Source organism: Nilaparvata lugens, chromosome 6, assembly GCF_014356525.2.
Source record: "Nilaparvata lugens isolate BPH chromosome 6, ASM1435652v1, whole genome shotgun sequence".
Lineage (NCBI taxonomy): Eukaryota > Metazoa > Arthropoda > Insecta > Hemiptera > Delphacidae > Nilaparvata > Nilaparvata lugens.
The window spans coordinates 27,316,443-27,388,531 of record NC_052509.1 but is presented as its reverse complement, the minus strand read 5'-3'; the positions used below and the strand labels follow the sequence as shown (position 1 = coordinate 27,388,531).

The 72,089-nt window shown below is 38.5% G+C and overlaps 2 protein-coding genes and 1 long non-coding RNA gene across 3 annotated transcripts; 2 read left to right on the top strand and 1 right to left on the bottom strand.

Moving 5' to 3' along the window:
- The first annotated feature begins 1,756 nt into the window (after positions 1 to 1,756).
- Positions 1,757 to 5,538, top strand: LOC120351866. The gene is made up of 3 exons (XR_005571594.1): positions 1,757 to 2,386; positions 4,225 to 4,339; positions 5,082 to 5,538. It is a non-coding gene; the product is annotated as an uncharacterized LOC120351866 (long non-coding RNA).
- Positions 5,539 to 39,869: 34,331 nt separating this feature from the next.
- Positions 39,870 to 41,581, top strand: LOC120351865 (uncharacterized transmembrane protein DDB_G0289901-like). The gene is made up of 2 exons (XM_039430569.1): positions 39,870 to 41,010; positions 41,524 to 41,581. The coding sequence occupies exon 1, from the start codon at positions 40,404 to 40,406 to the stop codon at positions 40,773 to 40,775; it is 372 nt and encodes a 123-aa protein (XP_039286503.1). The 5' UTR covers positions 39,870 to 40,403; the 3' UTR covers positions 40,776 to 41,010; positions 41,524 to 41,581.
- Positions 41,582 to 52,056: 10,475 nt separating this feature from the next.
- Positions 52,057 to 70,601, bottom strand: LOC120352013. Its single transcript, XM_039431415.1, has 3 exons — positions 70,388 to 70,601; positions 66,603 to 67,621; positions 52,057 to 52,240 (listed from the first exon to the last, which is right to left on the bottom strand). Exons 2-3 carry the CDS (start codon positions 67,619 to 67,621, stop codon positions 52,057 to 52,059), a joined length of 1,203 nt encoding a protein of 400 aa, XP_039287349.1. The 5' UTR covers positions 70,388 to 70,601.
- Between the last annotated feature and the right edge of the window lie 1,488 nt (positions 70,602 to 72,089).

The window sequence follows — 72,089 nt, the reverse complement described above, 5'->3', positions numbered from 1 at the left end:
CCATGTGCTTTTATTTTTATGATCATATGCATTTATTTGCATGTAGCTGCGATATCAGCTTGCCAATACCTGTCGACTTGGACAATTCTATTTTGAATAGATTTCTTTGTAATAAATATATTTTTTATCTCAGGGTGCGAGATTCGGCACCTGAAGGAATAAATAGAGCAATTCATCTAGTGAATCAGAGCTACAATAAACTATCGCAAATTATATTGCAGAAATTAATGATCATATGAATATTGTATTAACAGCCTAGATCTTATACTTCTTTAATTGGTAGATCTTCTGATATGTGGATTGATTCGTTACTTTCTAATAAATACCTTTAATACTACATTTACTTGCACAAGTATTTTTTACCAAATTCTTAATTTATAAGAAAACCCTTTCGACGAGCTAGCTTTGATTCTTATTTAATTTCGAAGCACTGAGGGTGCCCTATCACTATTTCAATATTTTTCACTCACGTGTCAGAATTTTCTTATGAGCTGCTGATGTCGATCCAACTCCTGGTGGTCCTGGATTATTGTAGCCGGAGTCGTCTCTTCCAAGGGGTTACAAAATTATTTAAAAATGACTTTTGCTTTATAAGAGCATCACAAAGTCTCATAAGAAATTTAGTAATTCAATTTAACTTTAAGTTATTACAAGATATAGCAAGGTATTATGCTCTATAATTTTTAGTGACCTCTCATGGTGGCAGTTGGCAGGCGAGTGTGGTTCTCGTTTCTCAATTTTACAATTCTCATTTCCGATTTCCAAATTTGCATAAAAATTTGAATATTCTAGTCCCCCACCATTCAAGGCTCAAATAGACCGTATTAAAATATTAAATTATTACTTATGTTATATATTTAATAATTTATTTGCTTTCGGGCCATATCCAAAACATAGACTATACAACAACTTTTTATAAACTCTATTTATTTGTTGAAATATATACAAATATTTTTGAATCGGCTCACTATTGCCACCTATCAATTGCCACTATTTGATTGGTGCATGCAAATTATTACAGTATTCATGCGCCCAGTAACCTCCTACTTCCTTAATACATTTAATTATTTTTGTTGGGGTTTTCAAATATGCTCTTTACATGCTAAGTAATTTTTTATAGGTTATTAGTTGTTTCATACATCACAATAATTAGCCACGTGAGACCTTTAGTTCCTCAAATTGCATACTGTTTTGCCACAATAAATTTCTGCCAAGGTGTTTGGTCAGATTCTACGTTGTATGGCTCGGTCGATCGTTAGGTCGCCGATCAGTAAATATTTATGCCTAACCTCAATTTTCAATATTCTATATAATATTATATATTAGCAAAATTTATTTCCATTCCTCTTAGGCTGTTGTACAGTTTAGCCAGGACGTCTGATATTATCTAATCTTTACATTATCTCTTTGGCGATATTAGCCAATTACTTCACTTAGACCTATAAATATTTCAGCTAGGGATTTTTATTTATCCATCCAAATTAAATATGTTACACACACCCCTGGATTTGAATTCAAAATATTTGAGAATCACAATGTTTTTAATGGAAATCCATCCTTCAACACATCAACATATTCCATACTTTGTCTACAAAAATATACTCTCAAAATTTTACAATAATTCACAGATCTTATCTGCTACGCCCCCCTTAGACCTCCATCAAATACAATAATAAATTCTTCTTATCCACTCAAAAATATCATAAATATAACATCTTAGACATATTCCTCATTTCAACACTTATAACACAGTATTTTTAAATTTGCCGCTTGCAAGGCCGCCAACCTAACTCCACACATTACACTTGATTCTCTTATAATAGATTTCTTTCAAACAATAACTTCAATGTACAAATTTTCTGGGGCTTATATTTTATTGTAATTCCTAGGTCTTAATATAAATAATTTTCCATATATCAGGTACAGTTCTTTCTTTTGCAACATGGTTTAGGCTTTTGTGGTAACTAGCATTCAATTGAGGTTTTTTAGTAACAAACATGGCATAAACCAATGGTAATAAATTATAAAACATATAAGTTTGGGTACAATATTTTTTTTTCATAAACATATGTTTGAGGGCTACATACATTCAATATAGATGGCTTTGGCCAGCTGACTACTAGTTCTAGATTTCATACTGCTTACAGCAGAATTTGCTATCTAAACTCATAGTTAACCTAACTACTACATTTTTTCCTTTTAAAGGTAATTAACAAATTTTAATTTTACTATCCCCGCTTGTGTCCTTTTTTATCTGATGTATATTATCAAATTACATACTTAAAAAATTGTTCTTTGACTGTTTCAGGCTTCTAACAGTTGGAAGGAATTAAAACGTCGGATTGTTGCCATGCGGTCTATGCCAAGATTAAATTTATCATGATAGGTCAGTAATTCTTCTGATAATGACGTTTTCTCTTGATTACTTATCATATTTATTTCAAATTCTGTGATGTTGCATGTAAAATTGTTGTGGTTTTCCCGTATCTTTTGGCTTTCTGCTTGTAGCTATACTGTAGGCCGGTTAGGTTATCTGCTATCCTTTTGTTGTTGATAGATGAGGCTGTCCTAATTGATAATTTTTTCATCATAAATTTAAAACCCTTGTATCTGGTGTACTTTTTCAAACAATTCTTAGCTTCCTTAATGGTAATACCTTTTAATCTATTCTTTTTCCAATCATCCTGTAGTCTTAACTCAACCTTCCTTTCATTTCCGTTTAAAATTCTCGATTTCAGTTCTTTATAAATCGTTAGGCTCACAACAATAACCATTTTTATAATATTAACTTTCCAATCATCAATAGTAGTTTCATTTAATAATAATAATACAATATTTTCCATCCTATCCACAACACAGTCTTTTATCCATATCACAGCCATAATAAATAGTATACAATATATCAAAACATTTATCATCTCCTTAATAGTATAACCTCTCATGATATAATAGCTATTTACTTCCTTTTTATTCACATTGTTTCTTACTTCTTTCATCTTCTTAGACACAGTTTATCCTTCATATATCTCCATAAGTAGTTCACTCCATTATTTTCCCGGCATGAATCCATAGTTCTTTGTTACCAGTTCCATTTTTAATCCATTCCTTTGGCCCATTTTTCCGGTCACATCGCTGATTATCTGCTTTAAAGCGAATGTACCGCGGATGCATGCTGTCGGTCTCCTGTCCTCCATCCTGGGTTCGGTCCGGTGTCTTCTTCGCGCGTTTGAAACGTGCATGCGGCCTCCATCGTCGCGCGTGATACTTCTTTTTCTTCCGCCTCCAGGCCTTGCGGTGGCTGCTCCTCTTGTCCTGGATGCCATCCTCTCGTTCTTCCATGGGGTCCTTGGTTTGCTGTGTGGTCGAATGATGCGCAGGTGCGGTGGCGGTCTCCTCCTGGCGACTGTTTGCATTTGATAGTGATGGGAGTTTGGCATTATTGTAGTGGATCGGTTCTTGTTGTGGGGTTGTAGTCGGTAGTGATTCTTCGGTGGTGAGTTGCTCTTCAGTGGGGAACAGAATACTTAATAGAGGTTGATGCTTGCGGCTGGTTTTTGGTGGTGGTTTATCTGGTGTTGGTTTCTGTGTTCTTTGTTGGTTTAATCCCATTGCATGCGCTAATGTATAATTGGTACTTATTTGTTGAGGTGGTGGTTTGTAATTTCTGTTGTGATTATTATGAGTGTAACCATTATTTGAGTTTAATCGATCACGGCCATCATAATAATTCCTCTGATAGGTTTGCTGTGGATAATGGTTTGTTTGGCGATTTTGAAAACTTCTATCATTCCAATTATTATTGTGTTTATGATCATTGCGGCGTTCAAATTGAGGGGTAGATTGTGAGCAATCATATGGTACTGATCCATAAACTTGCCTGGCATACTGATTGATCTTTGAATTAGGTTGATTCTGTGCATACATTTGATCTGACCGGTGATTTGATATTGCCATCATAGATTGTATATTGTATAAATGATCTATCAGCTGTTTGCATCTAGTTATTGGATGTGTAGCCAATGCTGTTCTGATTTGGAAAGGTAGCTTTTTTACGATTATATTTGCTAAAACAGAATCAATTATTGGCTCATCTAATTGAGCATTTTTCAGTTTAATTGTATTAACAAAATTGATGTATGTGTCGTCTGTCCTAGAATTAAACTCATAAGCAATGATATTGGCTAGTGCATCCATTTGTCTATTTTTACTCCAATATTGTTCCAGGAAAGCTGCACTGAATTCGTCCAACGTCCTGAATTCGTGATTATGGATCTGGAAGAACATCAGAGGTTCACCGCTCAACAAACTGGATAATCGAAGACGCCAAAAATTCCAAGAGGTGGGTGTTAGTGATTGAACTAGTTTTATTTGGTCGATAAATTCTTTAGGTTGAAGATAGCGGTCTGTATTGTCAAAACGGCCTAATTCATTGAAACTGTGTAGTAAATCAAACGTTGCTATGGGAATAGGCTCTATATTCTCGTGCGGAAATTGATGTATTTGACTTTCAAGTTGTACCAACTTCTCTTGGGCCTGTTTCCAATGACTAGTAGCTTCCGTTTCATTATCTACTACTTCGGCATTTAATTCAGATGAAAATAATTGCTGTTCTCAAATGGCTGTCTCCAATGAATTAAGTAGTATTTTATTTTGATTTATATCAGAATTTAGGTGAGCTATTTGTGTAGTTTTACTATTCTGTTGTTTATTTATGGAAATAAGTTGACTATTGTTCCTGTTTGTAGCTATTTCATGAATTTGCGCGGTGTTTTGTGCTGGTAGACTATCTATCTTTTCATTTAGTTCACAGGTAACTGTATCTATTTTTGCTGCTAAGTCGGTTGTAATTAGTTCTTGATTTTCAGCGGTAGATGCTGGTATTGTGTCCGCAGTTTCCTTACCCATTCTTACTGATGTATCCTTCAATGATTCCCGCATTCCCTTCATTTCCGCCTTTAAGTCCTTCATTACTGTGGTCATTGTTTTTTCTAAACTATTAGAAAATTACTTGATCATCCCCTCTACTATAGCCCTCCTTATTGTTTCTTGGGAGACGTTTAATGATTTATTACTGTTCACAGGATTCTTGGCGGTGATTGAAGATATCTGGGCAGTGGACTCCATCTCGCCCCCCTCAGCGTCGATCTCCGCTACTATCGCCGTCTGCAATGTGTCTGCTACCTCACTTTGCACGGACGAAAAGAGACTCATATTTTAAAAATGGATAAAGTGTCAAGTGTTTGTAAAAAAGTGAAAGTTTTGGTTAACAAAATATTTAGTGAGGACACAAATGAGGATAGGCCTATGGACATACAAGCCAGGTAACCTATTTATTACTTAAGCTCTTATGATATAATAATACTATTCATTGATTTCTGACTAGCTTACAGACTGTGACTTATACTTAAAATATTAATGACAAATTTCAGCAGTTTAGGCCCATAAAATATAATAGCTCTCTCTATAAAATATATTTTCTACAATAATAATAATATAAAAATTTCTTTAAAACACATAATTTCTCCTTATTTAAAGCTATTGATTCCCCAAAAAGTAATACAAAAAATAACCTGCCTGCTTCCTTAATACTCCTATATCTATTGTTCTATTATCCATCAAATTTCAATATGATAAATTTATAAATATTACAAAATTTACAAAATTTTATTTCCATTCCTCTTAGGCTGTTGTACAGTTTAGCCAGGACGTCTGATATTATCTAATCTTTACATTATCTCTTTGGCGATATTAGCCAATTACTTCACTTAGACCTATAAATATTTCAGCTAGGGATTTTTATTTATCCATCCAAATTAAATATGTTACAACCCGTAAGGGATCTTAAGTTTGTACTACAAACAGTTAAGTGGGAGATTTAACTAGGCTCTTATAGCGGATTATTTTTGAGTACTTAATTTATAAGTCTCGACTCTATCGCTCCACGACGTTCAAGTTTAATACAGGAAGTGGGAATTGGTTCGCTATTCTCCGTATCAGCATCCACGTCGATTCAGGTAATTGTGTGTCAGGACTGGTAGTCCGTATGTTTTTCCTTCTCTGTAGTAAGGTGGCCTTCAGTTTGAAGAGTAATTTTTCTCCATTGAATTTTTATTCTTGTAGGGAAATCCCTGTCCTTTTTAAGAATAGTTTTCCTCAATTAATTTTTATTCTTGTGGGAAAATCCCTGTTCTTTTTGAGAAAAGTTTTCTCGATTAATTTTTATCCTTGTAGAGAGATTATTATCATTTATGGTAAATTTTCCTTGCTTAGTTTTCATACTATAGAGTGGCCCTGTATTTTAAATTCGCTTGGCAGTTTCTGACTTGCTGTAATTCCAAGTAGGAAAAGCCCAATCCTTTTCCTAGAGAACTCAGGTGCAGCTTAAGTTCGTCATGTCGAAGTTGGTAGACTGCGACATCCTTTCTCTTACTTTCTCTTCGCTTTCCCTATTCTATAATCCTTCTAGCTCTCAGTTACAGCTTGAGGACTTCCTCGCCGAAGTTTCTAGACTGTGGCATCCTTTCTCTTACTTTCTCTTCACTTTCCCTATTCTAAAATCCTTCTAGCTCTCAGGTACAGTTTGAGGACTTCCTCGCCGAAGTTTCTAGACTGCGGCATCCTTTCTCTTACTTCCTCTGCACTTTCCCTATTCTAAAATCCTTCTAGCTCTCAGGTACAGCTTGAGAACATCCTTGTCGAAGTCTCCAGACTGCGACGCTTCCTGCTCTCAGGTACAGCTTGAGAACGTCCTTGTTGAAGTCACAGACTGCAACGCTTCTTGCTCTCAGGTACAGCTTGAGAACGTCCTTGTTGAAGTCACAGACTGCAACTCTTCCTGCTCTCAGGTACTGCTTGAGAACGTCCTTGTCGAAGTTCCTAGACTGCGGCATCCTCTCTCTTTCTTCCTCTTAATTTTCCTTACCCTGTTTAGCACGAGATCTCAGTTCCAGACTAGAGATCGTTCCCGTCGCGGTCCTCAGACCAGCGAGAGGTTTAGGAAACCTTGTGTAGAGCAGGATCTCAGTCACAGATTAGAGATCGACCCAGTCGCGGTTCTCAGACCAGCGAGAAGCTTAGGAGAATCTTTGTGAACCTCTCCCCATCCTCTCATAATAGTCGACATACTGACTGTTAATTTAAAAGGGTTTCGGATGGTTGAGAGTGATTCCCATACCCTTAAGGGCAGTCACAGATTGGCCCTTAATAACCGGCGCGCAGTCACCAGATTAGCGCGGAAATCCTGTTTAGCAGTTTCAGAATTGCTGAAAATCCTTTCGCAGCTGCAGGCTAACGATTCAGAAATCCGACACCCGAAATCTCATCCTCCAAACTTTAATTATCATAAAATTGAAATAGATATACTATGTTTAGGAGCGCAATTCTCAGATTACGGATTATTGAGCAGATATTTATTTGCTGTAGAGAATAATAATCTTATTATTGATTCTCTGTTCCCTATACCCTATACCGTGCCCTATTTGACTACATCTTAAATACTACTAATAACTCCATAGTTCCGTCATACCTTTACCCCATAGCTCTCACCTCAAACCCCATAGAAAAACCTCTTTCCGGGCTTGCAGGTACAGCTTGCTTGCTGTCAATTCGCAGTTGGTTCAGATTGCGTACCACCTTTATAAATAGAATTATTTGTAGGGATCTGATAGTCAGATCCGTCTCCTTGTATAGGGTTATCTTAATCTCCCTTAACACCTACCCTGTATTCCAAAGGCCGAGGGCCGAATCGGCCAGCAACGGCACGGACAAACACTCTTCCCCTGAAATTAAAAATCTCACGAAAGAAGCAGAGGGTAAAGAATCAGGATAGAGGGAGAAGTGTAGGTCCGGTAACTCCACCTGTCAGTACGGCTACTGACCCCGACCCATATCCGACTGTAGCTAGTCCGCATTGTAGCAATACTTCGCAATTATTAGGAAACCTAGAGGGTGGAATAGGGTATCCCAATACTGCGTTTCCTCACCTTTTTCAATAATTGATGGAAATATATTTAAAAAAAATTTAGTACACAGGTTTAGCTGAGGAGGAAGAATTTTATTGGCCAAAGATACGCTGATATAGTAAAAGGTATTTTTCGAGATGAAATTGACATAATATGTTAAAATTCGGTACAGAGGTCCCGCTGAGGTCCACATGCAGGCGAGCGAAGCGAGCCTGCTGATCTCATTTTTGGACAATCCAGTTGGGGGTCCAGGGGGCGGAGCCCCCTGGCAAGACAGATATGGCGAGCAAAGCAAGCCTACTGGCTAGTTCTGTATAAAATTTCATGTCCCTTGAATGGAATTTGAACAATAATTATAGAAAATCTAGAGAGGAAATTGAAATTTGGGCTTTGAAGTGCACGATTTTGATATTTTTAGAATCTATGTCTAAAATTTGGAGATCTAAATCATTACCGTTTTTCCGGTATGCAATCCACAAGTTAACATGTTTTGTTGCAAACAAACACAACCCTACTCTCTTTTATTATATAGAAGAAGAGAAGAAGATGATATATTCTACAGTACTTACTCTTCATCGGTTAGCTCGTCATCCTTATCAAGAAGATAAGTCAAGTTTGCAAACGATTCAAAAATTTGATTTGAATTGCAGAGAGTGATTGCTGGATAAGGTATTTCAGATATTGGTATAATTTTATTATTCATAGACATGAGTACAGGATTGTTGATATATTTCCTTATTTGTGCAGCAATTGTTATGAACATGAAGAAGCATACAGCTAACAACGCCACAAGCCAGAAAATTCTGTTGGAAAAATAATATAAAATTTTAGAGCTCATGATGAGGTAGATCTCAAGTTCATGAGTTTTTTTGTATAAATACGTTTTAACAAGTAAACTTCAATTATCTCATTAGAAAACTCTTCTTAGTTTTTTGACTTGTAAAACTATAAATTTATTTTGTTATTAGTGAAACCATAATATTATTGCAATAAAATTCTAATTTAGTAATCTATGATATCTATCACTATATATTTATTGTATTGTGGTTTATATAACAATAAATGTAATGTAGGTATCTTAATTGAAAGGAATGAAGTGTTAAATTTACATAAAATTGAAAATCGAAGTGGGCCTCCCCTTTTTCCAAGCTTCATTTTGTTCCTTATAATATGTTTCGTCTTATGTAATTTTCAAATGAGACTTTTTATGTAAATTTCAATTTCACATAAAAAATTTCAAACCTTTAATTTTTATATAAATTTAATGAGAAGCACTTACCAAGAAAGTGAATATTAAATCTTTTTTATTATATCATAGGATATTCGGTGTTACTGAGGGTACGGTACTGTAAAATATGTGATATAGGCTATCATATCATCTTTATTTCTTTATCAACAATAATCTTTATTTTAAGTTGTCTTATACATTATGATTCATGAGTGATAATCATCAATACATTCCTCTTGACTCTCAGACCAGATAGAAAACTACAGGACAAATTAGGTATAGTATACATAGGTATAGTTTTGGTGAGAAGCTTTAACATTTTTGTCAAATATAATTTTTGTTGGAGCTTATCATTATTATCTAATATATGAACTCTAGCAATATCATTTTTATATAAAATAATGATAAATATGTGGTTTTTCAATTCAGAAATATTGTGTTGTATAATATAATCTCATATTATGTTGTACGACATTTTTAGAGGATAATGAAACCTTTTTGTCTCACATTCCATAGATTTTAAGAAGGAACCTATTATATCCCAGTTCTAATGAATGATAGATATTCCACAAACTAATGAAATTAAATATTTTACACCTACATACAACTTGCCTTAATGACGTGCATTATTGTTTATGAATTTTAATCACATACATTTTTTGTGTGTTTAAAAACATGCCAATCAAACCAGTCTAGAAGAGAAACAAATAATGTCAAATAGAAAAAAAATAAAAATAGATATTTTCTTCAGAGACTGACCTTTCATATAACGGTCTATCCGAATCTGCTAAGAAACGGATTCCATGTATTGTTGACATTTTTCCGTGGCTATAATTGGATGATGCAATCTTTTTTTGTGACACACTTTTAGCGTCTCTTTTGAAACGAGAACGTTTGATCCTAACGATTTTCTTATCCTAGACCATAACAATTTCAAAGAATGAGAATCGGTTGGAATGAGTAGTATAGAAAAGGGAAGTCTGGGACAACATGCGCCAGACTTCTCCACCTAACCTAACCTAACTTAGAAAAAATTCTCAACCTAACCTAACCTAACCTAACAAACCAAACCTAACCTAAGGTCAAGGTCAAAGGTCAAGGTCAAAGGTCAAGATCAAGGGTCAAAGGTAAAGGTCAAGCTCAAAGTCAAGGTCAGGGTCAAGGTCAGGGTTGTGGTCAAATTATCAAAAACTTGGAAAGAAAAATAAAAATCAATAATGAAAAATCAGAAATGTAAAAAAAAAACTTGGGGAAAAAAATTAATAATAAAAAAAACTTGGAAAAAAATTGATGATGAAAAATCAAAGATTTGATTATTGAAAAAAACTCAGAAAAAAAAATCAAAGATAAATAACAATTTAAAAAAAATAATAATAATAAAAATTAATAATGAGAAATCAAAAATGAATGAAAATTAATAAAAATAAATCAGAAGGTCTCCCACCCACTCTGGAGTGTATATATACTGTTCACAACAGTGGGAGTACCATCAGTGTTCAGTCAAGAGCTATAGAAGACACATCTCCCCCTGTTCAGTTCTAGAACTCAGCAATTCAGCATTGCAGCACAGCCACACACTTCTCTTTGTGAAAAAGTATCCCAGGATACACCACCACCGTTTAGATCTTCAATTGTATAAGAAAAGTTGGTACACAAATTTTTTTTATCATATGTTTTGAAAAGAGATGAAGAAATATAATTAATTCAGTCTTCATATCTGTTGAGCTCTATAAACAAAATGTCAGCAGATTCATATGATTATTCCAAGTATGTCACCTCATAATGTAATGCATAATATATTTTGTGAATAGGTATGTTTCTGCCTGTGGAGCTCTATGAACAATGAGTCAACAGATCGATATGATTGTAGACAATGAACTGTGATTAGGTTAGGTCTGCAGAAGTTACTAGTAGCTTCTTCAACCTAACCTTTCAATGATTTCAAGTATGTCACCTCATAATGTAATGCAAAATATATTTTGTAGATAAGTATGTTTCTGCCTGTGGAGCTCTATGAACAATAAGTCAACAATTGTAGACAATGAACTGTGGTTAGGTTAGGTCTGCAGAAGTTACTGGATATTTCTTCAGACCTGACCTAACCTCAAAAAATTGATTTCAAACATTTTTTTCTCTGGACATACCACCATTGTATGATTGGTTCTCAGTAGCATATATATAGTAAACATATAGATTGAGTGCAAGACATGTCATTCAAGATGACTGTGTCACTCTAGATGATCGCCACCTACATTACATCCTAGTATTAATCTGCTTGTACATATGTTACAGATGAATAAAGCTACTAGATGCCAGCAGACCAGCAGCTCGTCAGGAGAGTTCTGCACATTGGGGGAGGCCTTCAACAACAACCTTCGGACACTCTTCTACAACAACATCTCGTCACCCAACCTAGCAAAGGACTTCCACTCTCTGCTAAACAGCCTGCAGACAAAGATCGTTCATGTTATAGGTCGGGAGTTCCAGACACATGGACCAATCAAAGTCAACCTAGTGTTGGAGGCTACATACCAATGCAGCCACCTTGATGAGAAGAACATTGAGCAGGAGGAATTCAAAAATGTGGCCTCCAAGACACCGAACTATTCCATTTTCAACATCAACGATCTTGCTGTGATTATCAGGTAGGCATGCAAGAAGCTGTTGGAATAAGAGGCCAAGTTCGAGGGCAACTCTAGTCGATGGAGTCTTCCCATCATCGACGTTCTCCCCATATGCATCAACAAGCACAAACCACTTCGAGGATCTTCCTACATCGAACTGCCAGCCAAAATAGCATCAAGAAAAGCTATCATTAACGCGCGGAATAGTGATCAACAATGTTTCAAGTGGGCAATCCTTGCCAAACATGTGCAAGGAGCACATCCTGAACGAATCAATGATAGATATCATCAGCTCGATGAAAAATACAATTTCAATGGAATTTCTTTCCCCACCACCATCAATCAAATTTCTCCCACACTTGTTGAGCATGTTCATATGCCTCGTCACTGATGTGGCTGTCAGTTAGCTTACTGAAAAACTCTTCCTTTGGTGGTAGTGAGGTCTCCTCCAGTTTTTCCCATGAGTTGCAATATTATTTGTAGGCAAACACACCCTTTCTGGAAACCAATTCCAGTTTGTCTCCAAATTCTCTAGCTGTATGTGGTAGCACTGTTGACACTTCTTCAGTAGACTTGGCAAGGTTGGTGACTAGGTTATCCAAGCTGTCCGGTGTGAATCTGAAGGTATCAATGAATCATAGGTGCAGTTGTTGGGAAATTTGTTTGGTGAATGATTGGTAATGATTTGGTGAATGTACTTTTCTGATGTGTTTGGGATGACAAACAGCTGCTCTTTATTGGTTCCAAGGTGCTGTATAATCAAGTGAGTGTCGTAATTGGAAGAGTTGTGAAGAAAAACAGGGATGAATGTTGTTCGACATCTTTGAAGGTTGCACTTGTTGCACAGAGTATTCCGGTAGACTCCTGTTATATGACAATGGTCATACACCTTGTCACCATTGAATGGTTTCTCGCAGGCTTCACAGTTGGTGGCAGCATTGTGTCTGGCTTTCTCCCTCTCAAAAAGTGAAAGCATCTTTATTTGACAATGATTGATTGCCTCATCCAGGTCTATTGCATGCATGGTCAGAGTTTTCATCAAGTGTTCGGCTGCATCAGGTACTCTAAAGACAATTGGCTCGTTAGGGATGAGGTTGGTGAGTGTCAGCCATGATGGAAATAAGTTTTTATCTCTAACAAAATAGAGGCAGTAGCTCATTGCTGTGTGATGCTGGATCACTTTGGTCGCCTTCCCAATCCATTGCTGCTCTTCCTCAGGCTTCTCCAGTAGACATTCAAAATCTGCATAGGCTACCAATTGTAGTCTAAATTTATTCAAATGTTTCTCGAATTTCATTGTTGGTGGGCTTCCATCTTCCTTGACTTGAGGCATGATGATCCTAGCAGTCTTGTTGTTGGCACAATACTCCTCATGATCTTTCATCCTCTGCTCGCCATTATTGTTGATGGTGTAGTGTGTAAAGCATCCACAACAAATGATTATCCCTGTTTTATGTTTTGTGAGCTGGGATCTCACAAGTCTTTTGAAGTTTTTATATAACAGTAATGACTGTTGAGATCTTCCTCTTCACCATAATTGGAGGTGGTGGCTTCACTGATGTTCTGAGTGGTGGCTTTACTGCTGTCCAGAGTGGTGGTGGTGGTGGTGGTGGCTTCACTATCATCATTGTCATGGAGGAAAAGTAAATCAAAATGATCCTCCTCCATTTCTTCCTCAACACGTCCCAGATGAATAATACACTTGGAATCCATCCCATATATATTGAAAGTTACACTCAGATTATCCCTCTCGAAACGGTCAATTTGATTGATGGTGGTGGGGAAAGAAATTCCATTGAAATTGTATTTTTCAACGAGCTGATGATATCTATCATTGATTTGTTATGGATGTGCTCCTTGCACATGTTTGGCAAGGATTGCCCACTTGAAACATTGTTGATCACTATTCCAAGGGTTGATGATAGATTTTCTTGATGCTATCCTGGCTGGCAGTTTGATGTAGGAAGATCCTCAAAGTGGTTTGTGCTTGCTGATGCGTATGAGGAGACTGTCGATGATGAGAAGACTCCATCCACTAGAGTTGCCCTCGAACTTGGCCTCTTATTCCAACAGCTTCTTGCTTGCCTCCCTGATAATCCCAGCAAGATTGGTGATGTTGAATATGGAATAGTTCGGTGTCTTGAAGGCTACATTTTGAAATTCCTTCTGCTCAATGTTCTCCTCATCAAGGTGACTGCGTTGGTATGTAGCCTCCAACACTAGGTTGACCTTGATTGGTCCATGTGTCTGGAACTCCCGACCTATAACATCAACGATCTTTGTCTGCAGGCTGTTCAGCAGTGAGTGGAAGTCCTTTGCTGGGTTGGGTGACAAGATGTTGTTGTAAAAGAGTGTCCAAAGGTTGTTTTTGAAGGCCTCCTCGAATCTGCAGAACTCTCCTGACAAGCTGCTGGTCTGCTGGCATCTAGTAGCTTCATTCATCTGTAACATAAGTACAAGCAGATTGATTATAGGATGCAATGTAGGTGGCAATCATCTAGAGTGACACAGTCATCTTGAATGACATGTCTTGCACTCAATCTTTATGTTTACTATATATATATATATATATATATATATATATATATATATATATATATATATATAATATATATATATATATATATATATATATATATATATATATATATATATGCTACTGAGAACCAATCATATGATGGTGGTATGTTCAGAAAAAACAATGTTTGAAATCAATATTTTTAGGTTAGGTTAGGTCAGAAGAAGTTACTAGTAACTTCTGCAGACCTAAGCTAACCACAGTTCATTGTCTACAATAGTTGACATATTGTTCATAGAGCTCCACAGGCAGAAACATACTTATTCACAAAATATATTATGCATTACATTGTGAGGTGACATACTTGAAATCATTGAAAGGTGAGGTTGGAAGAAGTTACTAGTAGCTTCTGCAGACCCAACCTAATCACAGTTCATTGTCTACAATAATATCGATCTTTTGACTTATTGTTCATAGAGCTCCACAGGCAGAAACATACTTATTCACAAAATCAAATCAAATCAAATTTCATTTATCCAAGTAGTTGCATATAAAAGACAAGCTTCACAACATTGAATCGTCACAATCAATAAAAAAAAACACAGAAAAATACAATTAGTGCAAAGAGGAGTTGTCAAAGAAAAACACTGTCCTAAAGAACACCCCCTGGAAGAAATCGATTAATTTCAGTTGATTCAAAGGAAATTTTTATTCTGTAATAATTCTATGACATGTAATTTTCTTCCCTCAAGACATCCACACATTCATCCACTGTGTATGGCGCTCTTTTTAACAGAACCTTCCTTATCCTTCTGGTCATCTTTGAAAAGTTGGAAAAATCTTTAATGTTATGGGGGAGTCTATTTATAATTTTTATTGTGCAATAGTGTGGGCCTTTCTCCAGAAGGGTTAGTCTATGTGCCGGGTAACCGAGGATTGAGCCACCACTCCTCGTATTGTAGGAATGATCAAGTAGAACAGATGAGAATGCCCTCCAATTTTTACTAACGTACGTGATGATCTCCAGAAAGTACATGGCTGGCAAAGTTAATATACTCTCTCTCTCTCACAAAATAAGGCCTACAGGGTGTTCGGGAACTGAGGTTGAAGATTATCCTCAGAGCTCTTTTCTGCCTCCTGAAAATTACCCCAAGGTGTGTGTCATAGCCACCCCAGAATATCAAACTGTAACGAATGACAGACATGAGATAGCCATGATAGATCGCAAGCAGGGAATTATACCCTACTGCTCCCCTCACACACCTCAGCGAGAACAGAATAGCAGATATCCTATGCAAGAGACGCTGCACCTGATCACCCCATTTCAAGTCATCCTGCAGCTCGACCCCGAGAAACCTCGTCACTTTTGACTGATCGTATCCTGATAGGTCTACGTTAGGTATATTGTTGTTTGAAGTTCGACGGGATGCTGTAAATTGAAGAATTTTTGTTTTGTTGGTATTTAGTTTAAGGTGATTCTCATTGAGCCAGTGATTTAAGTCTGAAATTGCCGTTTGAGTCTTGATTTGGATATCCTCTTTTGAGCCCTCAACTAGAATTGTTGTATCATTGGCGAATAGAATGACCTTGGAATCTAGTTTTTTTGGGAGATCATTCACATAAATGTTGAAAAGTATTGGACCCAGTATTGTTCCCTGGGGAATTCCATTGGGTTGAAACAACCAGTCCAAATCAATAATAACCCCTTTATTGTTAATAACTCTTACCGCTTGGCGTCTCCCTGTCAAGTAAGATTCAAAAAAGTCTAATGCTTTGGCTGTAACCCCATAATAAGCAAGTTTTTTTAGTAGAATTTTGTGATTAACCCTGTCATAGGCCTTGGATAAATCGCAGAAGATACCCACTATACTCCGCGACCCATCCAATGCTCGGAGGCTGCTATCAACCACTTCAGATATTGCTTGCATTGTTGATCTACTTTTACGGAAGCCAAATTGTCTATTGTAAAGTAAGTTGTTACTTTCAAAGTAATTGTTGAGTTGGAGGAAAACTGCTCGTTCTATAATTTTAGAGAATATAGTCTGAATTGCTATGGGGCGGAAATTTTCAGGACAAGTAGGACTCCCTTTTTTAAATATTGGTTTAACAATAGAGTATTTGAGTTTTTCTGGGAAAATTCCTTTTTTAAACACCAGATTTATTATGTGAGTGAGAGGTTTACCGATTAAAAACCCAACTGATTTTACTACTTTAGGTGTGATTCCATCCCATCCACCAGTGACTGAGGTTTCAAGATTATTTATAATTTGTGATACTTCTTTTTCTGAGATTGTAGAAAATTCAAATTGAGATAGCAACCGATTTGGGCTGTTGGGTTCAAATACCTGTTGATTGGATCCAGAGAAAGTATTATCTGCCTCTTCGCTTTGTCCTATTGATATAAAAAAATTGTTAAAAGCTTGAGCAACCAGAAGAGGTTCTGAAATTTTTCTATTATCTATTGACAGTTCTATAGGTTGGGAGGATATGTGAGCATGACCGATTTCATCCTTTATTACCTTCCATGTAGCTTTATTTATATTTCGACTGGAGTTAATATAAGTATCATTGCTTTTTCTCTTAGAGGCATCAATGATCTTTCGCAGTAATTTTTTGTATTTTTTGAAGTAAATTAAGAACTCTGGATCCCTATTTGTTCTGGACTCAACAAGTAATTCTCTTTTTCTAATTATTGAGGTTTTAATGCCATTTGTTAACCATTTTTTGTTCTTCTCATTTTTAACCTGAATACATTTTAGAAGGAAAGAAGAGATAAGAATTTTATAGAAATTTGAGAAAAAATAGTTGAAAGATTCTTCACAGCATCCGCTTTTAAGACAACCTTCCCAAGGGACTAGTGCTAGGTCGCGACAGAAATTTTGGAGAGCAGGCTTGGTAATGACTCTTCTGAGGGAGAACACATTTTTCCTTTCTATGGGACATTTATCGATTTCAATTAATAAAGCTTTGTGGTCTGATATTTTCAAATCTAGAATAAATTGTTTCAACTTATATGAGAGTGTATTAGTAATAATGTTGTCGATGCATGTGGCTGAGTATGTTGTTTCCCTTGTCACTTGGTCAAACAACAACTCAAGCCCATAGGAGTTAATTAAATCTTTGAAATCGATCGTCTGCAGGGTGTTTCTCAGGATATCAACATTGAAGTCTCCTTCAATTAAAATAAGCTTATTTCTTGAGTCCTTCTTAATTATATCAAATAATCTTTCAAGTTTTTGAAAGAAAATTTCAACATTACTGTCAGGTGTTCTATACAGTGAGATAGCAACACATACTAAAGACTTGCACCCAATTTGTAGTGTAAGTTCAATCCCGATGCACTCGAATAGTTTTTCGACTGACAACACTTTTATATCTTCGCGCAGCTTGACACGAGAGAAGTTATAACGATTGTTTATTAAAATACATACACCACCTCGAGCTGTCTCTTCGCGACCGTAGAAAGCAGCAAGATTATATACACTTAGTTTGTTTAATACTTGGCTATTATTCAACGGAAGCCAATGTTCACTTAGAGTCACAATTAATGGCTTGTGTTCCTGAAGTATGAGATCGAAGTCCTCTATTTTCTTTGCAACACCAGCAATGTTTAAACTGAGCATTAAAGTTGTCTTCATTGGAGATTCCGAACAGTTAATCAACTTTGGTTCATTGTTAACCTCGGCCGAATTATGTTCATTGTCGAGCAATTTTAGTTCAAAGAGTGCTCTTGTGTAGATGGGACATTGCTGGAGTGGAGTGGCTGTTGAATTCTCAGAAATTGATTAATGATTTTCTCGGCGATCACGTGTTTCCCTATTGAGTTTAGATGCAGTCCATGGTGGGTATGGAATCTTCTTCCCAATTTTTGCATTTCCAACATTTCCACATTTTTAAACTGTTTTGCTATTAATTCGATTTTTTTATTGGTCTCTGTTACTATCTTATTTATAAGAGATGTAGGATGGAGATCGTGTCGATGTGGAACATTAGAGAGTAGAACTCGAGTATGAGTTAGCTTTGGAAGTAGATTTTTTATAGAGTTCAATAGGTTATTCTGTGGATTCTTATCTATATCGTTTGTTCCTGCCATTAGAATTATCATGTCATTTGGAGATAGTTCTTTACTTTCCTTTAGACATTCGGAAGTTACCGCACTGAAGTTAGCTCCCGGCTTCAAGATACTTGAGGCATGAGAATTAGATTTATTTGATATTCTATCTCCTATTCCTCTCCCGTGGCTGTCTGCGAATATTTTAATGATGCCAGGTGTGCTCTGATTGTGACCGCGGATGTTTGAGAAGATTGGTTTCTTTGCTTTTGTCAACTGCCGTACCAAAGACTCACAAGTTAAAGGGCGTCTACAGTTTGAATTCATAGGATCCCTGCTTTGCTTGGTGTTTATTTCCTTAATCTGATTTTCAAGGCGCAATACAGTGTCCTTCAATTGATCACATTCTGTCAATAAATCGTTGATTCTGTCATAATTCTTTATTATCTCCTCTTCCAAATCTTTGATCTCGTTATGAAGGGAATTGTTATTTTCATTTAATGTTCTTATTGTTTGTTCTCGGATTTGAATGATATCCAAACCATCACAATCTGGCCTGCATTTTGTAGTTGACAACCCGTAGAACGATTCTGTTTGAGTGTAGATGCTTTGAGAATCTGTTATTTGTATAAATTCACCTGTTTGATCCTCTCCAACATCAAGCCCAGTCTGGGTCTCAGCATCAACGACGCACCTACCAGTCGCTTTTTCTGTTCCAGACCAAACTTCATACTCATTTAAATACATCATTGAATGCTCAGTCTGAGTACTCGCAATGCAAACAGTTAAAGTTTTGTCTAATTCATGTAAATCATTAGCATATTCATAGATGCATCATCCCATTGATCCCGCAACATATCTATCTCCTTTCTCAGCTTTTCATTTTCAGTCATTAATTCTTGAGATGTAGTTTGAGACTGAATAATGAGACTGTCGTCATTGTTGCAATATCGGTCTAAATCAGAAATAAATATGAACACCAAAGCATCACACATCAGGATACACATTCACTATTCACATAAAACTCTTGAAAATGACAAGATGGGTAGATCAATTTCGCAAAATGAAAAAACAAAGGCACTGTAACTCAGAACCGCGTAACAGGCAGAAACAGTCCTGCCAACCTCTGCCAAAATATATTATGCATTACATAATGAGGTGACATACTTGGAATAATCATATGAATCTGCTGACATTTTGTTTATAGAGCTCAACAGGTATGAGGACTAAATTAATTATATAGATATCTATTTCTTATGAGTAGAATAAGAGAGATTTCTTCTTCTCTTTCCGAAACATATGATAAAAATCATTCGTGTACTAACCTTTCTTATATAATTGAAGATCAAAACGGCAGTGGTGTGTCTTAGGATACTTTCTCACAAAGAGAAGTGTGTGGATGTGCTGCAATGCTGAATTGCTGAGTTCTAGAACTGAACAGGGGGAGATGTGTCTTCTATAGCTCTTGACTGAACACTGATGATAATCCCAATGTTGTGAACACTATATATACACTCCAGAGTGGGTGGGAGACCTTCTAATTTATTTTTATTGATTTTCATTTATTTTTTATTTTTCCTTTTTTCCTTTTTTTCTAAGTTTTTGATAATTTGACCTTGACCCTGACCTTTACCTCGACCTTTACCTTGACCTTGACTTTGATTTTGACCTTGACCTTGACCTTTGACCTTGACCTTAGGTTAGGTTTGGTTTGTTAGGTTAGGTTGAAATTTTTTTTCTTAGTTAGGTTAGGTTAGGTGGAGAAGTCTGGTGGATGTTGTCCCAGACTCCCCATTTCTATACTACTTGAATATCTCATTCAGTTTATCATTAGAAATAGCACACGAGATAGATTAAAATAAATTTATATTCGGTTTTAAAAAGATGATTTTCATTGAATAACATCATGTTAACACAATGAGAGCTGAGCACCGACTGACGGTCCGGGCGCTCCAAGCGGCTCATAACAATGAAGACAATGCAAATCTAAAAGTGATTACTAATGACTAATCACACTATTGATCTACATAACTCCTCCATCTTAAAATTCAAGTTCGCCCACAAACTTCCAAAAATCACTAGAAAGTAGATATAAAATGGCGACTCTGGGACACAAGTGTATCAGAGTCGCCATTCACCTCAAGGCCATCCAGGTCAACCACCCCAACCTCAAGGTCATCCAGGTCAACCAACCCCAACCTCAAGGTCATCCAGGTCAACCACACCCACCTCAAGGTCATCCAGGTGAACCACACCCACCTCAAGGTCATCTAGGTCAACCACACCTACCTCAAGGTCATCCAGGTCAACCACACCCACCTCAAGGTCATCCAGGTCAACCACACCCACCTCAAGGTCATCCAGGTCAACCACACCAACCTCAAGGTCATCCAGGTCAACCATACCCACCTCAAGGTCATCCAGGTCAACCACCTTAACCTCAAGGTCATCCAGGTCAACCACCCTAACCTCAAGGTCACCAAAAAAAAAAAAAATTAGAAAAAAAAATTAAAAAAAAAATAAAAAAAAATTAAAAAAAAAATAAAAAAAAATTAAAAAAAAAAAAAAAAAAAAAATAAAAAAAAATTAAAAAAAAAAAATTAAAAACACATAAAATTGGGAATAAATGGGAAAGAAAGGGAAAAAAGGGGAAAAAGGGGAAAAAAAATTCCCTCTGGATCCTGAACTGGGTATAAAAGGAGTTGTTCTGCAAGGAGTGGGACATTGTGTCTAGTGCAGTCGTGCCGTCAGTACGTGTGTGTACCACCAGTACGTGTGTGTGTGATTTCGGCGTATTGGTTTTGGATTACTTTCATCTTTATCAAAATCAAGAGTAAGTACCAATGCATTTTATAGTTTTATATATTTATATTATATTCATGATTTAACAATTAAGTTCAAAAGAGTAGAATTTTGAAGTAGATGGTTTGAGACTGACAATTAAATTCTAAAATGACTTAAATTCGAAAATGACAAGTTTAATTATGGATTAGGTTCCAATACATAGAGTAAATGACATATTCAAAAATGACTAGTGTAATTATGAATTAGGTTCCAATACATACAAGTTAAGAGTTTAACTGTGAATTAGGTTCTTTGAGTTGGTGGTTGTAATCCATCCTAACCTAAAAAACGTATAATCATAAAGTAGATCCTAGACCTCCATTCACATGGTTGTAATTCATCCTAACCTAAAAACCATATAATCACAAAGTAGATCCTAGACCCCCATTCACATTCCCCCATCCCCACCCATCCCCATAAGTAGATCCTAGACCTCCATTCACATGGTTGTAATTCATCCCAACCTAAAAACCGTATAATCACAAAGTAGATCCTAGACCCCCATTCACATTCCCTCATCCCCACCCCACCCCACCATACAGCTCCGGACCATCATCCTCTAGAACATAAACACCTATGAACCTCCATCCCCGACCCACGATCCTAGATACCGATTCACCACCTTCATCCCCCACATCTGTTGATAGTGATTTATATATAGAGTTGAATACTGCATACCATACTAATACAATATTGTTCTGCATTGTTCCAGATGAGCAAAGCTGCACGATGTCAGCAAACAGCAAACTCTGTGGACGAGTTTGTTGTCCTGGAGGAGGCATTCAAATCCTGACTCACGACTCTATACTACAATAATGCATACAAGGATGAGCCAGCCAAAGATTTCCACACCTTTCTGAGCAGTCTGAAGGATAAAATTGTTCACATCATCAGTCAACAACTGCAGACACATGGAGCAATGAAGTTCAATCTAGTATTGGAGGCAACATATTTCCGCAGCACCCTTGATAAGACCTTCTTCGATCAAGAAGAGTTCAGAATGTCGCCTTCAAAACTCCAAACTACACCATCTTCAGTATCATCAATCTTCCAGACATCATCAACCAAGCGTGCATGACCCTACTGGATGAGGAGTCGAAATTTGAAGAAAATTCCAGTGGATGAAGTTTGCTTATCATCGATGGATTGCTCATCAGGATTAGCAAACATATTCCCCTGTGTGGATCATCCTACATCAGTCTTCCACCTCTTCTATCAGCACGAAAGGCAATCGTTAATCCTATAAACAAGGACCAGCAATGTTTCAAATGGGCCATCCTCGCCAAACATGTACAAGGCAGCCATCCTGAAAGAGTCAATGAGCGATACCATCAATTGGAAGAGAGATACAACTTTTCAGGCATTGGATTTCCCACTACAATCAACCAAATCGATATATTTGAGAAAGAGAATCCAGAGGTATCAGTTAATAGTTATGGTGTGGATGAGAAGAATGTTATATTTCCAAGAAGAGTTGGAAATGCAATGAAGGCAGATCACTTTGATCTTCTCCTCCCCTGTGAGAGTAGGGATGATGATGAAAACAGCACCCTTGAGGATGACAATGAACATAAATCAAATAGCCACTACTGCTACATTAAAAATTTTGAAAGACTTGTAAGATCCCAACTCACGAAGCATCAGCATGAAATTATCATCTGCAGACAATGTTTCACCCATTACACCCAGGATATAGATGGAGAACGTAGGATGGCTGAGCATGAGGAGTATTGTGCTAGCAATAATACAGCAAGAATCATCATGCCACAGGTTGGAAAAGATGGTAAACCTCCAACCTTGAAGTTTGAGAAACATGTGCAAAAGTATAGAGTACCTGTTGTAGCATTCACCGATTTTGAGTGCATCCTGGAGAAACCTGATGAGGACAATGAACAATGGATTGGTGAAGCTACCAAAGTTATCCAGTATCATCGGGCAATGAGTTACTGCTTATACTTTGTGCGGGACCCATATTTGGAAGATTCCTGGCTGACAATCACTAACCTAATCCCTCATGAGCCGATTGTCTACAGGGGTCCTGATGCCGCCGAACATTTCATGAAGACCCTCACCATGTATGCAAAAGATTTAGATGAGGTAATTGACTGCAGGAATATCAAGTTGCTCCCACTAACCAAGAGAGAGAAAGAACGACATAATGCAGCTGATTTCTGTGAGGCCTGCAATGAACGGTTCAATAAAGATAAGGTGTATGACCATTGTCATATAACTGGTATCTACCGGAATGCATTATGCCGTAAATGCAACCTGCAGCGAGAGCGACAATCATTCATACCAGTGTTTCTCCACAACTCTTCAAACTACGATACACACCTCATTATTCCAGAGCTGGGTAGAGATAAGGATCGGCTGTCTGTCATCCCAAATTCATCAGAAAAGTATATATCATTCACCAAACAAATATCTCCAAAAATGCACCTTCGATTCATTGATACATTCCGGTTTACGCCTGATAGTTTAGACAATCTGGTCACCAACCTAGTCAAATCAGCATCGAATCCAGAAGACTTGTCCAAAGTGCTGCCACATACTGCCAAGGTGTTTGGAAACAAATTGAGCCTTGTCTCAAGGAAAGGAGTGTTTCCATATGACTACTGCGATTCATGGCAGAAACTCGAAGAAACATCGCTACCATCCAAAGAGGCATTTTTCAGCAAGCTGGTTGATAGGAGTGTTAGCAGTGATGATTATGAACATGCTCAAACTGTGTGGAACCAATTCCGTTGTAGAACTCTGGGAGAATACAGTGACCTATACTTGAAAACAGATGTTCTCCTGTTGGCTGATGTCTTTGAGAGCTTCGGCGATGTATGCATGAAGACTTATGATTTGGATTGTGCTCACTACTTTACATCTCCAGGCTTTTCCTTTGATGTCATGCTGAAATATACTAAAGTCGAGCTTGAGCTCCTTACTGACTATGACATGTACATGTTTATCGAGCGAGGTATCAGAGGAGGAATAACAAATTGTATACACCGTCATGCTGTAGACAACAATGCCTACACAGGAGCGCCTATTGACCCCGAGAAGCCTACATCATATCTCCTGTACACAGATGCGAACAACCTGTACAGCTGGGCAATGTGCCAACCACTTCCATGCCGGAAATTCCAGTGGATGGAGAAAGATGAGTTGGAGGGGGTGAGTAGAGGTATTGAGGGTGTTGGAGATGTTCAAAAGATTTGCTACATCTTGGAGGTGGACATTGAGTACCCTTCTGAATTGCATGATGAGCATAACAACTTCCCATTCCTGGCAGAGAACAAAAAAACTCTTAAATCTAATCATGTACGACTCATGACAGCTCTAAGCAACCGTGAACGATATGTATGTCATTACTGCACCCTCAAGCAAGCAGTACAACATGGATTGAAAATCACTAAAGTTCGTAAAGTAAGGTTTGACCAGGAGGACTTCCTAGCACCCTACATCATGCTAAACACCAGACTTCGACAACAGTCAAAGAACAAGTTTGAGAAAAATTTCTTCAAACTCATGAACAACGCAGTTTTTGGCAAGACGATGGAGAATGTGCGAAAAAGAATGAGCATGGAGCTAGTGAATGATGAGAAGCGTTTGAAGAAACTGATTGCTCGACCAGTGTACAAGGACCGCATCATATTTGGTGAGAATATTTGTGCTGTTACGATGCATAAGGAAAAAGTAAAGCTGAACAAACCTATCTACATTGATTTGACAGTGTTGGACATAAGCAAGACCCTTATGTACCAGTTCCACTACGATGTGATGAAACCTATGTACAAAGAGAACCTACAACTGCTTTATCAGGATACTGACAGCTTATTCTACATCGTGAAAACTGAGAACCTATACAACGACATCATCAACAACCAACAACTGAAAGATACCTTTGACACTTCAGAGTACCCTGCAGACCACCCATGCTACTCGGATGCAAACAAAATGGTGCTTGGCAAGTTTAAAGATGAATATGCTGGCCGAGTGCCACTTGAGTATGTAGGCTTACGATTGAAGCTATATGCCTGTAGGTGTTACAATAGTGATCCAAATCAGTTGACAAGTGGATTGATAAAGAAAGCTAAAGGAGTGAGGAGACCAATACTTGGGCGAGAACTCTCAAAAATGCATCCAGATGCTGAACGTTACATAGGCTTCCAAGACTATCTAGATTGTCTATATGGTGATGAGGATATCTATAGAGAACAAGTGATGTTTGGCACTAGGAAACATCAGATCATGACCCAAGTCATGAGAAAGAAGGCACTGAGCAAAGCTGATGAGAAGAGGTATATTCTAGATGATGGAATTACAACTCTTGCACATGGACATTACAAGATCCCCACTCTAGCACACATTGATGAGGAGGATGAGGAGGAGGAGGAGGAGGAGGAGGAGGAGGAGGAGGAGGAGGATGAGGAGGAAGAGATGATTGACTCTCAAGAAATTCCCAAGGTTCAGGCAGCTAGCAGTACTACAACAGCTAAACGGTTACATTCCTCATCACATGATGAGCTCATTGATAAAGTCAATGAGTCAGGAAGCAGTACTATCCCTGCTAAACGGTCACGTCCCTTATCAAATGATGACTATAAAATAGATGGTGATGCATCCGAGTACAGCATTCACAGAAAATTGCTTGAAAAGTGACGTCATACCTCATGCCAGGAAGTGTCAACAAATCCACTGCGCACATGTCTTTGCCCTACATTCACATCGCAAGACTTTTTGGAAGTGGTCATCATCAGTTGAGGTCTGTGCACCGTGCTGTAAAGAACTAGCATCAGCTACAACTAGAACTCCAGCTACTACTCCAGCTAGTACTCCTGCTGTTACCACTACTACTGCCAACATCAGCCTGCAGTGGAGCAAGCAGATATGTGTGAGTGTGGAGACTGTCTACTAGTAACCAGCAACCAATGGATTGTACAACCATTTCTGAAGTTTGGAGATAAGGACCTACCAGAACCGTTTGGAACAGCTCAAAACTTTCTAGAGACACTAAAATCCATCTTTCATGATGCCGAAGTGTCAAGCTATACCGACCTATGCGAGGGAGCAGCCATCTTGAAATTCTCATTCAGCAAAGGATTCTGTGAAATAAGTGATAGATTGGGTGAATTATATCACTGGATAGTTCTCGATATATTGGACTGAATCTATTAAATTGTAATGTAAATAATCTTATTGAATTGTAATGTAAATAATCTTATTATTCATATGAATGCTCAGTTTATTGTCACGATGTATATCGTAACTAGAGAAAGGAGTTGAATTTAGGGCTCATTTATTCGACGCTCGGCTATCTTTCATAGAATCTGAGGGGTCAACGTTCAAGCCAGCCACTAGCCTAACGCTCAGCGATGCTGCGCATCCTCTCTCCCCTCCCTCTCGGTCACTGAGGGAGGCTCGAGAAAGGCCAGCAGGAGGCAGTCGAGTTCGGAGAGCCAAGTCGAGCGGGTCGAGAGAGGTGAGAAGGAAGCAACGAGCAGCTAGCAACGTCACAGTACGCCTTGTACTAAGTGAACTCCGATTTCTTCAGCGACCGGGAGTTGTGTCGAAGCTAAAGTCGATTAGCCTCCCACACAGTGAACTCCACTGCTCTACACTCGTTTGGGCGAGTGTTGAACGACATTTAACCTGTTTAGATGACGGGTTGCCAGTTTCGACCAACGACAACACGTCAGGTTTGGTCGAAACCTGACTCCCCATTGGTAGGCCACCAGTGGGACATCGAGGCGAGAAAGGACATCTGGGAAGGTGTGGAAAAGCCTTTCCCGCAACTCCGCAGCCGATCCGGACCCCAGGAGGACAGCTGGTGCCCGGCTAGTAGGACTTAGGAAAGTCCAGAGTGCTGGCCGCCGCAGCGCACTAGTCCAGTGCGGGATCGCAAGAGGACGTCCGGGAAGGTGTGGAAAAACCTTTCCCGCCACTCCGCGGCCGATCCGGACCCCAGGAGGACAACTGGTGCCCGGCAAGTAGGACTTAGGAAAGTCCAGAGTGCTGGCCGCCGCAGCGCACTAGTCCAGTGCGGGATCGCAAGAGGACATCTGGGAAGGTGTGGAAAAGCCTTTCCCGCAACTCCGCGACCGATCTGGACCCCAGGAGGACAGCTGGTGCCCGGCAAGTAGGACTTAGGAAAGTCCAGAGTGCTGGCCGCTGCAGCGCACTAGTCCAGTGCGGGATTGCAAGAGGACGTCCGGGAAGGTGTGGAAAAGCCTTTCCCGCAACTCCGCGGCCGATCTGGACCCCAGGACGACAGCTGGTGCCCGGCAAGTAGGACTTAGGAAAGTCCAGAGTGCTGGCCGCCGCAGCGCACTAGTCCAGTGCGGGATCGCAAGAGGACGTCGGGAAGGTGTGGAAAAGCCTTTCCCGCAACTCCGCGCCGATCCGGACCCCAGGAGGACAGCTGGTGCCCGGCAAGTAGGACTTAGGAAAGTCCAGAGTGCTGGCCGCCGCAGCGCACTAGTCCAGTGCGGGATCGCAAGAGGACGTCCGGGAAGGTGTGGAAAAGCCTTTCCCGCAACTCCGCGGCCGATCCGGACCCCAGGAGGACAGCTGGTGCCCGGCAAGTAGGACTTAGGAAAGTCCAGAGTGCTGGCCGCCGCAGCGCACTAGTCCAGTGCGGGATCGCAAGAGGACGTCCGGGAAGGTGTGGAAAAGCCTTTCCCGCAACTCCGCAGCCGATCCGGACCCCAGGAGGACAGCTGGTGCCCGGCAAGTAGGACTTAGGAAAGTCCAGAGTGCTGGCCGCCGCAGCGCACTAGTCCAGTGCGGGATCGCAAGAGGACGTACGGGAAGGTGGGGAAAAGCCTTTCCCGCAACTCCGCGGCCGATCCGGACCCCAGGAGGACAGCTGGTGCCCGGCAAGCAGGACTTAGGAAAGTCCAGAGTGCTGGCCGCCGCAGCGCACTAGTCCAGTGCGGGATCGCAAGAGGACATCCAGGAAGGTGTGGAAAAACCTTTCCCGCAACTCCGTGGTCGATCCGGACCCCAGGAGGACAGCTGGTGCCCGGCAAGCAGGACTTAGGAAAGTCCTGAGTGCTGGCCGCCGCAGCGCACTAGTCCAGTGCGGGATCGCAAGAGGACATCCGGGAAGGTGTGGAAAAGCCTTTCCCGCAACTCCGCGGCCGATCCGTACCCCAGGAGGACAGCTGGTGCCCGGCAAGTAGGACTTAGGAAAGTCCAGAGTGCTGGCCGCCGCAGCGCACTAGTCCAGTGCGGGATCGCAAGAGGACATCTGGGAAGGTGTGGAAAAGCCTTTCCCGCAACTCCGCGACCGATCCGGACCCCAGGAGGACAGCTGGTGCCCGGCAAGTAGGACTCAGGAAAGTCCAGTGTGCTGGCCGCCGCAGCGCACTAGTCCAGTGCGGGATCGCAAGAGGACATCCGGGAAGGTGTGGAAAAGCCTTTCCCGCAACTCCGCGGCCGATCCGTACCCCAGGAGGACAGCTGGTGCCCGGCAAGTAGGACTTAGGAAAGTCCAGAGTGCTGGCCGCCGCAGCGCACTAGTCCAGTGCGGGATCGCAAGAGGACGTCCGGAAGGTGAGGAAAAGCCTTTCCCGCAACTCCGCGGCCGATCCGGACCCCAGGAGGTCAGCTGGTGCCCGGCAAGTAGGACTTAGGAAAGTCCAGAGTGCTGGCCGCCGCAGCGCACTAGTCCAGTGCGGGATCGCAAGAGGACGTCCGGGAAGGTGAGGAAAAGCCCTTCCCGCAACTCCGCGGCCGATCCGGACCCCAGGAGGACAGCTGGTGCCCGGCAAGTAGGACTTAGGAAAGTCCAGAGTGCGGGCCGCCGCAGCGCACTAAACCAGTGCGGAACCGGAAGAGGACCTCTGGGAAGGCCAGGGAAAGCCTTTACCAGAGCTCCGCGACCAACCCGGACCCCGGGAAGACACCCGGTGCCCAAGGACTAGGACTTAGTCCCGACACAAAACCCTTTCTCACGACTAGCACCGTAAGGTTCCTGTTCCCTTCTTTCCGCGACCAACCCTGTTTGGCAGTGCGAAAGCACGGCCCCTCTTTCCTAAAAGAGGGAAACATTCCTTCAAAGCACTCAAAACCCTGTTTCAACCCCCAACCCGAGCGAGGGTGGTTGACGGACGCCCCACCAAGACTCCCGTCCCCTGCCGCGGCCCTCCCCAGTCGCCGACTGAGTTTAGCCGGCCCAGAGCGACACTGGGAACTCTGATAGAGAAAGGTGTGGGCAATAATCTACTCAGAAGATTGGCACACGAACGTGGGGCCCAAGGCAGGAGGAGTAAAGCAGCAATGAGTGCAGAAGAGAAATGTAATCACGCCGGAGAAGACCAGGAGGCGCGAGAGGATAACAGCGATCCAGGAGTGTCCAAACTTTACAAACTCCACCGGAATGAAGCAGTGGATCTAGCAGCATCAGCAGGGCTACCTACAACAGGTACCATGGCAGAGCTCAGGAGAGCTCTTGTCGAAAACCACCGGAGGACAATGGTGGAGGCCGCTGGTCTAAACAGGATCGGTGGCGGAGCTGGCACAGGTCAGGAAGAGGAAGGAGCTGCAGCTTTGTGGCCACCAGTTGCGGAGGCCACTGCATGTTCCAGACTGGAAGAAATACCCAAGGAGACGTCTCCAGAGTTTGATGGAGACTCCAGCAACTCCTGGGTGTACAGAGTGCACGATCAGGGCTTGATTGATCTACTACTCGACTCAGTGCTGACAGATAGCACAAGTACGAGCCTGAGGAGGGCTCTACTGGAGCAACGACAGCGGATTGTTGCGATGCTCCCTGTTCTGGATAATGGGGAGGAGGCGCTTCGTCGAGGAGCGCGAAGGCCAGCACCAGTTAGCGAGGAGGCAGAGCCTGTGCTGGTGAGGCCGGAGATGCCGGAGAGGCATAATAACATGTCTAGGCATGTGTTGAGGTCACCTACCAGGTCAGCGGTGCCTGCTACATCCTGTATGGACCCGGGTGACGTGTGTGACAAGGTTCGAGGGTGGCGGCTCTCATATGATGGGAGTGGAGATGCTCCAAGTTTTATGGAGCGGCTCGAGGAGCTGCAACAAGCATATGGCTTGTCTGGCAGACAGTTATTTCCAGCGCTACCTGAAATGTTAGCGGGGAAATGTTCCTTATGGATGAGGAATAGGAGAGAACAGTGGAGACACTGGGACGATTTCCTGAGAGACTTTCGGTCTCGTTACTATCCACCTACTTATGTGGAGGATCTTGAGAATGAAATTCTCGACAGGCGGCAGAAAGAAGGCGAGCTCATAGACGACTATGTTGAGGAGCTGCTAACGCTGATGAGGAGAAGAGGTGGTTTTTCAGAGAGAAGCCAGGTACAGAGATTGTACAAAAATCTTTTACCACACTACAAGCTCTACATCAGGGAGGCTGAAGTGTACACCACCGACGACTTGCTACACTTAGCGAGGCAATATGAATGAATTAAATTCGAGGAGAAGAGTGCTCAACAGAGACAACGAGCTGTGAAGCAGGAGGAGGTGAGGAAGCAGACCAAGCCTCGACAGGAGGCGACTACTACACAGCGCCGGAGTTAACAGCCTACAGAAGGACCCTTGTGTTGGCAGTGCAAGAAGGTGGGACACTGGAGATCAGAGTGTCCGGAGGTTTCACTCTGCTCAAAGTGCGGGAAGCCACGACCAAATTGTTCCTGTGAGAGAGAGCAGAAGAAGACTTCTGATAAAACAGCTGGGGTTAAAACAAGGCTTCAAATCCAGCTAGAGCCAGAGCTCCAGGATGACAACCGTCTTTTCACTACAGTGGAAATAGGAAGCAGACAGTATAGTGCTCTTCTCGACACAGGAGCAGAGTCCAACTATATTAGCTCTAAAGCTTTTAATAGTTTGGAAGCAGTGGAACGAGAGCCTGTGCAGCGCGGCGCTGTTATGGCTAACGGAGCGGCTGCACGACTGCGAGGTGGTGTTATAACCAACCTGAAAATTGGCAGAATATCCCTATCAACAACACTCGCAATAATGGATGGGCTTTCTCCAGATGTTCTGCTTGGTACGGAGTTTCTTCGTGAGCACCGGGTGAAAATAGACCCCTATTCCCGGTCAGTGGAATGGGATCCTCATCTCGTCAAAAAGCACATTGGAGACGATATTTCCACTCCAAAAGTGGAAAAGGAGCTGTCAACTCGAGGCTGGCTACTGTTAAAACCCAGCCTGACATAGGGAGGTCAAGGAAGCCACCTGGAATTATTCCTGTGAAGAAGCAGGAGAAGAAGAAATTTCCTCAAGTCCAGAAACATGTAGGAGCCGTGTGGAAGACTGGAAAAGAGGAATTTCTTTCTCAGAAAATTTCTCCAGCCCGTGGAAAGTTCATTTGCTGGCACTGTAAACGAGCTGGGCACTGGAGGTTCAGCTGTCCGGAAAAGCGGTACCGGAGGCGGAAGAAGGAGGATAATTTTCAGCAAGGAGCTGGAGATAATCGTCAAGCAGTGCAGTCTAGAAGACTGCCGGTGCTGGAAACTACACTCAAAGTAGTTTCGGATGTTGGAGACAAGAATTATAATGCCAACCGGTATTATAATTGGAAAAAGAGGACGATGAAGGTGAACTCTGGACAGCTAGTCTACAGGAAGGAGTGTCACCTGTCCTCGGGTGCTAATCAGCTTGCCGCGAAGTTAGCGCCGGAATTTTCTGGCCCATATGAGGTCGAGGAAATGTTGAGTGCCGGTAAGAGGTTTACTGTGCACGAGAAGGGCACCAAGCTCCAGCCACACCTGCCCGAAGATGAGGGAGAGGATGGTGATGGAGCAGTTGCGGAAAAGGTGGACGGAATTCGAGCGGATGGACAGCAGGAGGCCAAGCGAGTCTATAGAGGGTCGCTGCCTATCCGGAGGATGGGATACCAGAGAGGTGTCACGCGCCGCCAATAAGGAGGTAAGAGTCGAGAAGGGGTGAATATCATAAAAGTTCAATCATATCACAGCTTTAGAGCTATTTTTGATTCATAAATTATCCCATTTAAAATGAGGAAATTAAATTTTGTTGTCAAAGACAAAATTGCATAGATATTGGAGAAAATTAATTCAGAATTATTAGCACGAATTTATTAGCCGAATTTTGAAAATTAATAGCATTAGCATGATTCCGAAAATAATGAAAATATTAATAGACTGACATAATTTATTGTTGTTGAAAGAAATTTGTCAATGATATATTGAAAGAGAGAGGAGGAAAAAGCATATTCCGTTTTATTTTTCCTATAAAATAGAGTCCTACTTAAACTAAATGGCAACTCAACCATTACAGTTTAATTATTATAATCAGTCATAAGCACTGGCTGAATTAGATGGAAAAAAAATATTATTGTCAAATTAATGTGTTTCTTTTGATCTGATGGCAATCTCAATAATTTCAGCTTGAAATATATTATGATGTGACCAAGCAAGGGTAATCAAGAAAATTTTCTACAGTCTATGACTAGCTAGTAACAGCCAAAGTCGATTCCAACTAGAATAAATTTTCTTGACCGGTATATTACCGATATTGATGTAACCAGGTACAGGTAAAAAAAAACAAAACTTGCAGTAGCTTGTTTTCTATTTGCCATAAATAGATGATGGCGAAATGAGTGGATAGAGAATATTAGAAGATATTATAGATCGGTGTGATCCGAATAATATTTTAACCATGAGGTAATGGTTATAATAATTGAAATCATTTAATGAAGCTGGTGGTAATTGCTTTAATCCGTGTAAAGTGTTACGGTGCAGTTAATTAACAGACATTATTATACTGTGGGATAAAAGTGAATTACGTTGCAATTAATTATTCATGTGGAATAAATAAATTGCGTTTGATTGTGAGTCTAGATGTACTACAATCGGAGGTTATTAGCTTCAGATTCTGATTAAAATTTTCTAATACTTCACTTGAAAATAAAGTCGGAGGACTTACTATAAATTGAAATGAAATAATTATTATTTCAATTGGAATAAATTCTACGTTGGATCGAAAAGTTGTTTGTGCTGAGCTGTACAGATAAGATAAACACTATCTCAACTGGCTAACTGCTATCGCCAAGCTTCTAGTCTGTAGAAGAGAATTACTTTATCCTTTTCAATAACAATTTATAAAATTGAATTCATGAGAATTCTAGTTTTTCCAGATATCCTATTGTTATTGAGTCAGTCTGTGTTTGATCGTGCTATTGTTAGTTTGGAATTAGATCACGTCTCGAGAGTGAATCTAATTTTTACTCAGCCTACCATCATGAGTTTATTGGCGGTGTATTGATTCATTCAATAATTATTATTTGTGCTAATTGTTGTGATTATTTTTCGGAAAATCAATATTCACTTAGTGTGATTTATTAACAGCTGTTGTGTCATTATACACGCCTTGTGTGAATAATTACTTTGAAAAAGTAAATTAAGATTTATTTCGGGGTGAAATAAGTCTTGAAGTGAGAAAGAGAGATTGAGCAATAAATGTTCACTGTTTGTGAATTAATTAGCAGATGTTATCTGTTATAATAAACACACTGTCATTTATATCCAATGGATGGTTACTTTGCATAAGTAATTCATGTGATTGATTTCATTATTGAAATGAACAGTGAGAAGTGGAATATTGAGTTGAAATTTATATTTTCGATTTTATTATTGTGGCATAGTGAGAAGGCTGAGATCCTCATAACAGATCGAAAATGAATTATTATTTCGACCACATTTAATTGTGATATAGAATCGAAATATGTGGTGTAACATCACAACTAGTGGCTTCATGTCAACCATATAATTCAGTATTCCTCATCATATTATCATCTCTCATATTTTATTGTGAACAATAAGTTGCTGATCTAACTAACTGAACTAACTGAACTAACTGAGAGTATCCATCACTCTGACACTTGGTAATTTTCCTGGACTCCAATTCACCTCTATCAACTTCTGCCTCCTGTGAAGTGGTACATTGTTGTGTATCACGTTTCTTCTTGAAGAGGGGGGCTGCAACTTGAGTCTACCTCCTCGACGAGCTCCTGGAATTATTGGAGCTGTATCTCAGCTGACTATTGCTGAGACCACGACGAGTTCCTGGTCGTGTTGGAAATTCATCCCAGCTGTCTGATGCTGGAAAGTTAGGCAGTGTGAGAACACGGCCATGCAGGGCGAAAGCCCGGCACATGCAGTGCGCAAGCACGGCGAAGCAAGGCAGTGTGAGAACATGGCCATGCAGGGCGAAAGCCCGGCACATGCAGTGCGCAAGCACGGCGAAGCAAGGCAGTGTGAGAACACGGCCATGCAGGGCGAAAGCCCGGCACATGCAGTGCGCAAGCACGGCGAAGCAAGGCAGTGTGAGAACACGGCCATGCAGGGCGAAAGCCCGGCACATGCAGTGCGCAAGCACGGCGAAGCAAGGTAGTGTGAAAACAAGGCCATGCAGGGCGAAAGCCCGGCACATGCAGTGCGCAAGCACGGCGAAGCAAGGCAGTGTGAAAACATGGCCATGCAGGGCGAAAGCCCGGCACATGCAGTGCGCAAGCACGGCGAAGCAAGGCAGTGTGAAAACACGGCCATACAGGGCGAAAGCCCGGCTCATTGCAGTGCGGAAGCACGGCGTTTCCCTTGCAATGTTATTTAGGTTCTCAGAACCTGTCTGAGGTGTTGTTCACCTCGTTTTTTTTTGTGTTACCCGCCCCTCCTGGCAGTGCGAGAGCACCGCGACTCTCATCTGCAGTGCGGAAGCACGGCGTCCTCGGCAGTGTGGAAACACGGCAACTCTGCAGTGCGGGAGCACGGCGTCCTTTTCGCGATGCGAAAGCATGGTGTTCCTGGCAGTGCGGGAGCACGGCGCCCCGGGCAGTGCGAAAGCACGGCGTTCCTTTTGCAGTGCGAAAGCACCGCGTCCTTATTTTTGCAGTGCGAGAGCACGGCGACTCATTGCAGTGCGGAAGCACGGCGTTTCCCTTGCAATGCTACTTAGGATCTCAGAACCTGTCTGAGGTGTTGTTCACCTCGTTTTTTGTGTTACCCGCCCCTCCTGGCAGTGCGAGAGCACCGCGACTCTCATCTGCAGTGCGGAAGCATGGCGTCCCCGGCAGTGTGGAAACACGGCAACTCTGCAGTGCGGGAGCACGGCGTCCTTTTCGCGATGCGAAAGCATGGCGTTCCTGGCAGTGCGGAAGCACGGCGCTCCGGGCAGTGCGAAAGCACGGCATTCCTTTTGCAGTGCGAAAGCACCGCGTCCTTATTTTTGCAGTGCGAAAGCACGGCGCTTCTTGCAGTGCAAAAGCACGGCGTCCCCCATCGCAGTGCGGAAGCACGGCGGCCTCTTGCAGTGTGCAAACATGGCGTCCCCCATTGCAGTGCGGAAGCACGGCGGTCCTTTGCAGTGCGAAAGCACGGCGCTTCTTGCAGTGCGAAAGCACGGCGTCCCCCATTGCAGTGCGGAAGCACGGCGGCCTCTTGCAGTGTGCAAACACGGCGTCCCCCATTGCAGTGCGGAAGCACGGCGGTCCTTTGCAGTGCGAAAGCACGGCGCTTCTTGCAGTGCGAAAGCACGGCGTCCCCCATCGCAGTGCGGAAGCACGGCGGTCTTTTGCAGTGTGCGAACACGGTGTCTCAACGCAGTGCGAAAGCACGGCGCAGATCTTCAAGATCTTCTCTGAAGCTAGGCCTACGATCTGGCCGGGTAGCTTGCTCATTTCTTCGGATGGTGCCGACGCATCACCACCGGTTGGCGAGGAACCAACCTGGCGCCCAGTTTATGTTCGATCTATGTTGACCGGCGGAGAGGCGGCAGAATGTACTCAGGCATTTGGGACATTCTGTCTGCCGTTTACCACTTCCATCCTCACCCCCCCCCCTCTCCTCCCCCTCTCTTTTCCCCCCCCTTCCCTTAGTAGGGACAGTGTGTCACGATGTATATCGTAACTAGAGAAAGGAGTTGAATTTAGGGCTCATTTATTCGACGCTCGGCTATCTTTCATAGAATCTGAGGGGTCAACGTTCAAGCCAGCCACTAGCCTACCGCTCAGCGATGCTGCGCATCCTCTCTCCCCTCCCTCTCGGTCACTGAGGGAGGCTCAAGAAAGGCCAGCAGGAGGCAGTCGAGTTCGGAGAGCCAAGTCGAGCGGTCGAGAGAGGTGAGAAGGAAGCAGCGAGCAGCTAGCAACGTCACAGTACGCCTTGTACTAAGTGAACTCCGATTTCTTCAGCGACCGGGAGTTGTGTCGAAGCTAAAGTCGATTAGCCTCCCACACAGTGAACTCCACAGCTCTACACTCGTTTGGGCGAGTGTTGAACGACATTTAACCTGTTTAGACGACGGGTTGCCAGTTTCGACCAACGACAACACGTCAGGTTTGGTTGAAACCTGACTCCCCATTGGTAGGCCACCAGTGGGACATCGAGGCGAGAAAGGACATCTGGGAAGGTGTGGAAAAGCCTTTCCCGCAACTCCGCAGCCGATCCGGACCCCAGGAGGACAGCTGGTGCCCGGCAAGTAGGACTTAGGAAAGTCCAGAGTGCTGGCCGCCGCAGCGCACTAGTCCAGTGCGGGATCGCAAGAGGACGTACGGGAAGGTGTGGAAAAGCCTTTCCCGCAACTCCGCGGCCGATCCGGACCCCAGGAGGACAGCCGGTGCCCGGCAAGTAGGACCTAGGAAAGTCCAGAGTGCTGGCCGCCACAGCGCACTAGTCCAGTGCGGGATCGCAAGAGGACGTACGGGAAGGTGTGGAAAAGCCTTTCCCGCAACTCCGCGGCCGATCCGGACCCCAGGAGGACAGCCGGTGCCCGGCAAGTAGGACTTAGGAAAGTCCAGAGTGCTGGCCGCCGCAGCGCACTAGTCCAGTGCGGGATCGCAAGAGGACGTCCGGGAAGGTGTGGAAAAGCCTTCCCGCAACTCCGCGGCCGATCCGGACCCCAGGAGGACAGCTGGTGCCCGGCAAGAAGGACTTAGGAAAGTCCAGAGTGCTGGCCGCCGCAGCGCATTCAGAGAAAATTGCTTGAAAAGTGACGTCATACCTCATGCCAGGAAGTGTCAACAAATCCACTGTGCACATGTCTTTGCCCTACATTCACATCGCAAGACTTTTTGGAAGCGGTCATCATCAATTGAGGTCTGTGCACCGTGCTGTAAAGAACTAGCATCAGCTACAACTAGAACTCCAGCTACTACTCCAGCTAGTACTCCTGCTGTTACCACTACCACTGCCAACATCAGCCTGCAGTGGAGCAAGCAGATATGTGTGAGTGTGGAGACTGTCTACTAGTAACCAGCAACCAATGGATTGTACAACCATTTCTGAAGTTTGGAGATAAGGACCTACCAGAACCGTTTGGAACAGCTCAAAACTTTCTAGAGACACTAAAATCCATCTTTCATGATGCCGAAGTGTCAAGCTATACCAACCTATGCGAGGGAGCAGCCATCTTGAAATTCTCATTCAGCAAAGGATTCTGTGAAATAAGTGATAGATTGGGTGAATTATATCACTGGATAGTTCTCGATATATTGGACTGAATCTATTGAATTGTAATGTAAATAATCTTATTGAATTGTAATGTAAATAATCTTATTATTCATATGAATGCTCAGTTTATATATATTATGTTATGTATCAATAAAAGAGAGAGTGTGTTATTTCAAGAGAAATATGTTGTACATCTTATTCCATACACCCTTCAACTTCTAGAGTAAGCACTCTTAGACATTTAAGGTATAGTAAATACAATAGGAAGCATCCTTCTATGATAAACTTGTCTTTATCATACCATGTAGGAAGTTCATGATGGTTGAGCTCAACAGCCTGATGCCTATATAAATGCTAATTAGCAAGTTCATATATCCAGTATGGATAAGATAGTATTAGCACAAGAGCTGCACAAGCAAGCTTGTTGGAACTTCCCAACAAGAAAAGTTACAGTCAAAGGTCTTTATGACCTCTATCAAGCTGACCTTGTTGAGATGATACCATATGCTCAACAGAACAAAGGTTATAGATACATAATTACTATTATCAATTGTCTTAGTAAGTTCGCCTTTGCTGTAAGTGAACAGTGACTGATCAGTGACTGATCAGTGACTGAACAGTGACTGATCAGTTACTGATCAGACTGATCAGTGACTGAACAGTGACTGTTCAGTGACTGTTCAGTGACTGATCAATAACTGAACAGTGACTGAACAGTGACTGATCAGTTACTGATCAGACTGATCAGTAATTGAACTGACTGACCACTGAGTGGACGACCCAATTATGCTATACAGACATGTAACAGGAGGAGTGAGGGTCATTGAGAATATGTCATGTCTGAGCATGGAGTGGGAGTCATTGAAAATATCTATCTTCAATACCATTTTGATCTCTAGAGCAGCATGACCATGTTGATCTAGAGTCTCTCATGGACATCTTGATCCAGTAGGTCTACCATGTACATATTGATCTGGAGTGATAGGCCTCCATGACCATATAGAGTGACAGGTCGTGCATGAGCATCTTGAGCTAGAGTCCTTAATGCTGGCGGCCATTGGTCATGTGACAGAGGGAGGTGGAGTGGGGGTCGTTGAAATTACAATGCTTAAAGTGAAGTAAGGTGATTTTTTACCTATATGAACAGTGACTGATCAGTGACTGATCAGTTACTGAGCAGTGACTGATCAGTTACTGATCAGACTGATCAGTGACTGATCAGTGACTGTTCAGTGACTGATCAATAACTGAACAGTGACTGAACAGTGACTGATCAGTTACTGATCAGACTGATCAGTAATTGAACTGACTGACCACTGAGTGGACGACCCAATTATGCTATACAGACATGTAACAGGAGGAGTGAGGGTCATTGAGAATATGTCATGTCTGAGCATGGAGTGGGAGTCATTGAAAATATCTATCTTCAATACCATTTTGATCTCTAGAGCAGCATGACCATGTTGATCTAGAGTCTCTCATGGACATCTTGATCCAGTAGGTCTACCATGTACATATTGATCTGGAGTGATAGGCCTCCATGACCATATAGAGTGACAGGTCGTGCATGAGCATCTTGAGCTAGAGTCCTTAATGCTGTCGGCCATTGGTCATGTGTCAGAGGGAGGTGGAGTGGGGGTCGTTGAAATTACAATGCTTAAAGTGAAGTAAGGTGATTTTTTACCTATATGAACAGTGACTGATCAGTGACTGATCAGTGACTGATCAGTTACTGAACAGTGACTGATCAGTTACTGATCAGACTGATCAGTGACTGATCAGACTGATCAGTGACTGTTCAGTGACTGATCAATAACTGAACAGTGACTGAACAGTGACTGATCAGTTACTGATCAGACTGATCAGTAATTGAACTGACTGACCACTGAGTGGACGACCCAATTATGCTATACAGACATGTAACAGGAGGAGTGAGGGTCATTGAGAATATGTCATGTCTGAGCATGGAGTGGGAGTCATTGAAAATATCTATCTTCAATACCATTTTGATCTCTAGAGCAGCATGACCATGTTGATCTAGAGTCTCTCATGGACATCTTGATCCAGTAGGTCTACCATGTACATATTGATCTGGAGTGATAGGCCTCCATGACCATATAGAGTGACAGGTCGTGCATGAGCATCTTGAGCTGGAGTCCTTAATGCTGGCGGCCATTGGTCATGTGTCAGAGGGAGGTGGAGTGGGGGTCGTTGAAATTACAATGCTTAAAGTAAAGTAAGGTGATTTTTTACCTATATGAATTAATGAAACTCTCAATCAATGGTTAACACATAAAATGAGGTTTATTTCATACATGTTTACATCATTACATGAGAGTAGTTTTAGACAGTGGATCAGCCAATGAGGGTTTATTTCTTTATTATCATATTACAATGGTTATACATTCAATATTAGCTGATTGGTGTGATGAGGGCTACTACAAAATGTTGGCCTTCTTGGCCTCGGCCGGTGGGATGCCTGGCGGCGGCCGGACGACTGGCGGCGGGGTGACTGGTATTGGTGGACCAGTCTACCCACTACATACAAAAAAAAAAAATTGTTGATACTGACCTTTAATACTTACCTTTACCGCCTTGGATTTGAGCTTGGAACCTCCAACTTGGGAAGCTGACTTGCTAACCACTACACCATAGAGGATTCATGTTTAAAGACTTAAATTATATAGAATTTGATACTTCTCCCAACTGGTGACGATAGTGGGGCGACTGGTGGCGATAGTGGGATGACTGGTGGCGATAGTGGGACGACTGGCGGCGATAGTGGGACGACTGGTGGCAATGGTGGGATGACTGGTGACGATAGTGGGGCGACTGGTTGCAATAGAAGAGTGACTGGCAGTGATAGTGGGGCGACTGGTTGCGATAGTGGGGCGACTGGCGGTGATAGTGGGGCGACTGGTGGCGATAGTGGGACGACTGGTGACGATGGTGGGGCGACTGGTGGCAATAGTGGGGCGACTCTTGGCGATAGTGGGGTGACTCTTGGCGATAGTGGGGCGACTGGTGACGATAGTGGGGCGACTGGTGGCGATGGTGGGACAACTGGCGGCGATGGTGGTGCGACTGGTGACGATGGTGGGGCGATGGTGGGATGACTGGTGATGATAGTGGGGCGACTGGTGATGATAGTGGGGCGACTGGTGGCGGTTGGATGACTGGTTGTGGTTGGATGACTGGTGTTATGGATTGAGGTCTACTTCTGATGAGCAATCCATCGATGATAAGCAAACTCCATCCACTGGAATTTCCTTCAAATTTCGACTCCCCATCCAGTAGGGTCATGCACGCTTGGTTGATGATGTCTGGAAGATTGATGATACTGAAGATGGTGTAGTTTGGAGTTTTGAAGGCGACATTCTGAAACTCTTCTTGATCGAAGAAGGTCTTATCAAGGGTGCTGCGGAAATATGTTGCCTCCAATACTAGATTGAACTTCATTGCTCCATGTGTCTGCAGTTGTTGACTGATGATGTGAACAATTTTATCCTTCAGACTGCTCAGAAAGGTGTAGAAATCTTTGGCAGGCTCATCCTTATATGCATTATTGTAGTATAGAGTCGTGAGTCAGGATTTGAATGCCTCCTCCAGGACAACAAACTCGTCCACAGAGTTTGCTGTTTGCTGACATCGTGCAGCTTTGCTCATCTGGAACAATGCAGAACAATATTGTATTAGTATGGTATGCAGTATTCAACTCTATATATAAATCACTATCAACAGATGTGGGGGATGAAGGTGGTGAATCGGTATCTAGGATCGTGGGTCGGGGATGGAGGTTCATAGGTGTTTATGTTCTAGAGGATGATGGTCCGGAGCTGTATGGTGGGGTGGGGTGGGGATGAGGGAATGTGAATGGGGGTCTAGGATCTACTTTGTGATTATACAGTTTTTAGGTTAGGATGAATTACAACCATGTGAATGGAGGTCTAGGATCTACTTATGGGGATGGGTGGGGATGGGGGAATGTGAATGGGGGTCTAGGATCTACTTTGTGATTATACATTTTTTAGGTTAGGATGAATTACAACCATGTGAATGGAGGTCTAGGATCTACTTTATGATTATACTTTTTTTAGGTTAGGATGGATTACAACCACCAACTCAAAGAACCTAATTCACAATTAAACTCTTAACTTGTATGTATTGGAACCTAATTCATAATTACACTAGTCATTTTTGAATATGTCATTTACTCTATGTATTGGAACCTAATTCATAATTAAACTTGTCATTTTCGAATTTAAGTCATTTTAGAATTTAATTGTCAGTCTAAAACCATCTACTTCAAAATTCTACTCTTTTGAACTTAATTGTTAAATCATGAATATAATATGAATATATATAACTATAAAATACATTGGTACTTACTCTTGATGTTGATAAAGATGAAAGTAATCCAAAACCAATACGCCGAAATCTCACACACACGTACTGGTGGTACACACACGTACTGACGGCACGACTGCACTAGACACAATGTCCCACTCCTTGCAGAACAACTCCTTTTATACCCAGTTCAGGATCCGGAGGGAATTTTTTTTCCCTTTTTTCCCTTTTTTTCCTATTTATTCCCAATTTTATGTGTTTTTAATTTTTTTTTTCATTTTTTTTTCTTTTTAATTTTTTTTTTTTTTAATTTTTTTTTTAATTTTTTTTTTTAATTTTTTTTTTTTTTATTTTTTTTTATTTTTTTTTTAATTTTTTTTTTTAATTTTTTTTTAATTTTTTTTTTTTTTGGGTGACCTTGAGGTTAGGGTGGTTGACCTGGATGACCTTGAGGTTAGGGTGGTTGACCTGGATGACCTTGAGGTGGGTGTGGTTGACCTGGATGACCTTGAAGTAGGTGTGGTTGACCTAGATGACCTTGAGGTGGGTGTGGTTGACCTGGATGACCTTGAGGTGGGTGTGGTTGACCTGAATGACCTTGAGGTAGGTGTGGTTGACCTAGATGACCTTGAGGTGGGTGTGGTTGACCTGGATGACCTTGAGGTGGGTGTGGTTGACCTGGATGACCTTGAGGTTGGGGGTGGTTGACCTGGATGACCTTGAGGTTGGGGGTGGTTGACCTGGATGGCCTTGAGGTGAATGGCGACTCTGGGACACTTGTGTCCCAGAGTCGCCATTTTATACCTACTCTAGAAGCTATGAATTACCAAAAATCTCAATTAATTAAGTAGATACTACAGTTGAAGGCATATGAACAATCTTTGGATTATCAACATCACTACACAAACAATTCTTCAATTTGGGATAGAGAACAATAACAATAAAAATGATCATCGATAGTCCAGAAAAACTGATAACATGTGGGTGGATGACCCAAGGATCATACAAGTCCTCTATTTTTTCTAAATTTCTCATGTCAAACTTTTGTTTATGAATATTTTCAAGAATGAATGACAATTTTTGACCAAAAGTAGTGATTGAAGAGAAGGGTAACCTTAATATATCTGTCATCAAGTCATTAAGTTTTAAATTTAACAAAAATGAGATTGGCGAATTGATTTTGACATTATTGACGTTAATTTGATTCACTCTAAATCCAATTACACAATTACATCTCTCATAGTATTTCAAGTATGGTTCAACATTTAATAATTCGATCTTCTTACATTGCTTCACAGGTTCATTATGGATGTGAATAATGATAAATACATTCGTCAGTTACAATTTTAGAATCTTTACAAGAAGAATTATTTGAGAAGTCCATACAATTATACAATTTCCAAATTTTGTTATCTTTCGAAACAGATAAAACATCGTCAGTTAATTTCACTGTGAATACTTTCGAACCATTTTGTACAGGATATGAGAGTAAATCGTGCTATCAAATTCACATCAAGCTTAGGAATATGAATTATATAAGTTAATAGATTTTTCGACAATATGCATGTAGCATTGCTTATCTCCCACAACACTTTCATATCATTAATGGCTAAAGAATAATTCTTATTATTCACAATCAAGTGAAAATCTTGTTGTGATATTATGGAAGGGAGAAGCTTCCCATTCTCACAATACAAAATTGAATCGATTAGGTCATTAATTTCATCATCCAAAAGCTCTTAAGTTACAGAAATAAAATTCACAATTTGAAGTTTTTCAATTGAATGCAAAGTTTCATTTGTAATCTTATTCAAAATCTTGTTATTAGAATCAATTCTCTTAATATTTTAATTGTACTTCTTTATCATATTTTCGTTCAAGGCAATGTTTGCTTTTTCATTTTTCACTAGATGTAATTCATTATTTTCAATTTTCTCGATTGAAATCAAATCAAATCACTTTTACTGTCAGAAACACTTTCACATGTTAAAACAATCGTCAAACCAACATTTACACCAATCAATATGTCTAAAGTCATAAAACACTTTTAATTATAGGTAAGTATTGAAGGCGTGCTACTTAACAAATATTGTATTAAGGCTATGCAAAGAATTCCTCAACTGAATAGAGGCATTTTTGTAGAAGAATAGCTTTGATAGATCTTTTAAATTCTTTGATTTCTAGATGCCTAGTCTCTAGAGGAAGTTTATTGAACAGTTTTATAGAAGTAACTTGCCAGTTTCTCTGAGTGCCAGTATAACGGTGTGAATCTACTCTCACGTCCTCCCTGTGTCTAGTAGAATAATTATGTATATCACTATTTATAACATATTTGCCCACATTCTTCCTCATGTAAATCAAACACACATACACATATAGTGTTGGAAGAGTCAACACACCTAATCCTTGAAAGAGAGGTTTACAACTTGCAAGCTGTGGTGCATGGCAAATAATTCTAAGAGCTTTTTTTTGTAATTCAAAAAGTGTAACAGCCGTAGAGCAATTTCCCCATAGCTGGACACCATAAGCTATGTGACTATATATGTGCGCATAATAGACACTCATTAAGACATCATGCTCGACAATATTGCTTAATCTACGCAAAAGAAATATCCCTTTACTGAGCTTACCAGATGTACAATCTATGTTACATTTCCAGTTCAAGTTTGTGTCCAGCATGAGACCTAAGAATTTCAGAGAACCCAAGCAAGTAAACCTTGTATTGAAACTAAATTGGAGGTCACTGGTTTTTAACGAGTTGAGACTCAGATTATTGGAAGCACACCAGTCTTCAATAGTCAATGTGCTTCTCTCAAGCACTGCATTGATATGCTGTTCATCAGTACCACTGACTTTCAAGCCCAGATCATCGGCAAAAAGGAAAGAACAACTGTTTTTGCAGAAACTACTTATTGTGTTTGGCAAGTCATTGATGTATATTATGAACAACAGCGGCCCAAGTATGGAACCTTGCAGTACACCATACCTGACCACTTTGCCACTTGAGAACTCACCATTCCTAAACCCAAATTGCATTCTGTCACCAAGGTAGGAACGAATAAGATCTACTGCCGCTTTTTCAATGCCATAAAAAAAGAGTTAATTACATAGAATTTCATGCTCAACTGAATCAAAAGCTTTAGTTGAATCAAAAGCTCTTAGATTAACTTTACTTTGTTGCTCCAAGTTCTTGATAACTCCCTCTACAAGGTTCAAAACATTATCACTTGTACTTAAATTCTTCCTAAAGCCATACTGGTCTTTTGACAATATCTTATTGTTTTCGAAATAAGCGACTAGTTGCTCATGAAGGAGAATTTCAAAAACTTTAGACAATATCTCCACTATGCAAATGGGTCTATAATTTTCTATTTTCGTCCTGTCACCTTTTTTATGAACTGGTATCATTTTTACTTTCTTAAGCTCATCTGGGAATATTCCTAACTCTATGCACTTATTGAAAATGTGTGTTAGATCTTTCGCTATATTTGGAGCAGCAATCTCCAGAATATAATCTCCAAATATTATATCATAAATATGAGATTTATCATCAGCAGTCATCAGACCGGTTATCCAAGAGATTGCGTTTCCTAATCCATTGAATAAAGCCTCTTTTCATCCGTTCACTGTGTGACATGTCTTTATGAGAGATTGATTTTAATTTGAAATGAAATTTTTTGGCTAATTTTTGCAAAGAGGACACAATGTCATATGAGAATTTCCAAGTCGTCCTATCGAATAGAAAAGGGAAATAAGTTCAGTCTGTGAATTAGTTATATTAGAATAGTGGATGATTTTATAAGTCTCATTGATTATTGTCAATTGTCCAGTCTTAATCAGAATTAGTCCCGCTGAGTCAGTCAAGTCTGTCATATGGTACATCAACACCAGAGCCAGAAGGCAAAGGACTAGTCCTATCATTATTCTTATCCGCATCTGAAACAAAATTTTTGTTTTTAACTATTCTTGGTCTCTTATCCCTGGTGAAAGAGATCCATAGAAATCGATAGAAAAACTCTATTGATATCAATATATGCTCATGGATATCAATACATGTTCATGGAAATCAATAGGAGTTCATGGATATCAATACACATCATGGTTCATGGTAAATACAGTCAATGAACTTCTATTGATATCACTGTACGTTCAGTGATATCAATAGGTGCACATGCATATCAATAGAAATAATGGTAAATACAGTCAACGAAAATCTATTGTTATCACTGAGAACTTTTAGTGATATCAATAAAAGTAAATGGGTACCATTAGAAGTGAATACAAACAAATAGACATCATGGTATATACAGTCAATGAGCATCTATTGATTATATTGATATCAATAAGGACCGGTTTCTGAGCTCTCAGGATGATATTACCCATGTTAACACACAATGTGAAAATCATGTTTCTTCACATGAATAAAAAGTGAAAATGTTAAAAGTGAAAATCAAACATTTTTTCAACTCTCAATTAAGGCTTTCTGACCAACAGTTCGGATGTGAAATTGAATTTCAACCCATTTCTATCTGTTGCAAAATCGTTTACAACACACCGTTATCAAGATAAAAAAATTTCACACCAATTACATTTTTGATGGAAAATTTTTTGAATTTCCCAAAAAAAGTCTGACTTTAAGCTTTCTGTTAATTAATTCGGGTGCAGAAGTGAATTCCCAGCACTTTTTGTCTCTTGCAAAAATCGTTTACAATGCATCGTTAACAATATATAGACCTTTTGTTGTAATTTTAAATGCAGTTGAAAACTTTGTAATAATTTTGGCAGATTTTCAATTTTCTCGAAACAATGTATTTTTGGTGAATGATTTGGGTGTAGAAATGAATTTCCAGCACTTTTTGTCTCTTGAAAAAATCGTCTACAATGTACCGTTAAAAAAAATTCAGTCAATTTAAAATTCAGTTAAAAACTTTGTGATAATTTTGGCAGATTTTCAATTTTTAACTTTGTTAATTTTAAATTCAGTTTTAAACTTTGTAATAATTTTTCAATGAGTGATTCGTGTGTAGAAGTGAATTTCCAGTACATTTTGTCCTTTGCAAAAATCCTGTCAGATGTGCCGTTATTGTGCTACTGACGTTTGAATTTAAAAAAAAATTATTTGTTCATGAAAAATTCTAAAAAAAATTATGAACGTTTCTGTTCATATTGTCAATCTTATCCTAGAATTTCAAATGATTCTATCCAAAATTGGAAAAGTTATACCACTTTTTCAAATTATATCAAAGCTTATGGGGAAAATTGTGCAGTATCTGAACTATACACACTTGAACTTTGAATGATTTCAATTCAAATAATGACTACTTCTACCATTTATCGATTCCAACATTATTTCAGTGTCAAGCACAAATGTCCCCCCATAAAAATCATTAACCCGCACCTGAAATATAAATTTTTATTATAAGATTGTCAATATCAATTATTTTGAAATTCCCACCATCCATAGGCCTACTATGGTATAGAATTGAAATATCAATATATTGATACTATGAGATGAACATATTGAAGTTCCAATAATCGATCTATCAAACAAACAAATTCCAACTTTTTTCTGGGGAAAACTGGTTTTATTGCATTAAACAATGTAGAAATCAGGACAGTATTTCACTCTTACTTATTTAAAATATGTAATTTGAATAATGCATTCCCAAACAAGTTTGAAAGTATATTATTATAAATAGTCGCATATCGATGATATATTGATATTTTCATAGTAGGTTTAGCGATAGTGGGTTTATTGATGATGGTAAGGCGGTTGTTGTCAATGCCAATAGCGGGAATGGCTTCGGGTTTGGCAATTGGCAATACAACATACAACATCTCAGATTGTAATGGTTTTCTTGGTGTCTATTCTTTTGTGATTTTCGTGAAAGATCCAGTTTAAGGTAAGTCGAGTGATTTTTTTTTATTGATGTACTGTATAATTTAAGAATACATTTATTATAGTCTTAGATACATAGACTATATTTATTCAAATGATAAACTTATTCAAAGACTAGGCACATAACCTCAAAGCCTCATAGCATAGCCTAAATGAATTATTCATGGCATAATTTTAATAATAATAAAAGTAAGCCTCTTGAATCTATCATTGCTGGAAATGACACATTCCAGGGGGATTCTAGCACATATAAATTGAAATGTGTAACAATAATGTCCAACTTTGTTGTACCGGTGGTTCAGTCACTGAATCATTGTATATATTTTGAAAAAACACTCACTTTTCTTGGAGTATTGGGGAATGCATTTTACTCCTGAGGAGCAAAATATCAGCCTGATGAAGCTCCTCCTCAGGAGTGAAATGCATTCCCCAATACTCCAAGAAAAGTAAGTGTTTTTTCAATTATTATAAGTAACACAGTGGCTGAACTACAACAAAGTTATTGTATAGAGTATTGTGTTTCGTCATGGAAAGCAACATCAATTTCAAAAATATATTTTAGCCTAAATAATTCATGTCAAAACATAGGTAGGCTACTAGCCTAATCTACACTCATCTTATTAAAAATAATGAACTTCATAGCAATATATGACTGTGGATAGATAGATTAGATGACTAATGGCTAGATAAATTTCAATGGAATAGTGAGCATTATTATAAGATATCTTTATTTTATACTTCGAATAATTTTGAATAGTTTATTTGAATTGAAGTAGCCTAGTAGATATCATTCAATTGCTTTCTATTAGAATTTATTCAGTCGTTTGCTGGTGCGGCAGGCTCTATTTAGACTTTTTCAACAAGCAAGTGATTCATTTTTATCGGAATCAATTGGGAAAATTCTCAAACCAAAGTGTGGATCCAGATTCTCCTAGTGCACCAATGGAATGGAGACACTGGAAAAGAATGCTGGATGCCCACTTGAAAGGAAGGCTATTACACTGAAGACACGAAATTGGATATCTTAGATACCTTGCTGTCAGCTGAAAATTACAAATTGATAATAGATTGTACTACATCCTAGCAAAGTATCTCCATCCTTGAAGGCATATTTATCAAGAAGAAAAGCGAAATCTTTACAAGGTACCTTCTCTCTATAAGAAAACAAAATAAGGTGAGTCCATCGATAATTTTTTCCTAAAACTGAAAGAACTCAGCCTAGAATGTAATTTTACAGCGATCTCTGCTATAGAGAATCGAGAGGAGCACATAAAAGAAGCATTGATTGCAGTTTTATATTCATTCAAAATCCGCCAACAAATTTTAGAAAGCCCAGATATGTCTTTGCATGAAACTCTTAATTGTGCAAGAGCTTTTGAGTCTGCAAAAGAACAATCACAATGCTACAATAAATCTAATCCTCCATTTGAGCTTAATGCTTGCAAAGATACAGAAAATGTATCAAATCTAATTCTTAATCAAAAGGACACTTCAGACTCCTCATTATCAGCTGTTAGTATTAGTGGACAAGCATGCTTTTTTTGTGGCAACAAAAAACATTCTCGACTATTTTGCCGAGCTAAAAACAAACTCTGCAAGAAGTGTGGTAAGAAGGGACACTTTGCTCGGGTATGTAACTCAAAATCTTTCGTATTAGAGAAAAAAAGAGAGTTTAGAGTAGATGCCAAGTATGGATACCAGGACGTTTTTTACAACTTTACCCCCTCCCCCCTCCACCCGCACCAATCCTACATACCCCCCACCTCCCACGCTCCTGCCGCACCTCCCATGCCCCCTCCCCTTTGCCTATCCCTGTAGAGACATGTCATCAGAAACAGTAATTCAAAATTTCAGTGACTTATTCACCACATACTGCTATCCTTCATACATACACACTGATAGAGGGACCAGTTTTCTATCAAAAGATGTCAAAGATTACTTAATGTCCAAGGGTGTAGCTACCAGTTCCACAACACCTTACAACCCTCAAGGTAATGGACAGGTGGAACGCTACAATGGAATAATTCGGAAGACAATCCATTTAGCCCTATGGTCCAGGAACATGGTTACTTCTCTCTGGGAAAAGGTACTCTTAGAATCACTAAGCAGCATTCACTCGCTTCTCTGCACGACCATCAATTGCACACCTCACGAGCGAATGTTCATTCATCCACATAATCCCACGTCTATGACAAACTTGCCATCCTGGCTGATCAACGCCAAGGAGGCATGGATGAATTACCTTTGTAAGACGCAGTAACCATGATCCTGAAGTTGAAAAGGTAGAAATTATTCATTTGAACCCTCATGTTGCTCAAGTAAGACTTTATTATATCTGTCAACATTCGTAGATTGGCCCCGGTAGTCTCCACTACTGGGAGGGAAGAATGATATGATAATCATATGTCATAAGTCAGTTGTTTGAAATAATCATCAGAAAGTTTGTTATTTTATCTCAGTTTATTTCAGTCAATAAAAGCGTGTGTGTGTGTGTGTGTGTGTGTGTGTGTGTGTGTGGGTGTGTGTGTGTGTGTGTATGAGTGTATGTGCGTCTGTGTACATGATATCTCATCTCCCAATTAATGGAATTACTTGAAATTTGGAACTTAATGTCCTTACACTATAAGGATCCGACATGAACAATTTCAATCAAATGAAATTCAAGATGGCGTCTAAAATGACAAAAATGTTGTCAAAAACAGGGTTTTTCACGATTTTCTCAGAAATGGCTCCAATGATTTTGATCAAATTCATACCTAAAATAGTCATTGATAAGCTATATCAACTTCCACAAGTCCCATATCTGTAAAAATTTCAGTAGCTCTGCCCCATCTACGCAAAGTTTGATTTTAGATCTCCAATTATCAGGTCTCAGATATGATCTAAACGGAAAATTTCGAGTGGAAAAGATTGAGCATGAAAATCTCTTCAATTGATGTCGAGTAACATTTTCACCTAGAATTGAAAATAAGCTTGAAATTTGAGAAAATGTGATTATTCAATTGCAAACTGTTGATTTTATCAAATCATTCACTATGAAGAGATAGCAGATCTCATGTGTCTCCAGCGTTATTGTCCTGTCACCAGCTGGCTCAGATCTTTAAATCTAGTTTACTATTTTCGTAATTTTCATAACGACAAGGAAAGTTGTGTGAGTGTGCCACACCAGATTTTTTCAGATTCAATTTACGATAGTCAACTACTAATCTCACCTTCTTTTTGCCTGATGCAACGGGCTTTTTGGGGACAACCCACAAAGGCAAATTATATGGAGAGTTTGAGTTTCTTATGATCTGATTCTCTAATAGCTTGTCAATTTCTTCTTTTATATATTGTTGGAATGCATAGGGATACCTGTATTTTTTGTGTACACGGGTTCCTCATCAGTTGTATTAATTCTATGTTTCAAAATATTTGTAGCTGTTAACGGTTCATTGTTGTATTTGATAATTTGATGATATTTCAATATCAGATAAACTATTTGATCCTTTTCCTCACTGTTCATGTGATCGGTTCTTAGCAATGGAAGTAGATTTTCGTGAGTGAGAGGACAATATTGGTCAACTCATTTACGAAAATTTCAACTGGTTCCAACTTGAATTTTTCAAGTTGTGCTTCTTTGCAATCACCTGAATGAAAATCAATACTTATAACATTATCTACAGATTCTACTAATACTTCCTTAAAATCTAAATCAACATTTTCATGAACAAATATTTCATCTTTGCATTCACAAGGAATAAACAGTTTATTCCAACCCTTTTTATTTTCAAAGGGCTCACTCCATACAATGGTAGGATAGTACAGTCGAATCTAAGGCAATTGGCCATAAAATCGACTTGTGCTCCTAATTTATTGCTGTAGTGTTTCATACCCTAGCAAAATGTCATACTTGTGGGAAAACTCATGCAACAAAAGATCAGATTCCAAGTCTTTTCTTAAAATATACATGAAATTCATCTTAACTTTATATTCTCCATAGGACTTTCCTGCTGGAGTACTTATGCAGAACTTACAAGGTATCAATTCATTTTTTCCATTTAGTACATGTTTCCTAACAAAATTATATCGACTACCAGTATCAACTAAAATTTTCAAATTGTTTTTCTGAAGATATGGTAGTTCTGTATGCATAGAGTTCAATTTAACATTTAACCTGGGTTGTTGTTGTTCATGCTTAGCTCTAAAAAATTAATTCGCTTGGTCAATTCAGCAATGATTTGATCTTTTTCGTCCATATGCTCAACACCCGTTTCGGTGGTGTGCATTGGTGTCTTGAATTTGGGGTTGGTCGAAGCAGTTTTCATGGAAACTCCCGTATTCGGCAACTGTTGTCTGAATTGTCCGGAACCTGAAGGTCTTGAATTTTGATACTGATTTTGATTGAAGTTTTGGAATTGATTCCGGTTACTTGCATTGAAATTTTGTTGTTTTTGGAAACCTTGTGGCCTATCAAAGTCTTTTCTGGGAACATTGTGTTGGAAAACTTGATTTCTGTTCTTATTGTGGAAGGGTTGTTTTTGCTGAAAATTGTTGTTGGGGCTGGGTTTGTTAACTTTCTTGTTTAAGTTTGTCATATCGTTGTGAAAACCTAGCTGTTTCAATAATAGATGGCTGTTATTGATCAGTTTACTTCTAGCATGGTTCAAGTCTCATTTGGAGTGTTTGTAGATGAACACCCGGAGAAGTAGGAATACCGTTGCACAACACATTTACAGTTTGAGTATCTAACTGTTCAAGTAACATTTTTAGAGCCTGTCCCTCTACATTTTCAAGTTTGTATTTAGTCACAATTGTTGTTTGTTTCGCTACTAACCTGTTCAGGAAATGTAATGGATGTTCATTACTGTAGGATCTCATATTTATCAATTCAGTCATAAGTTGAGGGATTGACCTAAAATCCGCGAAATTATTTTTTAAAGCTGTAATAACTTCTGGAATGGTGGAACACTCATTGTTATGTGCTACTTGTTTAGCTTCACCATGCAATTTGTTCAAAGATTTGTGTAAAATTGCCCAATGATTCCCCTTAGCTTCTTCAATATTATCTAAGGTATATTCTCCATGAAGCTGAGAAACCACTTCCACAAAATTCAGTAATTCACTAGGGTCTTCAGAATATGCCATGGTCAGATTAATTTGCAAAAGCTTATGTTCAAGGAGTTGAGTTGAAGATGGTGGTATCGAGTTGGCGTCAGGTTCTTCATCCTCCACAAATCTCCTTGCTCCTTGACACACTCCCATCGAAAAAGAAGGGAATCGATGACATGATGATCTTGATCCACCAGGACTAGAGATCTGAGGTGAATCCAGATTGGAGTTGAAGATGAAGTTCTTGGCGACCCACGGTTAAGAGTTGACACTCACTTTTTCAGAAAATATTCAAAGTCCCAATTTGGATAAAAGATAAAAAACTCGGCACTTTAAATTCCCGAAAAATCAGCGGGTCCCTGTTTGGGCGCCAGTTAGATTTAAATTCGGTTTTTAAAAAATTATTTTTATTGAATAATATGATGTTAACACAACGAGAGCTGAGCACCGACTGATGGTCCGGGCGCTCCAAGCGGCTCATGACAATAAAGATAATGCAAATCTAAAAGTGATAACTAATGACTAATTACACTATCAATTGAACTACATAAGTACGGTATTCACATTCATGTCAATAATTATTAAATTTTTTACATCATTAAATTATTATGAATGACAAGGGTTACTTTTAGTAATAGGAGTAAAATGGAAATAGTACCCTTTTTTCTGAATACACTTTTTACTTCTTTAAAAACAATAAACTTTGTTTGAAGTGGCATTGACAGTGTATGTCAGTGTCTTTGCTCATGTTTATCCGGTTTATACAACTTATAGCGCTCCATCCCAAAGCAGCCATTGATCATCATTTATAGAGCCCTAGCCAGGTCCATAATTAGATATGGTGTCAATGTTTGGGATAATGCAAGTGGCTTTGAAATTGATAGAGTCCAAAAATTACAAGATTTCCAATTGAAAATAATCAATTCAAAACCAAATTTGTTAAAAAAATATAGTATTCTACATGTAAATGATCTTTTCAAGTACCTACGATATCATTTTTTAAATAATTATAAAACTTCATGTGGAATTTTGCATGAGCAGAGGCAAGGTGCTGCATTTATATTGTACAATAAATATCACGGTAAATGTAAATTTAGCTAAGTTTTATAATAGAGTAAAGATACCATTTAATTATGGAAAACGTAATCATTTGAAGTATTAATCACTTGTAGTAATAATTTGTCTCTGGTTATACCTATTTTCAATTAGTTGCCAAATAATTTAATTGGTATAGATAGAATTTCTATCAAAAATAAAATGAAACACTTACTGTTGCATAATTTAAGTGAATTTGAATGATCCATTCTTCTTTTCCATGTCCATTTTCAAATTAATTGAGTTAATTAAATCAATAATCAAAATAAATGATCAATTATACTTAATGATGTCAATACCGGAACTGATTTCCAATCCCGGTATTTCAGGATTATCCAATATCAATCCCTGGATCCCGGAACTGATCCCGGGAATGGCAAAATCAGTTTCATGCATTTTTAACCAATTGTTCCTCCTCAATCACATGTTCAGTAACAGTGTGTGGAGATGAAAAAAGGGCTCATAATAGAGTAAAAGGATATTAGTAAAATGGAAAAGGACTTAGGAATAATATTAAAATCATTCTTTTTCTTAAAATTTTTTCAGGATTAGAATAGACTTTTTATAAAAGCTGAACCACTACTAAATGAAATTTTGTAGAGCCAACTATATTCACTTTAACTAGATATTCTTCTTATGATAGAGAAAGAGAAAAGGAATAATTAGACAGAGAGTGAATAGTTTGTGCTTGTTTATTTCTGATTTCTGAAATCTTCTCAAAGTTCTGAGGGCATCTCAAGGAAATGACATTAGAACTATTGAAAATATTGCGCCGTCTAGACTTAGTGGTGCTGTGGTGCTGCAGAATCAGAATTGTGAATTGTGAATTAGTGAATTGTGGCGCTGTGTGAACAGAAACAAACGTAGAGACATAACAACCAATCAACAACCATTCTGCAAAGAATGCGCACCCATAATGGGGATTGTTTTTGGAAAAATATGATTCACAATTTCAGGTTTTCTAATACCGAAAATCCCGGGATTGATGCAAAAAAATCCCGGGATTGTTAGGTATCAAAACTTGTCCGGGATTGACATCCCTAATTATACTTTTTATTGAATTATTAATTTTAAAATCATTGAATTTGTTATTAATTATTACAAAATTACACTGACAAACAATTTGATGTATTCCTTCACATTTTTTCAATAATTAGTCACTTTTCATATTCAATGGTAACTGTAGGGAAAATTGTATGTAAAATAAGTTCGCAAAGTTCCTTCGCTGCACTCAAGAAACCATTTTGCACGTGCCTAAACGTTTCTTTTGGTACAGCAAAGTGTCACTTTGCACACTAATTTATTGCACGAATGACTATTTTTGGTATATTATCCTGAAAATTTCTACTGGAAAGTAATATTCTAATCATTTGTCATTCTTGCTATGTTTATTTTTTCTTGTATGTATGATGGAAACACAAATTTAAAATTGTCAAAGACTTTTTATTATTATAAATTATTATAATATACAGAGTGTCTCAAAAGTAAAGTGCCAAACTTCGGAAGTAGGCTCTATGGGTCAAAAAAAAGAGAAAATGTGGAATAATTTTTTTCCTTAAAACGCTTCCTTTATGAGATATTCACCATTTTGTATTTTTTACAAAATATTCTTTTCCTTCCAAGTTATCCAACCGATCGCTATAAAAATCAGACAAGGTACAAGAGAGATACAATGAAATGTGTGTTATGAGGAAGCAAAACATCAATTTGTTGTAAATAGCAAGGAAGCCTACCAGTCTGTATTAACATCAAATTATGACTTTCTTGTGCTTGGATAAGAAAATTCAGGTTGTATGTATGATTTTTTCATCAGTTTTTTTTCGTTTTATTTATCTGTTCTCTTCTCCTGGTACCAGGACAAGGAAAAGGAAAGGATTATAATAATAATAATAAATAATAAATGCTTTATTCAACCAATAAAAATAAATAAATTACATTACAATCACATTCAAGAACACAAATGCATTTCACAATCATTAAACATTCAATAATAAAATAAAGAATAAACAGAACCCTATGTGTAGATAAAATGAATAAAATAATACAATATTAAAAAAATAAAATAAAATAGGATATAATAATGAATGATAATAACAATGAAAGGTGAGTGCCCTTGAAGAAATATTAATGGTTCATCCCTTTTTGAGCATAATGCTTGTGCTGAGGGATGAGTCACTTAACATAATAATTTTATCTTGGACTACATTACAATAAGCCAGAACACATTCAAACAAACCAAAATATCATTCAACTAAACAAAAAACTAACTACAACAAAATAAACTAAAAAATCCTCCAACAAAACTAAAATACACTGAATCAATTGTGTTATACTTTTACACTATTTGTTATGAATATTGTAAACATTTGTACCAATATTTAACAAAACAAAACAAGAAAAATATCTTCTTATCAACAAAGAACTCTTTTAACAAAGCTCAATTTACAATCTATTTTGGTATAAACAAAATCATACCTGTTTATATCTAATCTAATCTTATAGAAGAAAATAAATAAAATAATTTTCTTCATTAGGTACCGTATTATATTAAATTTGTTCTTTCAGAGTCACTGAAAATTAAATGAAACTAGTATATAAAAACAAAATAATGATAATGGACACAGTGAGAAAAACTAACAGAATGCATAGAAATAATAAAAAGCAACAAAGAAAAGACTCTCATGCACTTAATCCTCAATTCTACTGTGATGAAACATCTAGGATGAAAAAGAGAGAGACACAAGTAAACATAAAGGCCTTATAGATCAATCTTCAATTTTACCTCATTTCAAAGAAACAACGGGTACCATTTTTGAATATAGAGAAGCTTGGTGCAGAGACTATTGATAGAGGAAGTTGATTGAATAAACGGGGCCCCCTGGAAAAAGCATGATCTGCAGCTGCAGTAGTCTTGAGACGGGGCTCCTCAAGAGGTTCTCTAAGTTGTCTTTGTGTATCATACATGTGTACCGCAGAAAAAGGAAAGGTATGTGGTCTCAAATAAATAAACTTCAATAATTCAAATTCAAAAAGATGTGGTATACTAAATACCAGAGATTCTCTTTATATATATTCAGAAGGGTATCTTATTGGTTTTTTGAGACAGATTTTTATATTTTTTTTGTGTAATAGAATTAGTGGCTACATAATAGAAGCTCCACAGTTTCCCCAGCCAATGATTCCATAGCTCACAATGGACTGTATTAAGGCTAAGGATACCATTCTCAGTTGGTGTAGAGGCAACATATTTCTCAACTGAACAAATTTTTCAGTCTGGAGCACAAATATGCCACATGACTCCCCCAACGCAAGTGCTTATTTATCATGATACCTAAGTATTCTCCTGAATACCTAAACATTCTCCTGAAACTCCAGTTGTCCACATGTACATGCACAAGGATTACAGCCAGTTTCACGAATAACAATTCTGCAGTTGTCAACATCAGTCAAACAACCCGCAGATGTCAAGGAAAATGGGATGGCAACAGTCTTGGCAACATTAATAAATACCAGATTCTCATCTAACCAATCCTTAACAACTATAGCCAGGCCACTGTTAGCCCTCTCGCAAGTGTCAACCCAACTCGAACCATGAAACACTGCAACAGTATTGTCCGCAAATGGATGAAGGGAACCATGCTCAAGCTCAATACCGAGAAGATCATTTATATAGGTCAAAAATAGGATAGGTCCGAGCACTCTTCCCTGCGGTACTCCAGTATTCACCTCAGACAATGAACTCACCACCTTATCAACATTTGTGGACTGCAGCCTCAGATAACACTGAAAGAACCGCAAAGCATTTCCTCTGAAGCCCATTGATTCCATTTTTTCAAGTAAAATGGCATGGTCAACGGTGTCGAAAGCCCTTGTAAAATCAAGGAACACACCCACACATTTATTTCCATTATCCAAGTGATTGATAATATCTTTTGTTACATAAAAGATTGTGTCAGAAGTGTTCAAACCACTGCGGAACCCAAATTGGGAATTGGATAAGATTTTATATTTCTCAAAATAACTTATAACTCTTGATTTCACACATTTTTCAATAATCTTGGATATACTTGACAGCAATGAAATGGGCCGGTAATTATCCAGGTTTGACTTTCCTTTACCTTTATGGAGAGGGATAACAGTAGCATGCTTCATCTTCTCTGGGAAGTAGCCCTGCTAAAAACACAAATTTATTATGTATGTCAGAGGCAGGGAAAGAGCCAAGGAGCAATTAATCAGACATTTAGAATAAACAGCATCTATGCCAGCAGCTGTTTTTTTCTTAAGTTTTTCTATGTTATCTTGTATCTCTTGTGATGACACGGGGCTAAAGAAAAATGAATTGCATTAAGTCCTATTAATTTTATGTTCAATGCCATGATTCATATCTCTCTTATTTTTAATTTTTTCTATAATATTTCTACCAACATTTGCAAAATGCCTAATGAATTTCTCTGCCATCTCCACCCCCCTATCACTTTTTAAAAGTTGGTTATCCAAAGACACAATATCTGAAATGAAATTATTTCTTTGCCGGATAGTATCTGTAGCTTCATCAATTGTTTTCCAAACCTTTTTTAAGTTGAGCCCGCAATCAACAAACTTTTTTTGAAAATACATTTCTTTCGCAGCCCTTAGAACAGACTTAAAAATTCTATTATAATTTTTATATTGTCATAAAGCATGGGTTTTGACAGCTCCTCAAGTACATCAAATTTTAAAAATCAGGATCACTAGAAAGCCAAATTGCGCTGACTGAATGAAAAATAGCAGAGCTTCAGAGTGGTGGAACTTTCCAGTCTCCCCACCAGCCGGCATTTTCATATTGGATTTTCCCACTTTTTCCACTTTTTCGAGAGTCTTTTTTGTGCCGCTACTCCGAACACTCAAAGACTCTGACTGGCCAGGACCTGGACCTTCCTCTAGACCTCACCTTCCAGCCAAGCTGACGAGATGGTCATCATAAAGGGTATTGGTATCGTACTCAATTGATTATTCATCATTTTATTAGTTATAATGTCATGTTGTTATTCTTTTTTATAGGAATTTGAAAATAATAATTAAAATGTAGAGAATTCAAACCAAGAGGAAAATCCTCAAAATATTAAATACTGTACCTAAATAGTTTTCAAAAATTAATCAAATTGAAATAAATAGAAACTCATTTTTAAATAAGATAATAAATTGAGACTTGCTCGATAATAATCTGTTTTCCTTTTCTTCATAGCCTAAATTATATAACTTTCAACTTATACATTTCAAATTATTTCTTTCTAAAATATTGTAAACCAATAAATTTTGTATTTCTTAGAATGATTTCTTCTTTTTATTTCTTTAAAATATCTGCTCTACCATCTTCAGCTATGTATCTCCTTTGTAACTCTTCTTCCCATCTGGGAAGTGGTGGAGCCACCAATATTAACAAAAAATCATAACTTGGTTACAAATAGTGATACATATTGATTGTTCTCTTTTAACGTAATGCAATTGTAGAAGCTTACTGTCCGGTACCTCACAAATGGTGGAGTCACACCGTGTTTATTTCTGTTCACTGAAAATTAAAGCTTAAAAGTAAAATAGATTAATCTAACCTTCAGTTGGACTTTTCCGGTCTCTCTACACAATAAAAATATGATTAGTAAATTCAATAAGTTTTGGTGTCAATAATACAATCAGATGAATAGAAACTTAAATTAGAATGTCAAGAGTAGCTTTGAATTGCTTACTTTGTAAATTCTTTTTCAAACATGCTAATGAAACGTAAAAACTTCATTGACAGTGAAAGTGATCTTGAAATTAAATGATACTGTGTTTCATGACCTTCATTTCAGTACGTCTATGAGTTAAGTTATGAAGCGAGCTCATTGTTGTTTTCTATTGATCTATGTTAATAATTATCAAAATAAGAGATATTTTCACGAAAATCAGGAAGCATGAACAAACTTCTAAACCAAATGAATGATTCATCATCAAATTAATTATTCCAAGTTTTTGTTCTTTTGTTTATGTGCATGCCTCATTACTATTATGCTCTATGTTCACTTTACAACTTTGATTCCAATCCCCAATTTGAATAGAATTGAATTCCAGTGACTAGTTCACCTGACCTTTGGAGTATTTCCACGGGTAAACTCGATTTAAAAACAGCGATCAACCTAGCAGAACAATACAACCTTTATATACCAAAAAATGCTGATTTAGAATTCATCAGGTCCACTCTCACATTAATTAAAAAGAATTTCAATGACCTTCCTAATTACCAAAAAGAGCGCGTAAGGGCTATTCAATATATATTAACGACTGTTAAACTTTCAGATGAATTAAAACATCAATTCCCTGATCTATATAATCTAGAGAGAACCCAAAGGCAAAACTCTAAACTCCAGGAGGCAGGAGAAAATTCTCGCCCATCAACTCCAACAAAATTAGTAACACAAACAAGTCAAACTGAATTTATTTTCTATAAAGAAAGTCTTGAACTGGCCACAACAAAACAACAACTATCCACCTCAACGCCAAATTTATTATCAATTCCTTTTAAAACACCTGAAGTTACGAACTCTAAAATAGCAAAACAAGACGACCAAATCCAGTCAACAATGGCTGAAAGAAAAATACCATTTTTCACACCTCAAACATTTTCCGCCGCACCTCACGAAAATATCTCCGACTTTACTCAAAATTATAAACGAGTTGCCACGGCAAACTCTTGGGATAAGGATGATTGCCTCACATACCTTCCATTCTATTTGAAAGGAAGCGCCGCTCAATACTTTGAAACAATCTCTGCCACTTTGAAAAAGCAAAATACCCTTAATTTTGACAATGTGAGCAATGCACTACTGGGCTACTTTGAGCCAATTGCATCAGTAGAGAAAGTTGAAATAGAACTAATGAATAGGAAAATGTCACCAAGGGAAACCATTCAAAATTACATGGCTCACATTCTGTTTTTATGCCAGAAATATGATTCAGAAATGTCTGAGAAAAGAAAAATACGCTACATTTTGAGAGGTCTTCTTCCACATATTCTAGACAAAATCGTCATGCTGAAAAACGATACAACGGCTGAATTAGAAAATAATATTAAACAATTCACACTATCCCAATTCATTACAGACGACAGAATAGGATTATTGCCTTAATTATCCAATGAAACTGCAAATATGTCAAGGTTGTCACCGCAAGAGGAAAGGATAAATAGTTTGTCCGAAAGATTAGAAAAGTTAATTGCGAAATAAGAAGAAAAATAAATGGTACAGGCAATACAACCCTCCCTAGAAAAATTGAAATGCAAGATAGGCCTAGGCTGAGATCAGATGAGTATCAAAACCCGAACAGGAATAACTCACAACAAAATCAGGGTCGTTCTGAGCCACGTAAGTTCAATACTAAACAACAAAAATGGGCAATTTGTCACTATGAAAACCATACAACAGAGAATTGCTACCACAGCCGATTAAATCAGAAAGATATACAAAATCGTTCAGACACTTCAATCCCTAATAAAAAACAACTCTATTGTGTAATCTGTAATTACAAAAATCACAACACAGATGAATGCTTTTACAATGGTTTAAACCAGAAAAATTCATCTGAAAAGGCTCAGCCCCAATGTGAAATTTGTAAAAAACCTGGTCACAAAGTAGATTCATGTCAGTTTAATAAACATCCAAAAAACGTGTAACTAGGACACCTAGCAAAGCGACCACTGTGAGGTGTCCATCTCAAATTGAAAAAGTTATTGTAGATAAAATTCAGGATTCACCGAATTTTCAATTCTCTCAAAATGAAAAATCCTATGCTGAAATAGCAGCCACTCCTATAAATTCGGACGAGTCATCAGAAACAACACCAAAAATAGGAAAGAATATTAATATGACTCCAGAAAACTTAAACGGAAAGGAAATCCAAAATGTAGTTCTAAAATCTGATAATTCACTCCACATGAATTTAATCAGTAAGAAAAATAGTAAGACCCAACATGAAAATAATGAAGATAGAGATATAATGAGAATTATTCAGAACATAATAGATAATTATGCTTTTCCTATATTAACTGAGTTTCAAGTTTTCGATACTCCAAGTACATTTAGTCTTTTAACGAGTACTAACAAAAACCTAAGTGAAATAATCCAAGAAGATAGATAACCTTGATGTGCCATATTGGTTATTTGTTTTCAAAAAACCTGCAAAAATGACCAACAATGAAAACTTGAAGAATAGCTATTTGTTAATAATAAGCGATAACAGAACCGGAAAAAAATACCATTATAAAAATTCATTGAATCATAACTATCAAGAAGCTAAAAATCTAGCCTACAAAATTTTTCTATTGAGAAAAACTCTCCTAGCCTCGAAAAGCATTTCACATAATTATACGTGAAAATACCAACAATTGAGTTTTCATAATGGAATGACAACCCAATTTCTATTGATTGGATATTTTATCAATATACTTTACTATTTGATAACATTTAGGACAATAGAGGGATTTTCAATAACGATATTGTCAAACTAGAAAACGAAAATTCCAAAAGTATTAAAAAGTGCTTAGATGAGAAACGACCGTTATCAACTATGGATGATAAGCCAAACGCTTTCTTGTTGATAGAAGAAAAGCTCGCTATCATTACAAAATCACCCCCCTTGCCACCTGAACCTCCAGACAAATTAGTACCAATAGAGTCACAATGCAATACTGTAGGATCAGCATTAGAAATTGTTGGTAAATCAAGGAAAAACAAATAAGTATTTTGATGGATTCAGGCTCAAATGTCTGTCTTGCTAAGAAATACTTAGTTCCAGAAGAAGAAATAGTTGATATTCTGGATTTTGCACTATATGCAGCCAATGGGAAAAAATATCATTTTATGGAAAGTAAACTTTTCAATAGAAAATATCACATATGAACAAGAATGCTACATAGTTGAAAAACTGTCAGTAGATTTACTGGTAGGAAATAAATTCTTCTTAAAAAATGGAATTGATCTCAAATACAGTTCCCACGAGATAAAGCTCAATGAGAGAGTATCCATTCCCATGGATAGCAATTTGATAAAGAGAGTAAAATGTCAATCATATATGATAACTTAACGTTTCATTCTAGATACTGACATTAAAATTCATCCGTTAGAGACAAAAGAAATTGCAATGTAGAAAAACTCTCACGAGAGTAGCTCACAATTTTTCACACCGAAGAATACCTTGCTACACAAAACCATTTACTCTCACGCATTATCCGATGTGGTTGACTACTTTCAAATCATAAAATTTCAGATTTCAAATATCTCAGAAAAATGCGTTGAACTGAAAGCAGGCCTGGAAATCGGTGAAGGCTCTGAGACAAGTTTTTCCGCGCACTCAACAGAAATAGAAAAAAAATCCCATGGGACGATTAAAGAGATACCTATTGTTTTAAAAAACGATATTCTATTAAAACCTCTTCAACAGATTGATGTGTTTGTGGAGAACAATGCTGAAATCCTGACTTGCAATAATTATATGTTCACACCAAATCCACATTACTTGAATAAATGCAAAATAAATGTCTCTTCCACTAAAGCTACAGACACTTCTCCTGAATTCATTGCTTATAATTTTTCTTCAAGGCCTTTGACTCTCAGAATTGGAGCCCAATTGGGAAATATAAAACTAAAATCAAACAAAGAATCAATCCAAGGAACAGAATACTTGGAAGTCGAAGAGATTAACCAAATAAATGTACAACTACCATCAAATGATAAAGAGTATCCCGATATTATAATACATCATGACAATAAGAAAATTGATGTCAATAAAAATATTGGTGAAACACCATACAAACAAATATCCCAACTAATAACCGAATATGCTGATGTTTTCTCCAAGACAAATATGACATTCCTGATTCCAAACTCCCGGATGTACATATAAATTTAGCAGACAATACACCTGTGTTCTCATCACCATTCAAATTAGCGCCATAGGAACGCTCTGAAATGAATGACATGATTGATGGTTTATTGAAGTCAAATGTAATATTGAGAAAGCGAGGTCAAATTACGCTTCACCAGCTTTCTTAGTTAGGAATAGAGATGATAAACCGAGGATGGTGGTAAATTACAAAAAATTGAATTCTAAAATATTCCATGATAAATACCCGATTCCCAATCCAACAACCTTTCTGGAATCACTTAGCACAGCAAAGTTCTTATCTACCCTCGATTTGACATCAGCTTTCTATTCGATGTCAATGGATGAAAATTCTAGATACTTAACAGCTTTCAACACTCCAGATGGGCTTTATATCAATTTCGTAAAGTACCAATGGGGTTAGCGATCTCTCCAGCTGCTTTTCAAAGAGGAATAACTCTTATATTCTCAGACATGCTGTATAAAAGTGTATTAATATACATAGACGACTTGTATATTATGTCATCAACAATAAAAGAGCATATTGATAATATAAAAAACGTTTTCAGTAGGCTTAGAGAAATTAATCTAAAACTCAATCCGGACAAATCAAAAATTTGCTTTAAATCGTTGAAAGTACTTGGACACATAGTTTCTGAAGAAGGAATATCTCCACTACCGGAAAACGTAGAAGCCATACTGGAATTACCAGTCCCAAAAAACCCAACTGAGCTAAAGCGATTTCTAGGAGCAACTTCTTATTACAGGAAGTTCATACCCTGCCAATCGAAACGAGCTTATCCGTTGACACAGTTGACACGAAAATACACGAAATTCGAGTGGATAGAAGTTCACCAAAAAGCATTTGAAGATCTGAGAAACCGTTTGATTAAAAAACCTATATTGATGCATTATAATGATGACAAAGAGACGTATATCATAACAGATGCATGCGCTATTGGAATAGCTGGTTGCCTTGCACAAAAAGATTTTGACGGTGTTATAAAACCAGTCGCGTATGTTTCAAGGCGTCTCACTAATTCAGAAGAGAACTGGCCTGCATCACATCTCGAAATGTTAGCAGTTACATACTGTATCAATCACTTTAGATCGCTGATAATAAATGACTATTTCACTATTCATACCGACCATGCTTCTCTGCAATATTACAAAAATACTAGAGAGCCAAATTCAAGACTGGCTAAATTAGCAGCTAAGCTAGCCCAGTACAATTTCGACATAGTTTATAAACCAGGAAAGTCCTTACTCTTAGTTGATGCACTTTCCAGAGCTCCGATTGACAAAACAATCGAGCCAGAATGGCAAAACATAAATGCTATCGAAAGTGTGAATATTGGGCTGTTGCAAAAACAAGATGAGTTTCTAGGCAAAATTTATTTTGCGCTACTAGATCTCGATAAAGCAGACCTAACTGCAAGAAAATCACGAAATTATGTTTTGAAGGATGATATATTATATTTCAAACAGTTGTATCAAAATGTCGTTCATTAGAAACTTGTAATCCCTACCACTTTGATTTCAAAAATACTTGGCCAATATCATAACAATATAGCATTTGGTGGACATCTTGGTATACACAAAACCTTGTCGAAAGTTAAGGGTGCAGGAACACACTTTGCGTTTTTAAAAAGACTTTATTCAGGCCGAGCCTGTACACTACAACTACATAATACAGAATATTGCTTAAGACTACTTTACATTGATTCTAATACCGTATTCATATGAAACAGTTACATTGATAACATTGGGGGAAGCTAGATTAGATATTACACAATAAACAATAACAACTGATTAAACCAATTTAGTAATGGGTTGCAAATAAGATATCAGTAATGGATTGGACTAAGTACATAGAAGATAATATTAGGGAAAGCTAGATTAGACATTACACAATAAATAATAACAACTGATTAGACCAATTTAGTAATGGATTGCAAATAAGATATCAGTAATGGATTGGACTAAGTACATAAAAAGATAATTCTAACTCCTCCCTCCCCAAGTCCTTTACGTCCCGGAAAGGTATTAAAGTCCAGTTGGTATGACTAATCGACTAGGCAAATTTTTAAGTGGAACAGATTGTACAATAATTACATTACTATGATTTCTGGATTTCTTCAAATAGAGAAGCAATAAAACTATTACAATTGTTACAGATAAGATTAGTCCTACAACAACATAAAATTTATTTGAATCATCAATCATGATTGGTTCAAGTATGTCTAAATGTTTATCTCCTAGGTTCGCTAAATGAACTGTATCGAATTTAACATCAAGTTGTTTCAGGTGAGCCGGAAATTTTGAAATAACAAGTGGTGAAGTGTCCTTGTAAACTGTTGGAGTATTGAAGCCACACATTTTTTCATTTAACGTAACATGTAAGAGTGAAGTACTATGCAAATTAATCAATTGTTCACTACCATTAACACACAATCGTACATTATTGTTCTTATAGATTAAGTAACTACTAATGCTATCAATATATTTTACAAAACCACAAGTCGCTTGCAAAGAGATTAATTCACAGTTTTTCAATTCATTATTACTAAATAAATCTAAAATACATGGATCATCTAACCTATCAAGCTTATTACAATACCTAGTATTAGAGATTAAAACACTATCGTCTAGAACATACAATTCGCCTTTACAATAGGATACAATAGATTTGTTGATTTTCATTGTATACTCTCTGTAATCTGTCAGTTTTGCGTTGGGCGTAATTGGATACGAAATAATAAAATAAGAATCTAATAACAAGGTTTCAATAGGAGTTTGAATGAAGTAAGTCAATAAATCATTACCAAGTGCGCAATGCACGTTTGAGATCTGCCATAGCACGGAAGCGTCTCGTGATGCCAAATTATCGGGAGTATTTAAAATTATTGAAGATATTTCTGAGTGAGATAAAATACTAGAATGTAGAATATTCCTTTTAAAAAATTCCAGACTTCCCACAATATCATTTACATGAAGCTCAAGAAGAGACACACTTGCTAATAGAAGAGAATATTGTTGAAGACGTTCAATGACATTGATTTCATGTGAGGCTTTCAGTAAAAAATCCTGTAAAACAGCGTTGTTGCTTTGAATAATTTTCATATTGTCATTAAATTTGTCTGTTAACCTATGATTATAAATAATTTGTGAGTCCAGGTTTTTCTGGATTATCTGTTCATTATTTTCTATTTCACTGACAATTGAATTATAATGTTCTTTGTCATTAGCGTCCATGTTAGCTGTGATCCAAGATATTGCTGTACCTAGACCATTGAAAATACCTCGTTTGTGTTTACTTTGCATTTTATAAGCTTTTACATGCTCCATTTTATTGGATAGGTAAGTGAAATGTTGAAATAGCGTTTGAAGGAGCGTTTTATCGATAGAAGAGTTGGTTATAGAATTAGCATTTAGGGAAAGTGCGTCAATTTCGTAACCTAGAGCTGTTATATTTATAGTGTGAATGTGTGCATGAGATGTGTTAGAAAAAACATCGCTACATGTTTTAATTGGGATTGCTCCGGCTGTATTTGTTAAGTCCGTGAGCTCATATCCGTGGACTCTGAGTTTGATTACTAGGGCCAGCAGTAGGCCTATCAGCATCATTCTGGTCAGCATCTGTAACAGTAGATTTCTTAATGATCTTTCGAAATTTTAAAGTTTCGAAAGCATTTAAAAAATCCTTGTTTGTGGGATCGACTTTTGCATCTTTGTGAAGACAACGCGTAAGAGGTTTAGCAATTTTCGCGTAATTTTGGATCATTTTACGGTAGTAGCCAGTGAGACCTAAGAATTGTTTAATTGCTTTAGGTGTTTTAGGTATTGGAAAGTTCTTTACAGCGTTTAATTTTTCTTGATTAGGGCGTATGCCATCACTCGAAATTATGTGCCCTAAATACAATAGTTCTCGTTTGAAGAATTCGGTTTTATCCAATTGAATTTGAAGGTTGTGATTTTTCAATTTTTGAAATACCGTCCGAAGATGCTTTTTGTGTTCGGAAAGGCTGTCTGAAAAAATTATTATGTCGTCCATGTAGACAAGGACGTTGGGTGTGTCTCAGAAAATCAGATTCATTGCTCTTTGAAAAGTCGGAGGGGCATTTTTTAAACCGAAAGGCATGCGCAGAAATTCAAAATGACCATTTTCTGTGGAGAAAGCGGTTTTTGGGATAGATTCAGGATCCATTTCAATTTGGTGAAAACCTGATGACAAATCTATCGCTGAAAAGTATGTAGCTTTTCTGATTATTCCGAATAAATCTTCTATGTTAGGGAGTGGGAACCTATCACTTACAGTGATGTCATTAATCTTATGATAGTCAATTACTACGCGGATTTTACGCTTACCGGACGCGTCTTTTTTCTTTGGGACAACCCAAATTGGGGAATTGTACGGGGAATTACTATGTTGAATGACCTTGTTTTCTAAGAGTTTTTCAATTTCAATTTTAACATCTTCTCTATAGCATTCGGGGTAGCGATAGTTCTTGGTATAGATATAATTGTCAGTCTTGGTTTTAATTCTATGTTGGAGAAGATTAGTGCTTGTTAGAGAGTCGTGTTCACGCTTAATTATTTCAGGGAACTCTGATAACAATTCCATAATAAATTCTCTTTCTTCTTCGTTCATGTGAGATATACGAGTTAGAGAGGGTATTTCATTGCGTATTTCATCTTATCTATTTTCACTAAAAGAGTGGAACAATTCCTGCATATCGAGGCTAGAGACCGAGATATTTTTTGTATCAGGTATTATTCCATGATTGAGTACACGATGCACTTCTTCAATGTCAAGGGGATCAAGATAAACAGTCTTGTCCTGGTTGGCATGAATCAGACAATATGTAAATTGTTCATCAATTTGCACGAGGCAATCTTCGATTGTGAAATCATTATTTTCGATTTTTTGAACGACTCCATATTTGAGGTTACCTTTTACGGGAAGTTTCTATTTATGCAATCCTCGTTTCAGGTCAACTTTAGTTTTTTCACGTTTTAGGGGAATAAAGATACCATTTTCGAATTCAAGTTGCATTTTTGACAAATTAACGGAGGCTTTAAGTTGTTCCAATGTTTCGCAACCCAATAATGCATCATAGCCATTGGAAAAAAGAAATACTTGCAAAGGAACTATGAGTCGAGTGCCAAATGTTTCGAAAGTGTCAAATTTTATAAATTTGTGACCCATTTTTGCCCCTGTGGCGGTCTTAACTATAAAATCTTTCTTAGTTAGTTGGTCATCTTTGGTAAGAATGCTCGGGTGAATATAGTTTTTTTCGGAGCCTGTATCTATTAGCCATTTGCGGTTTTTGTGGTCAATAAAATAGGGTAGACTCGAAAGGTTTGTACAATTATTTAAGTTAAATTCTTCGAGTCCTTGCCTGTTTCTAAAAAATGATCAGTGAGTGAGGTCATTTTTTCAGTCAAAAGGTTCATATGTTTAGTTAATGTGGAGAGCTGATCTTCAACTGAAGAGTTTTCATCAGACTCTTCTACAATGTGATGATTTTGATATGCTCTGTTTGAAACAGTGCGCATTGACACGGTGTTGGAATCAGAATGATTCCGATTTGCAAAAGCACTACCATTGTGATTGTTACTGAATTGTCTGCCATTTTGGAATTTAGGAGGATTTTCAAAATTTGGGGTGTTGTGTCTGGTGAAGCCAGGATGAACGTTTCGTTGCTGATTATTGTAGTGATTGTTTCTGTTAGGATTATTACGACCGTCATTAAAGTGATTGGAGCGATTATTACGATTGTCTTCAAAGTTACGATAGTTATTGTTACGTGAGTTACGAAATGAGGATTTGGAATCAAATGACTCGTCGAAATCATGCAATAAGCTGTTTTGAGCATCTTCAATTGTTAGAATTTTGTGTACCCTAAGGAAAGCAGCAAAGTCTGCTGGTACATTTCGAATGAGAGTGGTCATCAATGTGCGATCAAGTTGACTAGTCAAGTAAGTGATTGTGTCATCAGAGAGTTTCTCCATGCTATAGCGATCGATTATAACACTCTTTTTGTACTTAAGCCTATCAAGAAAATCATTGGTTGACTCGTTACTGAATGGTTTGAGCATCATGGCTTGTGTTACTAAGTCAGCTATAGGTTTTTTTTCGCAAAAATTATTTTTAATTGCAGTCAATAAGTCAAGAATAGTTCTACAACCTCGGGCAGTCGTACGGGCTTTCCCTCAGAGATGACTGTAAGTGTGGTGGAATAAAAGCCAGTGGTTAGTCTCTCGTGCGTCCACATTTTGGCTACAGAATTCATCATATATTTCTTGACAAATTCTTAAAAAAGGGGAGTTCTAGAAGGTCGCCATTAAATGATGGTAATAAATTAGTAATGCTGGCTGATAGGATTTTTGTAGCCATTGTACCTTTTTCAAGTTGGTGAGATCCGTGAAGTTCTTGAAGTTGAGGTTGCAGGTGATGTGGAGGGTCCGGACGTGGAGCACTGATATTGTGGGTCGCTGGAACTAGTTGGTTCGGCACATCAGATGTCGACTGTTCTGGTTCGAGGCCACTTAAGATTTTTTCGAGAGGTTCGTCCAGGAGTCTCCTTGCTGGAACTCGTGTTGGAATTGGTGAAAATCTATTTAGGTGTTGGCCCGCATTGGTGGATAGCAGATGATTGAGATGATAACGTCTGCGGGTTACAATCTGTGTGAGTTTTGGATTCTTGCAGTTCTGGTTGTTGCTTTTCGTGGCTGGCTACTGAGTCTTTGCACGGTGTCCTGCTGTAGGGTTTCGTAGTTCTCTTATGAAAAACTCGGCGGAGTGCTGAGGAAAAAAAAATTCGGCCTGGGAGAGTTCACAGAACACGAACAATTCCACAAGGAAGATCTACAGAAGTTCGGGCGCCAGTTAAGGGTGCAGGAACACACTGTGCGTTTTTAAAAAGACTTTATTCAGGCCGAGCCTGTACACTACAACTACATAATACAGAATATTGCTCAAGACTACTTTACATTGATTCCGTATTGTACCGATTGACCGTATTTATATGAAACAGTTACATTGATAACATTGGGGGAAGCTAGATTAGACATTACACAATAAACAATAACAACTGATTAGACCAATTTAGTAATGGATTGCAAATAAGATATCAGTAATGGATTGGACTGAGTACATCGAAAGATAATCTAACTGAAGATAACACCGAAATACCATTGGCCGACGATTCGGCAAGATGTAATAAAATATGTGAAAACATGCCCAACTTGCCAAGTAGCTAAAAAAAGTAAGGGAAAACAGGGTAGTCCATTAAAACTCATCCCTATAACAAGTCAACCATTCGACACTATATGCATTGATGCATGTGGACCACTGTCAATTTCGGGTGGAAGATACAAATATATTTTTGTAGCACTCAATCACACGACTCGTTTCGCATATTGTGAACCAACAATGCCAAAAATACAGCAAAATTTATTTTGAATTTTGCATCCCTTTATGGATTACCCCGAACCATTCATTCAGACAATGGGACGAATTGAGAATCAGAACTCTTGAAACAGCTGCGTCTCTCATTGGGAAAATCTAAAAAATTTGGGTCCCCCAAATTAGCAGAATAATTGGCACTTGAATATTCGTCATGTATGTTTTGCTTATAAGACTGCAGAACAGGCATCGTTAGGCTATTCACCCTTCTACTTGCTTCATGGATTCCACCCTCTCAGCTATTTAGACATAGCAATCCTACCGGCCGCACCTACCGGTACTGAAAGGGCTCAAGTTCTGAAGAATCTTCTGGAAATCAGAAATTCCCTGCCAGAAATATTAAGTAATGCTCAAGCACAACAGAGAGAAAATTTCGATAAGAAAATAAAACAAATCCAATTCAGAGAAGGTGATAAGGTTTTAATCCAATACCCTCAAATACAGCCTGATACATGCACAAAGCTAAACAATCCATATAAAGGTCCCTTTACGGTAGTCAAACAAATAATTTCACAAAATGTTGAAGTGATTACTAATCGTAGGGGAAAACCTTCTACCGAAATAATACACATACGGAGATTGCAAAAATATATTTCAAGGGAGTCAGTTAATTACTTAGAGTAAACTATCCCGATT

What these genes read in the sequence shown, in the direction of transcription:
- LOC120351865 (XM_039430569.1), top strand. Translation starts at nt 40,404, where the DNA reads ATGACTGGTGGCGATAGTGGGACGACTGGCGGCGATAGTGGGACGACT.
- LOC120352013 (XM_039431415.1), bottom strand. Translation starts at nt 67,621, where the DNA reads ATGCTGACCAGAATGATGCTGATAGGCCTACTGCTGGCCCTAGTAATC. An exon ending in GTTTTAATCTCTAATACTAG is followed by an intron (nt 52,241 to 66,602) that starts GTATTGTAATAA and finishes CGGACAATTCAG; the next exon opens with ACAACAGTTGCCGAATACGG.